This window comes from Physcomitrium patens, chromosome 1 (genome assembly GCF_059467195.1).
Source record: "Physcomitrium patens ecotype Gransden chromosome 1, ASM5946719v1, whole genome shotgun sequence".
NCBI classification, from domain to species: Eukaryota; Viridiplantae; Streptophyta; class Bryopsida; order Funariales; family Funariaceae; genus Physcomitrium; species Physcomitrium patens.
In genome coordinates, this window is record NC_143410.1 from 3,241,912 (window position 1) to 3,313,711 (window position 71,800).

Genomic DNA, 71,800 nt, shown 5'->3' on the forward strand with positions numbered 1-71,800 from the left:
AAGACAAAACAAAGTGGAAACAAATAATAAACTTCACTAAATAATATATCATTCAAGAAAAATTTCAGCAATCAAGATCAACTACAAGATTCATAACAAAGAACTTCTTGCAATTGTTGACTGATTTTAAGAATGGCATCATTATCTAGAAGATACTTTAAATCTAGTCATTGTTTATATCAACCACAAGAATCTTAAATATTTTATGTCAATATGTATTTTGAATTGTTTTCAAGCTCATTAGAGTATGTCTTTGACAAGATTTGATTTTAAGGTCACTTATCAATCCAAAAAATAATAAGATTTATCAAACATACTTTCTAGGCATGTTTATTTTGCATCAAAAGAAGGTTATGCATCTTTTGATCAACAAAAAATAAATTTTTTGAAGCCAAAGCACTTTCATCTTTGAGTAATAAAATCAATATTGACTATTGATGCAAACCTTATGAAAAAATTCAATCAAGTATGTCCTCTGATCTTCTTATTCATGAAATTAAGAATCATTCTTCTAAGTCTCATGATGCTTCTAAGTTTGAGTTCAAAAATAATACATTCTATTTCAAATGATGCTTATATATTCTAAAAGGAGATGCTTATTTATGTATTCTTCATGCATATCATGACTTTATAATAGCCATATATTTTGAATACAATAAAACTTTAGAACTTATATCTAGAGATTTTTGGTCACCACAAATATAAAAGGTAGTAAAAGACTTTGTTTAGTCATGTGACATTTGTTTAAGGTCAAAAATTCCTCACCATTGATCCGATAGACTTTTTTAATCCTTACCTATTCCAAAACAACCATGGTCTTTTCTTTCTATGGATTTTATCATAGATCTTTCAATTTCAGATTTTTATGACTACATTTGTGATATTAGATTGTTTCACCAAAATGACACATTTTGTACCATGTACAAAAACTATTATAAGTGAAGAAATAACTAAGCTTGTCCTTGATAACATCTATTGCTATGGATTACTTAAGGATATTATATCAGATAGAAGAACTTAATTTGTATGAAGATTTTGAAAAACACTTTTTAAGAGTCTAAAAGTGGATATTAAACTATCTTCAACTTTTTATTCTCAAACTAATGGATAAACAAAGCATGTAAATCAAGTTTTGGAGTAATATTTTAGGTGTAACATCAATTATCAACAAGAGGATTGGACAAATCTTTTGCCATTGGTAAAATTTGCTTATAATAATATATTACATTCTTCTATACAAAAAATATCTTTTTTTGCTAATTATGAATATTATCCATAATTTGATACTTTTGACTTTTCAAAAGCTAATAATCCTATGGTAAAGGATTTGATAAATCATTTATTAAAGCTATATTCGACAATGAAGATGCAACTAAAAAAAAATCAAGAACATAAGAGTAACGCAAATTCTTATTGTAAAGAATAATTTCATTTCCACATTGGTGATAAGATATGTTTACTTTGTCATAATATTAAAACTATTCACCTTTATTACAAGTTGGATTATTGTAGACTTGAACCATTTCTTATTTGTGAATAAGTCAATCTAGTGGTTTATCAATTACATCTATTAGAATCTATGAAAATCCATCATATATTTCATATATCTCTTTTAAAGCCATATAAGACAACGAATATCCTAAAAAGAAGACAAATACCATTGCCTCCTATTGAAGTGGATAATAATCAAGAATTCAAGGTGTAAGAAGTCTTAGATTCAAGATGATACCGACATAGGTTAGAATAACTTATTCATTAGGATGGATATGATATTAATGAATGCACATGAGAGCTGGTAAAAAAAATTTATAAATGTAATAAAAAATATCAAAGATTTTCATCAACAATATCCATCAAAAGTAAGGTAAACTACAAGAAATCTTTGCTATAAAAGGAATAAAATTTAAGAAAAATTACATTTTATCTTTTATCTTTGTTTGTAGTTTCTGTATAATTGTGGCATTAAAGAGATAGAGAATCAAAAATCAATGGATTCAACTCAAGAATCATTATATGTTGACTTATTGGACAAGCTATTGCAATTATCACAGCCTTCAAGATAACATAATAGAAATGAAGATCTTTAAGAATGATATATTCTTCCTCAAATAAATAGTGAGATAAAATGCATTGTTGTATTACATGAAGCCTTACTTGAGAATTTATCAAGCACGTGGTTGTGGAAGATAGAAAGAGTATTGCAATAAAAAGATTTTAATTTTAATAGAATCCTAAATAACTCTAATTAAATCATAAAAATACTAATTAAGTTTTAATCAAATTCAAGAAACTACAAAAAAAATATAAAAGAAGTATAAAGAAATCCTAAAAAAATTCAAAAAAAGCATTAAAATAATATTTAAAATATATTTTTAATAATTTTTAATTAAATCTTAATTTGATCCTAATTAAAATCTTACTAGTTCTTATTTAAATCCTAAATCAAATCCTAATCAAATTAATCTAATCCTAAGGTAGTTTAGAACCTCAATATCATTCAATTACACCATTGATCTTGCTTAAGATTTTACACACTTTTTAGCAACTAAGTTAGCAACAAGCATATAAAATTTGAAGAATAACAAACTTAAATTCTACTCAGATGTTAGTTGGCTTCGTATTTCAATTTGAATGTTAAAATTCTAATGCCAATATCTCCTTCTTGAACTATTGAATTGCATCCAAAATATACTTAAACTATGAAAAATCAAGTTTAGTTTCTATTCAAAAAAAATTCTTTTTAATCCAATCAATTGAATGCTTAAGATCTTAAAAATACACACCGACCTTCAAATTCCAATTTTTTAGACCTCAGCCTGCAAAAACCTTCACTTATTTTGATCTAACCATTTGATTGATCTCAAAAAAATTATACATACTAAGAACTAAAATACCAATATATGGTCCAAAATTCACTTGTATATACACCACAAAATTCAAGAAATTCTCAATTTTGGAGACATAATTCTATTTTGTAAAATCTAATCCAACTAAAAACATAATTAACTTTGAAAAAATTCCAAAAATTGAATATTAACTTGATTGATATAAAATCAATGCTTAAAAAAAATTTTACAAGTCTTCTCTCAAATTTCACTCTCCAAACTACCAAAAAACCTTAAAATTGCCAAAAGTATGTAGTTTTGTTCCTTGGGATTTGATTTCAACCTAAGTTAATAACCAATCTTTTTTGGATATCAATATTTAATAATTTGAAGTAATTTTTACTTAAACCTATTTGTAACTCTCTTATAAACATGTCTATATTAATTACTTATCTCATTTATTTTGATTTCAAGAATTTATGCACCTACAAAATAAATAAAAGCCCCTCCTTTGAAAGGCAGTATTAAGACTAAACTTTTATTACCTTTCTAACATTTATCCTTGTTTTTTTATCACATCTTCCTACTAGGATCATTTATAATACCATATATGTTTTTATTTTTCACCATATAATTGTGTTACTATACATTAGTATTTAGTATCATGACCTAAGAAGAGACTCTTGATGTTTGGTGATTTTATTGGATGTTAGAACAACTTTTGATGGTGTTATAAATATTTTGTATTATGTTTTGTTATGAGTGTTTCAACAATGATCAAATAATAGAGTGGTATTTTTGCCTTAGAATGGAATATTATCGATGACTGAGAGGACTTATTAATTACCTTTGAAGAAAATAAAGATCAAAATATGTGGCAAATATAATGTGCCGCATCATAGACTTCTTCAATATATGATCACCATTCCTTGTAGAACTTATTCCTAGAGGGAAGGATAATATTATGAATACATATCTACTATAACTATTAATTAAATAATATGAATAGATAGAAATAAATAAAAGTAGACAAAAATAAATTAATTTTATAATACCTTCTAGAAAAACTTCCTAAAAGCTTTTTAGATGTTGTTTTGACTTTACATATATTTGTAGTTGATTGATAGGTTAGAAACTTGGTTAACAAGCTAACCACATACCACATGTATTGATAGCTTGTAAAACAAGTTAATTATGTGGCGTCCATATAGAAAATTTGCCTTACAAGTTAAAATACGTGTCATGCAAAGTCAACACATTTTTGGAGATCCTATATAATATTGCCACATAGATCTTAGGTAGATAGTATATAGAGAGGGAAGAATGAAGTCTTCTTCATTTTTATCAACTCCTTTTTTGTTTGTAGTCTAGTTTCAAAAATATATGGTTTCAAGAATCTCTAATTTTATTGATTTTTAGCAATAGCCATTCTAATTTTTTCTTTTAATATACATACTTCTTTATTTCTATTTTTTGAAAGAATTCAATTTGTTTATTTATTTTTATTAAGTTCATGTCCTTAATATTATGTTTATGAGACTATGGCAAATGAAATATTTAGTTTTGACTTTTGAAGATTTATCAAACCAAGTGAAAGGCCAAGCACTAAGAACAAAGTTTACAAATGGAATTCGGAGGTTTTTGCTTGAAGATGTTATTTGTCGCTATAGAAGTGTGAAAAAGATTATTATAGATTATGAAAGATCAGACACAAATGAAGCTCACAAATTCTTTTTATAAATATAAAATTAAATTATTATTGATTACTTCTTATAATCTAGAAAAAAATGCAAAGAGTGAACATGGACATCTACTAATTATAAAAGCCTTGATTAAAACTTGCAATAGAAGATTAAAGGAATGGCCTTAACTTTTATCTTATGCATTATGGATTCATCGAACAACACAAGATCTATACTAGTAGAACTTATGATAAGTCAAAAACCTATTATGACAATTGAAGAATATGTGCCAACTTAGAATATGCTATTTCAAAAAGATAGATTGATATAAGAAGAATTATTGATTATTAGAATCCAACAACTTGAGCATAGATCAGAAGATGTGGAACTAACATTGAAAAGATTATTAAAGGTTAGGCTAGGAAATAAGACTTGATTTAATAAATAATATCAATTAAGGCTTAGAAAAATTAAAGAAGCTATTTGGGTACTTGTTTAAAACAATAGTTTGGATAATCGGCAGAGTACTTTGTAAAAGTTTTTAAAATAATAGTTTGGAGTATACATAATAATAACAATCAATGATAATGCCACATATTCATTGAAATATTTGGATACTAAGATTAAGTTGAGGATAGGATTGGGCTAAGATTTAAAGGTCAACCACTTTTGATTATAGGACAGGATTGAAATCAAACCTCTAGCTAGTAAAATGGCTATCTAGGATAAAGTAAGAATTCATTTGAAGATCGGCAATTGGAATTTGTAAGCTAGTTTTTAGCTTATTTCAAAGGTATAAGGCTTCTTTTTATAGGATTTGGATTGACTTTGAAATTATTATTCAAAATCTGGATTTATATTGGTGACTTGGAATTTATGCAATACAAATAGGACTAGCACTTTCGGCTAGTTCATAAAATTTGTCTCACATTTATGATTCAAAATTAAATAGTGGTTGGCTAATTGGATGTTCTAAGTATTTGTAAAATTTTGTATTAATCTAAAGGTACAATTGAAAGATATATGGATTTTGGTACAAGATATCAGAAGTTGACAATTTGAGATTGGATAGGATTTCTATGTTATCTAAAGATTTACAAATTGGATCAAGTTGAAAACTAGCATGGTATTAGAAGAATTTAAGATCAAGCTAGACATCAATTTTGAATTGAAGTTAATGGTTGAAAAAAAAGAAATCACTATTGGAACATCTGCATCATCTTTTAAGTTGGCGGCCAAGTAACTTCAATGTGGTTTTTGGACTATTTGTCACAATTTGTAAGTTAGATTGGATTAAATTTTTCTAAGCAAATAAAAGACTTATAGTGGCATTTTTATGCAAATTTTTGCATTGAGTGGAAAATCAAATTAGAAGTTATAGCTCACAAAAGCTCATTGATTAGGAATAGGGCTTACAAAGAAAAATCAAAATTGTCTAATTATAAAAGAAATAAGGTGATTGGATTTTATGTATAATTAAAGTTAGTAAAAAGATTATTTTTGAATAATTTTTATTGACTTTAAGTACTTTTGAATTAAAATTGAAATTGCTTTCTTCTTACATGGATGAAATCTTATTAGGATTTCTTAGATATTTATAAAATATAATTTCATCTTCCACAATAATGTGTTTGGTGCATTTCTAAACAACACAATATATATTATGATAGTCTTCATAAGTCCAAAAGGCATTATATTATATTCAAAATTATCCATAGTTAATTTGAAAAGTAATCTTCTATTCATCTCTTTTTTTGATGTGGACTAAGTTGTATGCTCTTTATAAATTTGTTTTTATATAGATCTTTGCTTGATTGAATTGGTTAAAAAGTCCTAAAATCAAAGATAAAGGATATATATTTTTTTATGATGATCTTGTTAATTCCTTGATAGTTTACTCACATCCACAAAGATCTATCTTTTTTCTTCACAAATAAGATAAGAGCTCTTGCTGGAGAGTTTAAATGTCATATGAAGTTTTTAGCCAAGTTTTTATTAATGTATTCTTTTAGTACAGCTAACTTGTTCTACAATAAGCTATAGATTGATCCAAATGGCAATTGAACTCTTTTTTGAAGATTAATTATATAATTATAGAATTGATGCTTTAAAAAAATACATATATTTTTTAATCAAAAATTTATTTAAAATCTTGAATTATTAATAATATCACTTAATGTCTTTCTACCATCAAAAATAGATGTGGCATATATAGCAAAAGAGAAGTCTTCTTTTGTCGCATGCATGGAAGTTCTTGTATCTACAAGTAAGAGTTTTTATATATTAAATTTATGTATTTTTATTTAATTAAAAGAATTTTGGATTAATCTACAAAAAATAGTTATGATTATAAGAAATTCAATTTATTTGATGATTATATTTCTTTAACTAAAATAATCCTAAAATAACTAGGTTTGAAAGAAATCTTATCACATTAAATTTTATTATACTATTATAAGCTTTAATTGCTATATCTAAAGGAATAATTTTATGGATAATATTTCTAAAAGTCAACAAACAATCATCTATGACTTCTATATGTATGTGAAGCTAAATTTCACCACTTGATGAAACCTATGCCACACAATAAGTCCAAGAGGTGGAATTGGAGAGCTCCCAATTGTGTAATTGTTAGATTAATTTAAATCTTTATATTAAAAATTCAATTATTTTTAGGCCTTCTAAGCAATGATTACCAACATTAAATTAACATGTTAAATAAAATTTACTATACAAACATAATAAAAATAATTAACTAAGTTATTACTATTAATTGACCATAAGAATAAAAACTTAAGTTTGAATTAAAAGCTAAGTTAAAAGTTAAGTTAAAAAAAGTTATAGTTAAAAATTAAGATTAAAAAGTTAAGTTAAAATTAAAAATTAAAAATTTAAGTTAAAAGTTAAAATTAAAAGGCTAAATAAAAAAGTAAGTGAAAATTTAAAATTAAAGGTTAAATGAAAAAGTAAGTGAAAAGTTAAAATTAAAAATTAAAAAGTTAAAGTTAAAAACTAAAAGTTAAAATTAAAAGTTAAAGTTAAAATTTATTAGCAAAAAAGTGAAATTTGGAGCTTACAAGTCATTGTGAAGACGATAGTAAAAATAAAGTGAGAGAGGTAAAAGTGAAGGTACCTTGACAACACGTAGGGATTGAAGGCAGCGACTCCCTTCTACTCCAAAATTCGCCAAAATTTGAAATCGGCTTCAATTTGAATGATTCTTAGCTTGTTGCAAGGCTGACTTAAAGGTGCTTTTGATCCAACAATTCTTGTTGCCATCTAATGATCCAGTCGTGAGAATTCCTCCTTTGAAGTTGAGTGATCCAAACTGCTGCAGTGACCAACCCTCTTCACTTAGAAATTCACTAAAAAGTTAGATTGTCTTCAAATTCAACAAAACTTATGCCTTTCAGAGCTTAGCTTATAAAGCTTTATTCTCCCAAAATTTCAAATAAATGAAATTACTATGCACTGAGAAATGTCTTTCCAAACTCGATTGATTCAAACTGCAAAGGCAGTCGACTCCCTCAAACTCAGAAATTCACCAAAAATTCCATCTTATTCCAAATCGAGCAAGTCTTATCTTTTTGGAAATCTAACAACAAAAGCTACAACTATTCAGAATCTCACATTGAAACAACAGAAATTGAGTGACTGATTGAAGAAAATCCGAGGCCCTTGAAACCCTTGGGATATTTGAAAGGCCGAGGAGATATCTACCTCAGTGAAACATATTTTAAAACTTAATGACCATCCTTCACAATTCAAAATCCATACATACACAATCACAAGGTTCACAATGAGAATTAAAATCTAAATAAAATTAAGATTAGGATTTCGGCCAAATTTTGGCATGGCTCCACCCTTCATCCAAAAGAAGAGAGAGAGAGGGCTTGGAAAACCAAGCCTCTCTTAAACAATTGAGTGGAGGCTTGTAGAAAGGTGGCTACATCTCCACCCTTGATTTTTAAGATTCCTAATCTAGATCTACAACCTTCATTCATCCAAGAGCCAATCTCGTTACCAAGGCTGATGGCTCTTGTAAGTAGTTAAGAAAGCATTTTTTTTGTAAATCTAACTTCACTATTGTGTTCAAAAAACCTTTTTAAGCTAAGATCGACTATTCACATGCCTCAATCCATGCTCAATTATAATTTTCATGGAAGTTTTTACTTATAAGGATCTTGGCAATTTTTGTAAAATTCTTCAAAATGAGAATTTCATTGCTTCTCTTGTAATTTGAAGGAGAGGTTGCTGATCTTGTTTTCTTCATTCCACAAGGTAAATCCGGTGCCACCATTGCATTAAAAAGACTCCCATTAAGTAGAAGAACCACTATACTGCATAAATTTGTTGAATTTGGAGGAAAATCCAAAATTACCATTGTTAACTTTCCTAAATATTTTAGAAAATTATAATTCCAACTCCTAAATCATGTGAATGATCATAGATGCATTTATAGTCTTTTAGTCAACCCTTATAGTAATGACTAACAATCTCTAAATTATTAAACTAACTAAGTTGCTATTCTAATTTTCTAACTCTTATCACTTTAGTCCTAATTAATCTAATTCAAGGAATTAAACTATGATTTATACCATCAAAGGTTGTGATCCTAAAAATTCTATAAAACTAAATTCCACTTATATAAATCCTAATCTAACATGTTTAATTATCATAAAATAGGAAAATAACAAAAATTTAAATTTTAGAGTATAATTGAGAGCTCACAATGTACAAATTTAATTTTCTTAACTAAAAGTATTTCTTATTTTTTGACAAATTCTTTATTTATTAAATAAGTTGAGGCTCTTGAATTCATTAAGGTAAAGATTTTTTGATTTTTAGATCTAAACACACATCTATTATAAAAAAAGGTGAGGGATTTAAAAAGAAAATAAGACCTTTACTAGATATTATATATTATTCAAGTTGTACAATCGCTATTATACTTAAAAAAAAACTTGTTTTTTAACGCATTGTCTTCTTAAGCAACGGTGCTCCTTATTTTATAATTACAATGCATCTTTGGACAATATTGAGTAGTGTACTTAGCTTCTCTATAATACAAGCACAAACCTTTTTGATGATATGAAGTCTTTTTCTATTTAATGTAAGATTTAAAATATACCATATCAATTTGTATTAATTTTAGCCTTGTATCATGGACATATTTATTCTAATAGTTATCTAGATAATATAATTAAATAGAAATAAATAAATAAAATATTAATTTGATAATATCTTATAAAAAAGATGTTTAGAAGTATTTTCATCTTTATACATGTATATAGGTAATTGATAGATTAGAAATTTGGCCAACAAATTAGCTACATCTCTCACAAGTTAGTAGCTTGTGGCATAAGCTAACTATATGGTATATATATAAGAAACTTGTCTTATAAATTAGACACATGTCTTGTAAATTGGACACAAATTAGAGATTCTATAGAATATTGCTGCAAAACTTCTGTTTAGATAGTATATATAGAAACAAGAATAAAGACTTCTTCACTCTTATCAACTCTTTTCTTGCTTCTAATTTAGTTTCAAGAATTTTTAACTTCTTAGTTTTTTGCAATAGCCATTCTAGTTTCTTATTATATATATTTATTTTCTTAATTCTATTTTGTCATCTTTCTTTAATTCATTCTTTACTCGTTTACATATCTTCTTTTAATTTTTGTCTTTGACAACTTAATGAACAAGTTTTTAAAAACTTAGGAATTACTTACATTCCTTGATGTGTTCTTCTTTAATCAAATTTTTATTTTAAGCACCTTTTAAATAGTTGATTGTTACATGCCATGCCTTGAGCAATAAATTATTCTAAAAAATCTACTTTTGACATTATCAATAAAAAAATCTTAAATTTTATCTTCTAATTTATATCACAATTGATTGAAAAGAGCTTTGCCATTCCAATCTATGTTCCAAGCAAGTTTTTTGAATTCAATAGCATATTTGATGGCTGATTATTGTTGCATGGCATGATTTACAATTTAAAAATACATGGAATATCTAGCTATAGAGAGTTTAGTTTTAATTTATTGACTAAGCTTCAATAAGTGATTTATTCCATGTTTAACTTATATGCAAAGTCTTTGCTCTCAAAACCTCTTCTTTTTAGATAAAATGTCCAAATTGTAGCTAAATTCTTCAAAACATATTTTTTTAACAAAAAAATATTTCTTTTTGAATTTTAGAAATTTATATCACTTGATCCAACTATTCAATATCTTTTAAATTCTTATATAATATAACTATTAATTTTAAGTTTTACTACAAAAAAATAAATTATAAAATCACTACCAATTTTTTGGCATCTTAGAAACCCCTAGTAGGTACTCTAAACCCTAACTTACAAGCACCTGAGCACTATTTTCTTCATATTTCAAAAATCCAAAATTCAAATGCCATAAAATTTATGAATAAATTTTACTAACATGATTACACACATCTTAAAAACTATTAAACTAAAATCTTATCAAATTGCTCAAGATATAGCTCAAAACACAACTATTAGTAAATTAGGTCACTTACTATCCTTAGATTGCAAGTATTGACTTCAACCTCCAATATCTCCTTCATTTCAACTTCAAATCCATGAAACAGTATGCCAAAAATATAGCTAAGAAAGTCCTCTCTCCAACCTTAATTGCCAATTCTTTATTGCTTTTGTATATATGCGTTATGTCCAAAAAAGTGATAGTAAGTACAAAATCAATACCTTAACTTTGAGCGTCCATATTTCTTTCATATAAATTCCAAATCACACAATTTTTATACCAAAATCATAGTCAAAAACCTAAAAATTTTTACCCTAGTCTCCAAAGCTCAAATGACTTCAAAAGAATAATCCTAATCTCTAATAAGGCTTCAAGCAGCCTTATTAATATCTATTGGGCATGAATTTTGGCCAATAGGAATGGAGATTTTCATCATCCATCTCCATTCATTCATGTGGATGTCCTAACTACTCTTTTTTGCTACCAAAATCCTTCTCTAACCTTTTTTTTTATATAAGATCTATATAATATATGCCTTAAATATCAAATAAAAGAAACAAAATAAGACTTCAAAGATTACCAATACCTAACAAGGGTGACTTTAAATATGTAAAATTTATTATTAAGCAAAATTAATCTTAAAAACCACTATCAAAAGAAAATGAAGTTATATAAATTCTAATAGTAGTTCTTTTAAACAACCTCTTTTGAAAGTAGTAATATAACTATAATTTACAATGAATTAAAATCTATTAACATGGATCTTATCATATTACTTAGTAAATTGTATATCAAACATATAAACATAATGTTTTCATATGGTAGCCAAATCATATTACAAGACCGTGATCCTTATCATAAATATAAGAGATTAATGTCTATTATTCTTTTTTAATTACTTTCTCTAAATATGTAATTTTTAGGAATGAATTCAAATTATAAAAGAATAATAAATTATTTTCTATCAAAAGTATAAATTAATAGAGAACATTTCTAGATAGAAGTGCACTTATGAACTCAACTTAAATAAATCCATTATGATATTAGAAGGAATGCAACTTTAGATAGAACTTGACTTATTACAAAAATCCTTAAAATTTTGATCTTGTTCCATTAAACTTCTTGGACATATTAATCCTTGCCTCTCTTGTGCTTGTCAAAGAAAGATTTTATAAATTTAGTTGTGAGGTTGATCTATTTGCTTCTCTCAATTGTACAACTTTTTGGCATAGACTTTGAACTTTCTATAAATATAGAAATAAAGCTTCCATAGTTGGTATTAGTAATATGTGAAATTTCTACCTTAAAAGTATTAACAAGCTTATTAAGATCTGCAATAGTTACAAATCTATTCTCACTTCTACTATGTGTAATACCTATGATTTTTTCTTCTATTTCAAATAACTTAATAAATCCACAAATCAAATAAAGGAGGTTAATTTTTATTTTTTAATATCAAATAAAAATTTCTACAAAGAAGAATGATCTACTTTCTTTAAGAAAAAAAATATATATATGATTTAAAAAACAAATATTGTTAGTTCAAAGGTAGATAGTTTGAAGTCTTTGAAATACAACAATAGAAGCAGGGTAATCTACTCACTTCTAAAAACAAGATATGAAAAATGAATTAGCACTCTTTTCAATTTGTCAAGGAGAAGAATTCAAAGAAGATATATAAATAAGTGAAAAATGAATCAAAGAGAAATGATAAAATAAAAATAAAGAAAATAAATATATTTAATAAGAAATTGGAATGGTTATTGCCAAAGACTAGAATATTAAAGACTCTTGAAACTAAATTGAAAGCAAGAAAGGAACTTATATGAATAAAGAAAGCTTCGCTCTTACTTCTATATATACTATCTATCTAAGAGCTATATGAGAATGTTCTATAAGACCTCCAATGCTTATCCAATTTGCAAGATATGTATCTAACTTATAAAACAAGTTTCTTATATGTGTGCCATATACTTAGCTTGTTTCACAAGCTACTAACTTATGAGACACATGGCAAACTTATTGACTAAGTTTCTAACCTATTAATCATCTATAGACATGTTTAAAGGTAAAAATACATTTATGAAGCTTCTAAGAAGCTTTTTCATAAGATATTATTAAATTAATCTCTTTTTTTTACCTACTTCTATCTACTTCTACCTATTCATATCATTCAAATAACTATTAGAATAAATATGTCCGTGCCACATTGATATTGATTTTTTTATAAAACAAAATTTGATATTGAAACTATTAATGTTCTATAGTATGATATTTCAATGCTTAGATTCTACATTATATATATATATATATATATATATATATATATATATAATATTATATTTATTTTTTAATATATTCATATTTATGGCTATTTCATGAAATATATTTTTTATTATAAGAATTATAATTACCACAATTTATCTTACGTATCATTGTTATATTTTTAATTTGATAAATAATTAATTAAATAAATAATTATATTCCTTTTATAAAGTCTATTTATATTTTAATTTCTTAAATTTTTTTTAAAAAATTTAAAAAGAATATATATGTACATACATATATTATTTACATAGAATAAATATAAATAGAATAATTTTATAATTCATAATCTTCATTTGATGCTAAATCAATAAAATCTTCAATCAAACATTCTTATGTAATGGTTTTAGTTTCTTTTATTTTTTTAAATATTATATTAATAGCAATTTTTTATGACTAAATTTTAATTTTCATATGAAACTTAGTAAATCATTTGATTTGCTTTCTATCTTAAAATATTCATATTCTATATAGAAAATGAAATGCTAATGGTTCACCAATAATCACACACTACTAGAAATTCAACTTTGTAGATGATAGAATAACTTGCCTATATTTTTGAACTATTAATCTTATTTTTAAAAAAAATCAAATCACATTCATGGAAATATATTTAATTTTTACCTATTTTAAATTGAACATAACAAAATTTATAATATAAAACTCATTGTCCTTATTTATATTCAAAAGAGAAAAAAAAATTGAACCTCTCATATGTCATAATATCAATATTGGCACACCTTGATGTTCTATTACTTTTTATTTTTGTAGTTTGCATTATAACACAAAAGAATTCAATTAATTCTTATATAAAGCACATCAAGGGATAAACCAAAGGAGACAAATCATTTCTAATTGGCTGCATCTTTCATTGTTTTCATCAAAAGTGAGAGCAAAAGGTCAAAATCTACATGGTGTTGCTACAAATTGCCGAGAGTAGCGCTACAAAATCACTAGGCATGGAGCTCAGAAGCACCACAACATGCAACATGGAATTTCACCTCATGTTAAGCTTCAAACAAAAGACTAATTTACAACACTTAATTTACAATGTTTTTTTGTGGCCAACTGCATACGTTTCCATTAGTATGTATGTATATAGACGGACAAAACAATGATCAAAGAAACATGTTGAATAGTGGGCAACTAACTGCTTCAGCAGTCTAAGGTCCAGTGGTAGCAACAGTAAAATGAGGGGATTCAAATCCAAGTCGACAGGGCGGAGAAACCCACGCGTGAAGTTTTCCACGACCAGCCGCGTCTTCCATCGAATTGCGAGATGCGTTGGGAGCTGCGTCGACATGGTCCCGGAATCCCCCCGCCCCCCAACGCCCCATCTGCAGCAACAACAACGACATCGGGAACGAACCCTGAGCAATATCGAGCCAATTTCTTAGTGGTTGCTTGGTTTCTCGGTTCCACAGTCGTTAGTTACTACTCTGCTTCATCGACGTTGCAGACTCAATCTGGGTCCCTTATTATTCCTTGTGCTCCATATTTACAATCCATGGTTCCATGCTACCACTACAACCTCTTCACCTCCGCTCAGACTCTGATTGATATATATATATATATATATATAGATATGTTTCTCTGTGTGTGTGTTTCGATCTGAACTCCAGGCTTGTGCGATAGCTTCAATGTTTAACATGTGAAAACTTGCAGCAGATCTGTCAAAGTTTAGTGGCTGTGGTTGGGTCAAGAGGGCTCAACAATTGGGTCCTACGAAAACCAGCCTAGTCAGGTCGATGTGTGCAGGATTCATAATTCTGAATGTGTGCACATCATCTCTGAATTCTTTGTTTTTTCACTAAAGAACTGAAACCTCTAGGTCTATTTCAAAATCCTCCTAGTTTTGATGGTTCTTTATATATATATATATAATCATATATAATAACTGTGTATTTATGTATATTTAATAATATTAAAAGTTAATTTTATTGATAAAATAATTTAGGTAATTTAAAGATAAATGATAATTGATAAAATTCACTTACTTATTTATCTACACAAATATGTTTATTTAAATATTTTATAAATAAGTTTTTAATTTGTTTTAAGTTTACATTTGATAGTGGTAAGAGAAATTTTGGATGGTGTAGACTAGCACAATAATATTCACTTTAAAGGTAAAATTTTGTTTATTAAAATTATGATTTTACAAATTTAAATCTTTTGCAAATTTGTGATATGAAATTAGACATATTTAGAAAATCATATAAGATTAGGTCAAAGAAACATATAATGATAAGAATTTGCTATTAACCAAGCTATGCCATGGTTAAATACTTATTACAAAAGATGTAACAATGATTGTGTATGATAATCCAATAACATTTAGGATTATTTGTTAATATTTTGTTGCATTTGTAGTTATTTTTGTAGCATTAGAAAAGGTGCTTATTAAACAAAATGATAATAGATGAATTAATCATATGATTGTAGGTACTATCTTGTTAAATTAGTAACTATGATTTTATATTATTTCTTTAAGAAAATGAATGTAGTCCAACATATTGCATTGTTATCACTTTGCTTTCTTGCATATTGTGATTTGTAAATTTTTGTCCAAAAATCTAAAAAGATAGTTGATTTATGTACTTGATATGGTTGTTATGCAAATATCACTTATAAATTAGTTTGCATTGATAAAAACTTGTATTATTTTTTTTATAGCTCATTATTAGGTGATAAGGCCTTAAAAAATGTGATTGCCTTTACTTGAGCTTTTGTCATGGTTTATTATGTATATTGTTTAGTCTTACTAGCAAAAAAAATCAATTGTGATTTCTAAATGGTAAAGATAGTTTTGGATGATTTTTTTTAATAATAATAATATAAATAATAATTTTAATAAAACCAAAAATGCTGTGCATTTAAAATCTAATAAATATCAATATTATCAAAATCAAATTGCATTGTCACAAGTATAGTTTTCTAATAACCTTAATAATAATTTAAAATATTATAATTGTATAGTTTTTAATTTAAACAAAATATTGAATTTAAGAATTAAATTTGTAAATCTAAAGTAAGATCTTTCTATTTTTTAAAAATATTTTTCTAAAATAAAAAAATCAAATATCATATATATATATATATATATATGTAGGGAAATGATAAAGCAACTCAAATTTTTACTAAATCAATCCACATGTTTAAACCATCATTGTACCCTTTCAACCCCATCCTTGTTTCTAATGGTTGTCCCTGTTCTTCACGTTCCTAGTCTCCTGCCCTTGTCCTTAATAATGGTTGAGAATAGCAAGAGTGCAATGATAGTTAAGATAGAGTGGGTCGCTTTAGTAAAAATTTGGGTTGCTTTATCATTGTCCAATATAAATATGCTATAGGACAACCAAAATAATCAGTCATTCTAAGGTACAAATATAATTGCAACCTTCAAAATTGTTGGAGTTTTAGCAAAAAACTAAACCAATTCTGGTATCAAACAGTACATCTATATTTTAAAAACAATTATCTAATTTCCCTACATATATATATATATGGTATTTGATTTATTTATTTCTAGAACAAGTATCTATTTTAAGATAGATACAAGCTTAAATTAATTTATTACAAGTTTATAGTAATTATGAGTGCTAAGAAATGAAATCTCTTTGCCATTTACATGAAATCTGATGCATTTCAACAAATTATATAAAAACCACTCCCACCAAAATTGTGACGGTAGAAATTTAGTGAGAAATAAACAACAGTATTACAAAGAGTGCTGCACGAGAATTGGATTGATAGATATAAGTGCAGGGTACTTCGAAGAATTCTTTTCCCGAAAATTGCAGGAAAATCACAATTTGAGGAACGGCTTTGCTCAGACTCCTGCTCCACACCTACCCTAGCGCTTAGGTCGATCCCAGAACCCAGAGCCCTCAACGCAAGAATGCGGGCTTGAATAAGTTCAGATATCTAACCCTGAACACTCTCAGTAAAAGAAGCCAAGGACCTTGCCTCCTACGTTCTTTCGCCTGGCCTCATCGTGATCCATAATGCCAGCTGACGTTGTCATCACAATGTAACCAAACTGCACCACAAAACCAAAACAACAAGTCGATACGGCTTACGGGTTTATTTTCTTGAAATAGAAGCTATATTTTGAAAGCGATGCGGAAGAGTAGAGAAACTCAACGTAAAATTTACACATTGTAACAATCAACGCCATCGTATTCCTCTGCTTAATACAAGCTATATCGCATGTAGAAGAAAAAAATAAAAAATAGAGGACGATTTTTCAGCCTAGAAGTCAGTAAGAACACGTAGAAAAAAGACATGCAACAATGCAAAAGGCCCGCATAAGATATTCCGAGGAACATTCCTCATCCTGATATGTTTCTACTTCTAGAAACAAAATTTCATCCTAAGCCGTGGTAACCCTGAATGCAAGGCCAGAGTGCGAAAACATCGAGAAACCACAAACCTGGCGAGAAGGTAGGAGCCGAGCAGTCCAAGCTTCAAGCTCACCAACTCCCACGTTGTAACGGGGACTGATGACACCGCACTTGTTCAACCTGCCATTAAGCTCCACTACGATCTTTCCAGCTCGGTGGTCATCTACCAGCTCAAATTCTCCAATGTATCCTAAAAAGACAGGAGAACACTAATTAGTCAGAGAGATTTCTTCAGCGTTGTAAAGCACGCTAACAGGATAACCAAATTCCATAAGGGGAAGACAAAAACATCGTCCACAACTAATACAAAGAGGTTGAAAAATCAAAGCCACGAAACAGTCCATGCGAACCCTATCACGTAGAAGGGAGCTCCAGTACAGGCAACGCTGGATTCGATTACATTTCCAACAACACAGATCAAAGTCGTAAGGAACAAAAAAAAAAAAAAAAAAAAAACAAAAAAAAAACAAAAAACAAAAAAAAAAACGTATGATCACAGGCTCGTGGCACTAGCAAGAAAAATACCAAAGAAACCCTAACCCTAAATCAACAAATTCGTAATTCCTCACGATCGTTGCATTGAGAATACAAACATCCGAAGATTCAATAAAATCCATAGCTACGCGAACAGGTTGGACTACAAATACACACCGTGCTTCTGCATCACGGACAAAAACTTGATGACGACCTTGGAGGAAGGGCGGATGAGCACTTGACGCTTCCCCCGCTTCTCCGCGTTGAACATGTTCTTCAACGCATCGTTCAAGACGCTGATTCTCACCATCGTGGATAAAGTGTATGTGTGAGTGTAACCCAACACCTGTTAGCAGCAGCAACGGCAGCTCACGCGCAGGGATCGAGGGCGCGAGAGGCGAAAGGAAAAGCTCACGGCAGCTCGTGCAGCCTTGTTGGGAGAGAGACGACTCCCAAACCTAAATCGGAGGAGGTTCGGCTCAGGTTCGGTCCGAAGCTGAAACCAGTGTGCTGATCACTGTTGAAGAAAAAAAAAATCGATAAGAAGATAAATGTGGGGTTTGAAAAGTAAAATGTATGATATAGAATTAAAGCTGAAGCACAGATAAAATCATAGTGATGGGTTAACATGCTCTAACTAATCTGTATGGTATCCTCAAAAACGTTATCTGTGTCAAAGTTTAGTACATCTATATATATATATATATATATGAATGTTAAATAGACTCAGGGTTTTACTAAATTTATCCACCCATCATAAAAAATAAATAAAAAAAACCACTAGATTCATTTCTCCACTATTAAATCTGAAACCAATGAAAACCAACCACATTAATCATGATAACCATATTCTTTATCATGGGTAGGTCGATTTAATAAAAACGTGGGACTATTTAATATTCCCCTATGTCTGTATGTATGTAGATATATATATATATATATATATATACTTCAACATGTTTTTATATATATCTTTTAATCAATTTTTTTGGTTGTTAGATCTACTAATATGTAAGATCTAAGGATTCATATGGGTATATTTAAAATATCATTCATGTGGCCTATTAGTTGTTTTATTTCCAAATTAAAAGTTAAATAATTAAGTAAAAGGTGATATTGAAGGCTCCTTTGGTGCAACTTTCTGTTGTACTTTGAAAAAATAAAATCTAAATAAGATCTATATTTATCACCATTTATAAGAAACCTATTCCATGTCAGTTTTTTCTTTCCTTTTCTTTTCTTTTCTTTAAATTATGATGAAAACTATAAATTATCATTGAACCCATTAAGACAAATCATGCACCAGATTAGTGGCTTTTACAGAAAAATATTGATGCACATGATTCATAATATTTATAGTTTTCAGATTAGGAGATATCATAACTGTCATAACTTAATTTTTTTTGCATTTAGTTGAAATTTCTGTTGGTTACTCAAGTAAAACATTTTAACTAAATTAGCATTTGAAAGAACACATGTATTTATGGTATATGTATACTAAAAGAGATATACAAAATTAAAATACAATCTATTTTGCATCAACAGTAAATTTTATTTTTACCAAACTATGAATAAGTTGTATAAGTATATTACTGTATTTAACCTTCAAATGAATTTTCGTCAATCATATCATTAATTTACACCTTCTACAAATAAATAGTTGTATTTATGATTATAAAGTGTTCATTACTTAAACATATGTTTGTTTGCAACTACTATTTATTTAATAATATGCAAATTAACAAATTAAAAGAATATCAACGACATCTGTTAGTATTTTCATTACAACTCATACAGTAAAGTATGTGTATTTCTTTTATTTTGCAGTCAGTTTGTAACTGTGTGATGTAAAATTCAGTCAAAATATTTGCAAGTTTTTGGTGTTTATATAAATACAAGTAAAATTTAATTTTACCAATTTTCGACACACATACAAAATTTTATTAGTGTATATTGTGAAGAATTAAACATGCATATTAAGATTAATTAGGACAAGTTTATCACAGGATCATCATACAAATCATGTCGAAGTTAACAAATCAATAAAAATTTAATGAAATAAAATATAATGAAATCATAACCACAAATTTATACTGAATGGCCTAAATATGGTTCTGCACCTTGTATCTTTTGTCTTTTCAAAGTCTTGTCCAGTGATTTTCTTATAATACATTGAATGCTAAGATCTAAAGTTTGTTATTTCCATCTATAAATTTTCCCAACCAATCTGCAACACTAATTTATTTGGATTTAAAGAATATAATATACTAACCTTTTACATTCGACTCTAACAATAAAAATGTACGCTATGTGCTTCGCATTGGGAACAGTGAACTGCAGTGACACATTCCCAACCAAGTACACAACAAAAGATCAACTTTCCAGAATAAAAATTGTTCATGCTAACAAATTATGTGTCACAGGTTTTTTCACGTTTATTGGTACCTTCATGAAGATATTGGAAGTGGGTGCTGCTGGTGAAAGCATGATAAAGCCGGTGGCTTTAGGGTTTCAAATGTCAGTCTCCATCACCCATCAGAAATGGGATCAGAGCAGACTTGTGAAAAAATAATGCAGTGGATCAGCAATGCCTGCTTTTCCCTCGCCTTTCATCTCATACATTCAGTTTACAGATTATTACTGGTGAAGGTACTATGAAATGGCAGTGTACAGTACACTAGAACAGCAGCCATTATTTAACAGGTAATGCTACAATGACTGATACACGTTTATTGATCACATCTGGATCAATGAAAACCCATTTGAAAATTACACGTTTGATTGCACAATTGTCCCGGGCATAGAGAGTGCATGATAGTTAAGAGAAAAAACAAAGGGGGAGGTGGGTAAAAAAGAAAACGTAAAGAAAAAAATCTTAAGCTGTATGTGATACAAATGGGTGTTTACACAATCTATCTAAGATTACCAATGGTTTAGACCACCTCCGTCCACTGCCACCAGAGAATAGCAAGTAAGCTCATTCAGCTTCAGATACATTTTCAAATGACGGCAATAACTGCGTCCCCGGAGTCGATTCAGATCCTTCTCCTGTTAACATTGATGGCGGCAGTTTCTTCTTCAGGTCAAATACCTCCATCTACAACCATAGAGGATCAAAGGTAAGAAGGTTGATGTTGGGCTTGGATTCCTACCCAAGTCGCTGTATCTTTTCAGTGTTTGCCAATCCTGAGATACATAATGCTCAGGGATGCTATCACTGCTGAACATAGTAGAAAACTAAAGACACTGAACTCTCCTAGAACAGTGCGTGCAAAAGGGGTGGTAAATGATCGACGGTTACCTGCAGATTGAAGGACCTCGTCCGTTCAGTGGCAAGCAACTCTCTGGTTGATTGTAACTCCTGCAAACCAGGCAGATGATGGTCCAAAGCGAATGAGTCACGGACTGTAACACACGATCAGGTACTTGTAGAAAACCTAAAAATGTAGAAGATAGCTGTAGTCTACGAACTGTGAAGGCGCTAGACTCGAATAGGGGACGTTTTTGAAGGCACAGATGTTTGCTCGAGTCCAAATGACTTGCCAGGTCTACAGGTCCAATATTCATGTCAGGATATAGACTACCCAGAGCATGTGAAGAGATTTGACACTCTGAACTCGAGAAGATCACCGTGATACTCTTCTAGAGATTTTTTTCACAAGTTGGACGTAGCGGACGTAGTGCTCATACCATTTGAGTGTCCTCAAGGACAGCCTTGAGGAAAGCCAGATCATGCTCCAACCTCAGATTCTCTGAATGAACCACGTTGCACAGATTATTCGAGTCTTCTTGTGCTCTCTCAGCGGCGGCAACTCTCTCTTTAAGATCCATTTGTCCCTTGAGAGAGGCTGCAAGCTTTCCTTCAGCATGTTGCCGAGTTTTCAATGCTAATTGAAGGCTTTTTTCTGCTTCTTCTTTCCCTTTGAGAGCAGTTGAGAGTTGTCCTTCTGCAAGCTCACCCCTGCGCACAGCAGCTGCTAGTTTCATTTCGAAGCTTTGTCTGTACTTATTAATCAAGTGTATGCGTCTTTCCATAGTCATAGCATCCTGTAGGTCCGCAAGTAGCTGACTGTCGCTACATTCTTCCCCTTCACAGCTATGCCTTTGCGATGCAGTAAACAGACTTTCAGCCCAATCACTGGCATGAGACTTCGTTCGAAGGCTCAGGTCAGTGACAACTCCCCTTCTGGAGTCTACGTACTCCCTACTTTTCATCACCGACGAAAGAGTGAAATCCAAAGATTCCTTCCTTCTAGTGGAACCTTCAGGCTTTCTTGGGTTCTCTGAGCTGCGTGTTACTATAGGGGCCAACTTACCCCTCATCTCCAGATCTGCATGCACCCCATCAAAACCCTGCTAAAAGGAAGTCAATAGAATTGCACCAAGCGGTCATCTTAACACTCACCCAAAACGATTATATTCATGACTTATGATTAAAAAAAATAATATGGTTTCCCTTGTGAAAGACTCTACAATCACAAATAATAGATCAAGTGCAAACACTTTCAAGGACCTACTCTTGGAAATCATTGAAAAAATAGTAAACTTGCGGCTTGGCGTGCCAAATTGTTTTAATGATTGCACTTCTTGTCGTTCCAACTTCTTGCAGATATTAAACTTTTGAGAAGGCAAGCCTTGTATTCAAAAAGTAAATCAACAGCACAGATCTTACTGACCTTGTATTGCTGCAAGGGTGAACTCCTATGAGACGATGTTTCTCTTAGAACCCTCGACAAAATCTCTTCTGGAGGTTGACGAGGAGTTGAGTACTTGCTTTCATTTGTTTCAGCTCCATATCGTCTCCGTAGAGGAATTACACCAGTTAAATCAAAAGGAGCTTCCGGTAAAGGAGAGTTACCAGGTGAATTACGTGAGCTACAGTGTTCTTCTGACAGAGGAGATAAATGAGCCTTCGCTACATCTACACATGCACATGACAGCCCTGATCCAGCTACGCTTGGTGCTGTGGCATTCGATTGACTGTCTCTTGCTTCCGAGTTACCGCTGTATGAAGACCTCTTCACGTGATCCAATGGCATTATATACAAGACCTGTACCTGCATACAAGGAGACAACACATTATCAAATGGCTTGATTCGAAGCAAGTATCCACTTTCACCTCTCTGATATGCCAAAAAAACAGTGAAAAATAAAAATAGTCTGGTGTGGATTTTCTGGAAGTGGACACAAAGTAATTTAAGCATCGCTAAAGCACTACGATGAGGCCATCAACAGCTCTCTTGAAGAGAGCTCGCTTCTCAGATCAGGGAACAGCAAGAACCTGATTACAAACTTCACTTCCTTTTCCCCCAAAAGCTACCAACATTGTCTTCTCCTTTCGCTGAACAAGCACCAAGCTCAGACCCTGTGACAAGAAAGTGTAGTTAGCAACCCTTGAGCCAGGGCATCTTCGTAAATTTAATGCAACACGACTTAACCATTACGTTCATTCAAACTACCACGCCCCACGCCTTCAAAGCAAAATAACCGATCTAAAGTATTCCTGTAACGAACATGCAGGGACATAAAAGACGGAGGTTTATGATACAATGTGGGTAACCGAAGGACTGGCCCTGTGCAATAAACTGTGGAACAGCAAGTGACTCTTGAACAGTCACCGATATTTAGCAACCTGATTGGCAACGGGTGTATTTGCAGTAGTTGCAGCAATTCCAGACCAGGTTAAATTAGCGACATCAAGCATTAGCGTCTCTGTCGAGCCTGCAACAAGTTCATGGTGACCTGTTAGATGACAGTAGAAACAGTATCTCCCTCTAGAACAGAGATGAACATACATGAAGCTTCAAAGTAATTAGCAGAATAACATCATAATCTTGGGCAAAAAGGTTACCGTGACCACGAGTCTCTCCCCCGGCAATGTACCACTTATCGCCTACTAGAATACCAGCATGGCCAGATCTAGGAGAGGGAGTGATGCCTTTTGTTTTCATTTTGGACCATTCCATCTGAAAAATAATAGAGAGCTTTGTTGGCGATAATAAGATTTTGTATCTTGTTGCGCGAGACATTAGGATTCTCAATATTCATGAAAGGAGAAAAAGATGCTTATCCAGTAATAGTCACAAACCATCTTACCGTTTCAAAGTCCAGAGCAAATAGATCATTCAGAGGCTTAGACTTCGAAGCTCCACCAAAGATCAGTAGATAGCGATCGTCATACATTGCAGCACAGTGTTTTGTACGTGGTGAAGGCCCAGAACCCCTGCACCAAGATTCATACGATATTAAACGTCAACTCCACGTTTCTAGCTATGCGAAAATGGAAAAAAAGGAAAAAACCGACGTTGACAGTCAAGTATTTCAGTATAAAAGTTCCCCAAAATTAAAGGCTTCTGTAACTTACGAAGTGTGCAACGGCAGCCACATGAGAGATTTCAGATCAAGGATGTGAAGATCATTCAGCTTCTGTCCTTTAGGCGTCTCCCCTCCAAACATAATAAGTATGCTTCCTGCTCTCGTTACACTTTGACCACTTCTTGCCGCCTGCAAACATTGCGGAGCTCAGCATATACCAAATGGACAGCTTAAGATGAAGCTCATCTGAGAGCTTACGAGCACTCATTTCGAACGAGTAAAAATTCGCTTACTGCCAAAATGGACAAATTTGAAAGATAAAGGCTTGCGAAGAAGTTACCGGAATCTCCCCCTTGGCTGTGATTCTAGTCCAACATTCCATCTCCAGGTCGAAAGACCAAACTACATGCAAGAAGAATCTTTTTAATAATTAAGACTCAGTGATGAGAAGATGGCATATAAATATTGCAGGAGGTGATGATTAAGCACGGGAATCTTCGAGACGACTGCCAGCCTACAAATGACTTGAATCTCAGTCACTGCAACTAACGTAACCATCCTGAAACAAGTTGAAATAATGATAATACCTTCAACTCTATCACTGCCCGGATTCAGTTCTCCGCCGATCAAGAGTACAGTCTTCCCCCATGAAATCTGCAGCCTCGGTTACAAATATTTGATTAATACTCTAAATAGGCATTGCAATCCGTCGTATACGACTAGCTCAGATTATGATGGAAATGGTGGGATAGAAAAAGTACTGACTAGGCTGTGACCCCTGCACAGAGGCAGCGGTCCTGGCGTTGAGGCTTTCAAGTTCCCAGGCTGCCCATTTGCAAAAGCTCTCCCTCTACCCAATTCGGACCACATCATTCTATGGAGATGTAACATCTGCAAACAAAAATTACTATTACAATTGGAAATGAATGCTTATTTCCAAAAACTCGAATGTATAAGATCTTTCTGAATTCAAGAAGCACTTGCAGCTTAACAGTAAAAAATACCTGCACGTCGTTGCTTGGCCCAGAGGCAGTTTGTCCTCCAACCACCACCATTCTGCGTCCCACAACAGTTGCTGCATGCTGCCGTTTCCCACATCAATGAAAAGACGTGAATACTAGCAACGATGTTCTTAAACACATACAATACGTATATCCTCGGCAAGGACATACAAGAATTACATCACACACATGAAATTGCCATCACTCGGTAGCAGTGTGCCACAGAAGTAGAAGGGTGATGTGATGAAACTATTGACACAGCAGAGGACTAGCCATTGTGTAATGAAGTAGCAGACAAGAGAGCAGAGCATGTCATTTCAACTTCAAGCTTGGGCAAGGGCTTACAAAATGCCGAGGCTCAGGTCTGTTCCCCCGTGGATGCACGTTGCTCCAGCCAGGTCCGCCATTCAATGTTATCTCAATGCTTCCCATATTCGTTTCAGCTTGAGCATCTGGTGACGGCGAGTTATAGTTGCTGAAATTTTCTTCCTAAAATTTGGACATTCAGAGCGCACGAGTCAAGGCAGTGTCAAGAGTTCCACCCCCAACATTCGTACAACCCACCAGCAATACACGAGTCTCGATAGCGGAGGGAAAAGAAATTTGTTTAGAAAATCAAGAAAGGACCCTCGAGGGAACGGAGTCTCAGAAAGCAACACACAACTTAAAACTCCTACATGTACTGCTTCCCTTGACTCTCTGACAATTACACTGAAGAAGCACCATTTATCAACCACCCTGACGCAGGAGGAGGTGGGATCCTTCCATTAGCTTTATCAGCCCAGGATAAAAAAACTGCTGAGAGCTTGCAGAGCAATGATGCTCAACTCAGGATTACGTAAGGATGAGGCTCAGCTGAAGGGTGATAGACACGGGCAGCAGATGGCCGAGGGTTCAAAACACAGCCCTCCAAGGTTATAGGCTCTCGAGGCTTCTGGAGAGAGAGAGCATGTACTGGTCGCGCGAACAGAATTCAAATCCGACAAAAAACCAGTTACTAAGAAGTTCAGCCCACACAAGGATCTTCTTGTGTAGGAATGCACATGAAATGCTAAGGTCTGCGTCGAAACGTTGGGACACCTTTGTTCACTGTATAGCTCAGAAACGCTGCACCAACAAGGGTTGCAATTCCACTCTTCTACAGCTGCCGAAAAAGCTTCACTCGGACAACACTATCATGAACGTGGAGCTTTAAGAAGTGCCTGCAGTCTGGAAAGTTACGCACTCAGGAAGTTCCTTTATTTTTAACGCTCTGTCCGATTGTTTCCATACCGATAACATTGCACTAATTCTGTTTAACGAGCTATTAATATTCAATAAGCTTAAGTAGACTCACCCTGCCAGCCAGTGGTCTAGCAAATAGACGCGAAGAGATGTATCCATCGCGCTTGGCGTCGTGAGCTCTCTCCGTCCCACGAACAAATCCATCGTACAACTGGCTCTTGACAGGGAGCCCATCTACAGGCGCAACTTTCTCATCAGTCGAGTTCTTTCTCTTGATATAGCTGTGCCGCTTGTGGTCATGCCTCCGGGCTGCTAAAGAACCCAGACTCTTTTCCAGACGCGATTCGTCCACATCGCTATCTTCACTTTGGCCCAAATGAAAACTCCCCATTTCCGGCGTCATCTCATTCCGCTCACTACCACCGCGCACCGGTGAATCGTCAATCAAGACCCTGTCTTTCGTTTCACTATCAAACTGTATCGCCATGCTCCTGCTAGAATCCTCTGCATCCATCGCCACCATCCTCTGCATCCCGCCCGCACCCTGCTGGTCTCTCACTACATTTTCCGTTATTTCCCCTTTACTAGGGACGCCATCGCTGTTCTCTACCATCCTACGTGACCCCGCGAAAGCGGGACTCACAACAGAGAAACCTCGCGGGAAGCCGTCACGCCTGCTATCATGGCTATCTGTACTCGGTCGCACTCCCAAACTCCCCGAGCTTACATTCCCGCGATCACGAAGTGAATCGAAGCCAGACAAACGGGCAGGAAACTCGCGGAAGAATATGCCCGTCGCGGTTGATGGTCGGGGACTGCTCTCCTCTCTCACCGTCTCTGTACTCGACCCGCTCTCGCTACTATTCCCCAGCTCTCCACTGCTTCCTCTCGCGACACCCACGTTCTCCAGCGCTTTCTGCCCAACATCCAACCCCGGCGCAGGATTACTTGCTTCCGATAGCGCCATACCACATTGTTTGCCTGTTCATTAACTATGGGCCTGCTCAGATCGTAAGATTGGGTGCACTCTGCATGCACCTGGTCGCAATGTGTGCATTAATGTCAAGCGCCTGCTCACAGGAATCTGCCGCGTCGTGAAGGTAGCCTGAGGAAGGTGGAGAGGGGAGGTTGAAAGGGGGGGGGGGGTTGGGGAGATTGAGGGGGGGATGGGGGAGGAAACACCGAGGAGGAAAGGGAGGAGTATAAAAAGCACAGATGTGGGCGGACGAGTGTGCCACTATTCATGAGCTCTCCCTTGTATTCCTGCCGACTCCCTCGGGCCCGGAAACAAGTCCTCAGTTTAGCACTGCTCCAGGATGGCACGGCTGCCCACCCCGAGGCGTGGTGGCGAGAGTGCCCAGCTAGCCAGCGCCGCATGCGTGGCTGCCAAAAGAAAATAATAAAAACTCCAGAAAAGCCCTTTGAAGTGACAGCAAATTCGCACACACTCCCCTTATGAATGCTGATGATCCACCCACACTTGCCAGTTTCGGAACTCCGCTCCCACCCTAACATGATTGCTATCCATTTCTTTTCCTAGAGCACAAGAGAACGGTCGATACTTACTATCTTTAGGTACATAGGGCTGCGTTTTCGGTTCAGAATTTCGAAGGCTGCAGTGCTGAGAGGTTTATCAGAGATGATGCACTTTACCAAACACTTCCGAGTAATTGCCCTTCTCCCACTTCTTTACACTTTCTGTCAGGTTCTACGCTGTTGAAAGTGGTGTACTCACAATAGGCACACAAGAAATTCACGGCTTCGGTTCATTTTGTCAGCTTCAACGCAACGAGTACAGGGCGTACTTCCCACAAAGTGCAAGAGCTGGATCTCGGTGCAAGACATTTCGAAGACCAATTTGCGCAAGGCTCGCATTGTGTGTACGGCGGTCGGTGACAATCCAGCCGGCCATGCCAGGATTATCAGCGTGTCAGCGAGCGCTGGTAAGTCTACCTCTTTGGTTGACGAGCTTCCAGCACTATATGTCTCATTATCCACGTCGTTTGGTTTGATGAGACCTTTTACACCAGTCTCGTGTTGCAAATGCCGCTCTGAATGTAACGACGACGCGTTCGATGCTTCCCTCCGTAAATAATCACTCCCACCGACGAGATACGAATGAGTAGTTATATCTTGAATATGGGACCACTTGCCGCATCCTGTTGAGGACCTCAAGAACAAAACAAGCTAGAAGAAGAAGATGCAGAGGGAGCAGTGAAACTCTTCCGTCAAAGTGCGTAGTAGCTGGAAGACTGGAGTTCCTTCGAATTGGACGACGATTTCTGCTTCATTCTTCAGATCGACCTCAACAGATCGGCATCTGAGAATGACTACTGCAGCAAATGGGCTACATTCAAATTTCTCAGCTTCAGATGCAGTGTTGACACAAGGTTCATGTGTGTGGGTTTGTGGGTCACCGGAACATGATCGTGTGTGTTCATCGAGCTTGTCTGTACACGGAACGGTGACAATCTCGAAGGGAAGAGCATGAATACTGTGAATCTGAGCCCCTGGTAATGGAAATCTGGGCACCTTCCTTCTTCATTTTGAGCTTGATGTTGCACCTTGTTTACTTCTAAGAGTAACCAAATCCTAATCTATGTATCTATCGGTCATTGTGAATGAGTTTTGTGCAAATTGTTTTGAAGATGATATTTTACCTTCATATTGTGTTTCTTCCTTTGTTTGTTAAGAAACACAATATGAGGTCTTTCTCTGTTTTTCAAGGGTTTTTCGAGTGGATTTGTTGTTTTGTTCTTATTCTGAAGTTTTCTTCGTGATCTTACCGCTCCACTGCAGAGTCGTTTCCAATGCAATGTTGCCAGATATTATCATACTTGCATGTAATGTGGCATATTAGATTCTTGACAAAATGAATACATATATATATATATATATATATATACATTGTGCAACAAGGCGACGAGATTAATATTATTGAAATAAATGTGTCATGGTAGTGTCCTCAGTTACGCAACATTGTATTTTATAAAGTAAACCTTTGAATTCCTACCATTGCGGGAGATGTACCATATCAACAAATTATGACTTACCGTGCAAATGTGAAAACTTGTCGTTATTTTGGAGATAGAGGATGCTGATTTTTTGAGCCATCATCGTATTGCATTCAAACATTCAAAATAAAATATTACAATCGTATTAGAACGTTGCAACAACCAAACCTCTTTTAATTGAAGACCGGTATAAATTTCTGTGAAGTGAGTTTGCAGTTATCTGGAAAAGCTGTTACTGCATTAATACAGTGTACGCTTATTTCTGTAGTTGGCGCTCCATATTCCAGGTTGGAACACTTAGTTAGCCTTAGTATGAAAATGGATATGCATGTGCACACATACAACGATTTTGTTACATCCTTTAGTAGTAGCTCTGTCCACTTGAGAAAGCCATAAAACGTCTATGCCTCTCCCTGTACTTTGCAAAACAGAAAGTGATAATCGCCAAGTTCCAGAGTCCACAATGGCAAAAAATATGAAAGCGCCATCATCGAGACATGGCTGATTGAATTCACCGCCATAACTGCAGTGAATAAGTAAGCTTCATCACGAAATAGTATTTTTACATTGAAAAGCTTCGGATAGTCAGCGAGACAAACAGCAACTCATGGATGATCACTGATTACTGATCGGCTTGCACTCCGCATTACGCCCCATAAACATCACGACAAGATTGTGCGTTGCGTGGTGGATTTGCTCATGCGTTCCAAGCATTGACTCTGGTAACGCGTGGTTAAGTACCGGAACGTTATTGCTGCAGAGTGATTCGCCTCTTCGTACACATGTGCAGCGAGGATTCAGTGATTTCAGATCCTGATGGCGCACCTCGCTTTCAGGTAGGATCGCGTAAGAATCTCTCGTTCGTGAGGATTGAATGCTGTCGAAGTGGCTCCAGAAACGATCGTTGATAAGTGCGCTGGCTTGTGCTCGCGCACCTTCTGAAGCTTGCCTGGCAATGCGGACTTTACGCACGGTGAGCACATTGGGATTATGGGACGGATGCAGCGATGGCAGGTGGCTCAGACATTGATACCACTTGGGAGGAGAAGTGTGAGTCTGTGTTTTGAACAAAATACATAAAGAACAGCTTTGAGGGGCTACGGTTCGTTTCGCTCTGTGCACCAAGCCAAGGAGAAAGCTTCTCACGTGATCTCGAGTTTCACATCGAAGATTGAGAGTTGGATTGAAGAAAAATGGTTTGACGGTGTGTGCTCCTAGTTTTAGGGTCCTTGTTTTCTGTAAGAATGATTTTGTTTGTGGTGTCAAGTGGCCCTCGGAGAAATCCGCAACTTCACAACCAAAAATAGTTGGATTCCGCCCTGGGTCCCACACGTGCCTTAACTCCAGCGTGAGGAGGCCCGTAGGAGGATATTAATTCCTATCACGATGTCCTTCAACCTAGCTCCATCTGAACACAGACTTGAATATCTATGTCATGAACTCCTTTCCGCTGTGATGGAAGAAACAAGCAGAGAGGAAAACAAGCCATCCCGGCCACCAAACGCGGCTGCCACTGAGATTATCATGGTGTTGTACCGTATAATATCGCAGAGCGTGATTCATCCGCACCTTTCGGCCTTTGACGTCACTCCGCACTTGACATGGAAGAATTCTTTGTCGCTCTAGATTCACGCCAGAGCCTTCCTCCACGAATCGTGCTAAACCTATGATTAGAGATCTTGGATTCACCATTTTGTATCAATTCCAACGACCGCACATGGGGGCGCCCCCACCGTCAGCTTGGTCGTGAAACTGGGTTTGATCGCCGGTTCCGATTCTCGGCACTTGAGAGACGAGGAGCCCATAAATGAAACCCATTCATCCATCCAATGTTTCATCGTCCGCCGGGCTGTGGTTTTGTGGTGTAATCAACCATCATGTTTCCAAAACCCTCAACCCTGCGTGAGCCTTCGAGACACGGAAAATCTGGGTGTATGTTGAAAGTGGTGGCTGTTCCTTTGATGTGGGTTATTTCCGGAGGGTTCAGCTGGATTTTCAAGTAGCTAACTTGTCAAGTGGGTTTATGGACATGCCAGGTATTCAATCGGCGAGATTTCAATGCATTTTAGTTTTGTTCCATCTTATGGGCGGGGGAAAAACCCTAATATTTGTGAGATAAGCGTTCATTTCGTGAGGTTGGTTTGACAACGAGTGAAGTCGGTTTCTTTTGAAGCTTGCTATGGAAAACTGGGAGCTGCATAGATTGCAAAGCATCTGCCCTTCAGTCGGATTTGTGGAAGTCATTCGTGCAGTCAGTAGTGTTCTGTGGGTTGCTCTTTCGCCATGCGCGCTGCCGTAATTAAGCTGCTGTGGACCGTCAATTGGGAAGAAGTGGGTTTCCTTATTAACAATGGTGGGGAGAATGCCATCGATCCGAGCGCCTCTCGCGCTCACGTCCTTTCTCCTAAGCCTTTCTGGAAAACCCAGTACCTGCGTTAGGTCTGGACTCGCAGCGAACTCTCGACCTTGGTTTGGATCGATCGCTGGTAGAAATCGGGTTTTGGCAAATGCACCGTGGTGGGGCGGTAAAGCAGAACTCTCTACTGATAATTCAGTTGTGTCGGGTGGGAAAGAAGAGAATGTGGATCTGAAACAATATCCACCTCACCTGATTCGCAATTTCTCTATCATTGCGCATGTTGATCATGGAAAGTCGACGTTAGCAGACAGGCTGCTGGAGCTCACAGGCACCATTCGCAAGGGCCATGGACAGCCTCAATTTTTAGACAAATTGCAGGTACGAGTAAAGGATTGCGAATAGTTCTTCTGTCCTTGAATTATAAAGATAAATACATATCTTCAAGCCAATATTAAAATTTTATGAATGAATTCATCATGCATGGTGCATTCTGTGAATTCCCATATGAGAGCTGATGTTTATTCAAGGAAGTGATTTTCATTTATGCTTCGATGTTTAGTATTTTGTTTTCACTGTGTTGCGAATTTAAATTTCACACATTCATGGCTTTTGTTGTAGGTCGAGAGAGAGAGAGGAATCACAGTCAAAGCACAGACTGCGACAATGTTTTACAACTATAGGTCAAAGAAGACAGGGGGTGCAAATGAGCGGTTTCTTCTCAATTTGATTGACACTCCTGGCCATGTGGACTTCAGTTATGAGGTCTCCAGGTCTTTGGCAGCTTGTCAAGGTGTCCTCCTCCTCGTGGATGCAGCTCAGGGTGTGCAAGCGCAGACTGTTGCGAATTTCTATTTGGCTTTTGAATCCGATCTGGCCATCATTCCAGTTATCAACAAAATTGATCAAATTAACGCTGATCCTGAGGGCGTCAAGTCGCAATTGAAACAAATTTTTGACATTGATCCCGAAAGCGTTCTTCTTACATCAGCTAAAACAGGACTAGGGCTGGAGAACATTCTGCCTGCTGTAATTGAGCGAATACCGCAACCTAAAGGACTGGTTGATGCATCTCTCCGCATGCTGTTGCTTGATTCTTACTACGATGAATACAGAGGTGTTATATGTCATGTTGCGGTTGTCGACGGAGTTTTGAAGCGAGGAGATAAGATCGAATCAGCTGCCACTCGGCAGAGCTACGAGATCATGGAAGTTGGCATCTTGTATCCCGAGCTAACCAACACAGGAATATTATTGACGGGTCAAGTTGGGTAAGTTCATTCTGTTTCGAATGTGTTGTCATTATCTGCTTATCATTCGGCATGAAAAGATTGTTGTAATGAAAGGTGAATTATATTAGCATTATTTCTCAGTTTTCTAACAGATTTACATTGATAGTTACTTAGCATTCTAGTTCACATACCAATGATCGCAAGTGGTCTTGAATTGTCTTTCGTGGCCAACAGATATGTGGTTACTGGCATGCGCTCTACCAAGGAGGCCCGTATAGGAGACACTTTGTTTCATACGCGTAGTGTCGTTGAGCCCCTTCCAGGTATCCACTCTCTTCATGCGTAGTGATTCATTGTGCTTTCTTCTGTTTTGATGAGAAATAAAGTTATGAAACGGTGCTGAACTCATCCTTTAGACCCGTGCATGGATCAGGAGTTAATTTTATACTTTCTAATGGTCTCTTGTGTCTTTTAGGTTTTAAGCCAGCAAGGCACATGGTATTTGCTGGAGTGTATCCTGCGGATGGCTCAGATTACGAGGCTCTTAGTTCTGCAGTTGAACGCTTAACTTGCAATGACGCAAGCGTTTCAATTGCAAAAGAAACTAGTGGGGCTCTCGGGATTGGATTCAGGTGTGGCTTCCTTGGTCTTCTTCACATGGATGTGTTTCATCAGCGTCTAGAGCAGGTAGGGTAGTCCTTTCAATTCTTTTATCTCACCTTTTATTGTGATTATGAATGGATTTAGATTTGGCCTATTTCTGTTTATCCTGTTAACGTCCTTCAATGTAGTTCTTGGGTGCCAGATTTTTTTGCGTTCTTAACGGGATGAAGGGTGTTTTGACTTCTATTTATTTGTTAAACTGCCGAAATCTCACCATGAACTTTTGAGTGGTTGAATGCAGGAGCATGGAGCTCAAGTAATCACAACCACCCCAACTGTCCCTTACATTTTTGAGTACTCGGATGGGAGGTATGTATGTCTTTTTCTGGAAGAGACAAGCCATCAAGTTTTTGGTGTGGAGTATAAACGGAGAGGGATTATAAATGCATATATTGTTGTTATTTCTAGATTTAGCATAGTTTCAGTACAGTGTTCTGCTTCTCGAATCCCTGTACAGAACACGCAGTTCTCATCACTAATTTGTAATTTGTTTTCAGCGTATGTGCTCTTGAATACCCGATTTTTCGTGCCTTCCCTTGTGCACCAAAGCGTGTAGTGGGCGTAGATTGTGATGTTAGTACTTTGTGCATTTGCCCAGCAACTGATTTAATTATTTTTCTCCCAGCAAGTTGACTATCCAAAATCCAGCTGCATTGCCATCTAATCCTAAATCAAGACTTGTGGCATGCTATGAGCCAACAGTGATGGCCACTATAATCACCCCCAGTGAGTAAGCTCCTTAACCATTTTCTTTCTTAAAATAGCTTCGCTTCTTGAACTTCCCCACTTTGGATATTTTGCTTGGTGCACTTTCTCTGACTTCTTATCTAGAATGTCAATTTTCCTGGTCGACGATGTTGGCGTGTGTCTGTTGTGGCGTCTGTTTTTCCTTTTCTTTTTCTTTTTTTAGTATTTTTAAAACGTTTGTCGCTTCGATTTGTTTGTGAAATAGGTATGTTGGTAGTCTGATGACACTGTGTTCGGAAAGACGGGGCCAGCAAACAGAGTATTCTTTTATCGATGGGTAATTCCCATTGACCTCCTTTGTCTTGGCGAAGGTTGAGTTAAGTGCAGAGGAAGTATTCAAAAGTCGTGGTTTTCTCGTAATGCTCATGATGTGTCACTGTTAATGCTCTTCGTTTCTGCAGGCAACGAGCAATGCTCAAATACCGTATGCCGCTGCGTGAAGTTGTAATTGATTTTTACAATGAGTTGAAAAGTATTACTTCGGGCTACGCCTCGTTTGATTACGAAGAAGCTCCGTAAGTCTCACCAATAATCTTCAAAATCAATGTATTCTAAAAAACGCTGCAATCCTGTTCAGGTGTTCACTGTTGTTACGCAGCATTTGCAGCTAACAAATCTCTTTTATAGGGGTTTTCTATTTACCGTTAAAGTTGGTAATGGATCCAAAGTTGCCTCATGCCAGGTATCAAGAATCAGATTTGGTAAAGCTTGATATTCTGTTAAATGGGCAACCTGTGGACGCACTGGCGAGCATTTGCCACCGCAGTAAGGCTCATTATGTTGGTCGGGAGCTTTGTGAGAAACTTAAGAAAGTTCTCGACAGGTGAGCTTTCATTGTTTAGGTCTTCTAGCATGTGAAGTCACTATTATTTTTGTTTTACGATGATGGTGTGTGACAAATTAATTCTGATGTCATGGGCCTGGATGGGGCAGGCAAATGTTTGAAGTGGCCATTCAGGCTGCTATCGGCGCCAAAGTAGTTGCTCGTGAGACGTAAGGGCTGTTCTATCCATGTTGCTTTCAGTTCAATGCAATTCTATGCAATTTTTATTTTTATTTGAATTTTTTAATTTTTTAGACTCAACACTTGTAGACTGGGGCATCGTGGTACAACAATACTGAATTTTGTTGGTGATGTCATGCAGACTGCCTGCTTTGAGGAAGAATGTGCTGGCTAAGTGTTACGGAGGAGATGTGAGCCGCAAGAGAAAACTTCTGGAGAAACAAAAGGAAGGCAAGAAACGGATGAAGCGAGTAGGTAACGTGGACATCCCGCAAGAAGCTTTCCACTCGCTACTCAAAACTGGTAATTAATAAGCTTGAGAGGTGTCTTATCGTAACCACTTGTAGTTTAACACCTTCAAACAATTCAGTTTTCACTACTTTTACATTTCTCGAATTTCAGATTCAAACAACTCTTCATTTAGTCCACTCATCAGAACTTCACATTTCCTTCATTATGTCCTTCATTCCACTTTTCAACCAGTGTTAATTTAATAAATTAAGGACGTCTGATAGCAAGCATGGCCACATTTGAAAGCACTTTAGGATCTTGATGGTCAAGGTAAAACTTTAGATGACAGTCCTATACTCAACCTCATGTTGCAAAACATAGCTAAAATCAAATTTACGTCGTAGCTGAACCATTTATAAAGAACGTGATGCTCTGTTGTTCCCTGTTTCTACATATCCTTTTTTCAATTCTCGTCGGGAACAGACCAAAATCTAGTGTTTAATTTGTCTTTTTGTTTTGGCGTGCTTGGTTTATCATCAATTGGTGTAAGGATTACGATCGAATTTCTAGCTTGAAAGCTAAAACTGAGATATTTATCCAGCATTCGATCTAGATGTTAATTGTTGCATGACTCCAAGTACACGGAAACCTTGTCAAAAAGACGAGTTGAACGAGAGTTAATCTAAGGAGGAAAGATTACAGCATCGTGTGCTTGCTGTAATCTGGGAACGAAACGACGGCGCAACAGTCTCTTCCAAATTCGCTAACGCTTTATCCACATCCTGTGATTTATTGTTCCATCTGTGCCAGACACAACCCGCGATGTTCTTCAACAGGGTAAGGTCTCACTGGTGCTGCCGCTTCGTTGAGCGACACGTTCGATTGCGAATCCTTGAGTTGCAACTCTGATTTGGAAATGTGTAACAGAAGCTTCCACTACCTCTACTGAATACATTGGTTTGTAAGCTATGCTACTCCACACCTCTTCACGCCATCACCTGAACCGCAACACATCTCATTGGATCCAAACGCATGCTGAGTTACCGCCAGACTATGACTTCCATGTGCAGCTGATAACCACGAGTCTTTACAACCGTGCTTGAATCCTGAAGAGGCCGGTGGAATTGTATAATAGTTGAAGATCAAGATATAACTAACTATATGGCCAATATGCATCCTCCTCCGCCTAATGCAAAGAGACGGCAATCGTAGCTATGGCAATGCGGATTCTGCAGACGCTTCCCATCCATGAACATTGGACCATGCACTCGAGCCTGTAAACTCCGTAGAGGAGTAAAAACTCACTGATCTCCAAGCTTCATAATAAGCGCGCAAATCCTTGTCTACGCGAATCACAGGTTGCCCTAGAATGTCACACAAGCACAAATGTCTGTAGATGATGTGGGCTTGTTTCGTTTCTCCGAGAGCCTACACCTGCAACACTCCTGGACCGCAGCTGCTATCCCCAGTTCCCAGCTGTGGATGAGGTATCAGTGGTGCCGGATCCTTGGCTTCATACGTCATGGCGGATGAACTGTTGATGTGCAAAGTGGAAGGTGGGGTGATGAGATGGCTTCCTCAGAATCCTCCCGCGTGTTGCTGCGTCCCTGTGCATTCAGGGGCAGTTGGTGGGATTTGTTGATGAAGGCCTATGTAGGGTGTTCCCAATTCTGTATGTGTTGAACAAGTGTTCAAACTTTTGCATACTGTGAGTGGGTGTTTAGTGAGTTGAGGAGGCTTCATGGCATTGGTGGTGCAGCCTACTGCTTTTTGCAGACCATACGTGAGAGCGGATTTGCCCTCCTCATTGCCTCGCTTGTCTCCTTTTCCTTTCCTTCGCTCCCTTGGTATTGGCAATAAATTCGACAGTGTAAGTTATCTGCTCTCCTTGGCTTGAATTTGAGGATTTTGCTGTTGTTCAGCAGTCGTGTCTATAGATTGCTCAACTTTCAGTTCTTTTAAAGCATCGAAATAATAGTCAGCGTAGAGTTGTAGAGCTCAGGACAGACCAGTGAAGCAATCGCGCACCTGTAGACGTAGAAGATTCCAGACTGTATACTTACATGATCCTTGCGACTTGCTGACTTCAAGAGTGACAATTCATTTGTGGTTTGGATTGTTTACTTGCACCCGTTAATTGAAACTCCTTCCTGCAGTTGGGTTTCAAAACTTTTAATCTATTAATTTGGATTTTCCAGGTGACAGTGGGACCTCTGACAGTTTCGCCGATGGGGTTAGGAACCTGGGCTTGGGGAAACCAGCTTCTATGGGGCTACGAAGAAGAGATGGACGCGGAGCTGCAGGAGGTTTTTAACTTGGCTGTCAGCAAGGGAGTTAATCTTTTCGACACTGCTGATTCTTATGGAACGGGAAAACTCAACGGCCGAAGCGAATTGCTTCTTGGAAAATTTATCCGCGAGTATCCAGGTTAGTCTAGAACTGTTGAAATCTAGAGCGGAGTATGGTATTGAATTCCGAACACTGGAGAAGGAAATTTAGATGTGCATTTAGTGGTACTCATGCGAGTGGATTAGTTTGAATGTTTCAAGTCAATCTGAAGGGTTCCATCGTTCCCGAATTTCCCTTTACAAACGATGGCTAGGAATTTGTGGCAGGGAAGGATGCGAAGAATGTGAACATAGCGACAAAGTTTGCAGCGTTTCCATGGCGTTTGACGCCTTCGCAGATTGTGAGCGCTTGCAAGTACGTTGAACCTATTTTGATTTATGTCTCTTGGACATTGGCGAGTTACTGTAGGCAGACTAGAAATTTCAGCTGGAAAAATGCATCGTGGCATAAAAAATGCTTGCACGACCCTTTGGTCGTAAAATCTGAGTGAATAAAAGGACCCGTGAGATCGAAGATATTTCGAAGAGTAAGATTTGTAATAGAGGACAAACGAAACAAGTCAACTTCGTCAGTAGTTTGATGCCTTCTTACCCCTCTGTAATTGATCGATTAAAAATAATGACTAAACGTAGCGCTAGGTTCATACATTCCTCTAGCAGAAACTTCATTGATACAACTTGTAAAGTGTTTCTTTACAGAGGTTCTTTGAAAAGATTGGAGATGGAGCAGCTTGCCCTTGGACAGTTACACTGGAGTGCAGCCAATTATGCACCTTTTCAAGAGCAGGCCTTATGGGATGGACTGGTAGCCATTTATGAGCAGGTTAGACACTTGCGGCTTTAATCATATGTCGCCGTTACTTTCCTGGTTGAAATTCCTTCTTATTCTCAAAGAGCAGGAACGTGTATGCAGTAGGACTAAATATGATCACTTATCATCGCGAGATCAGAACTCCCTCTATCATTTGTTCTATGCTCAGTGAATCGCTGACCACTTTCATTTGCTTGACATAAACAGGGATTAGTGAAGGCAGTTGGAGTCAGCAATTATGGTCCCAAGCAACTACGACGAGTCCACAAATATCTGGATCGCAAAGGAGTGCCCCTCAGCTCTGTCCAGGTGATATTTTAATCGTGCAATATCATTCCCTTTCGCATAACGAATTATTCATTCTACCAAGGAGCCGTGATAACTCGTGCGCAGCTTTCACTGATTCGTTCAAGTTGCTGAATTGCATTGTAGGTTCAATTTTCTTTGTTGAGCAAGGGTGCTGATCAGATGGAGTTGAAGACGGTATGCGACGAATTAGGCATTCAATTAATTGCATATAGTCCTCTTGGGCTGGGTATGCTGACTGGGAAATACTCGCCTACAAATGTGCCTTCTGGTCCTCGGTATGCTTTTCATGTGTTGGAAAATAACTGGATTATCTCACAATTTTTTTGACTAATTCGATTTCCTGGATTTCTGCAGATAAATTGTTGTTCTCATATCTTCTGAACTTGCTAAAACAGAAAAGTGTAACCCAATATATACACACGCACAAGCACATATCAAATTTTTAAGTTCTGTTTGTTTGGAAGATTAAGCACATACTGCTGTTGTATTCTGCGCAGGGGTTTATTATTTAAGCAGATACTCCCTGGACTAGGCCCATTACTCGACACAATGAACCAGATTGCAAAAAAGAGAAACAAGACTGTCTCTCAGGTACCACTTCAAATCTCCGACTCTCTGGGATACATTCGAGATGTGCATCTAAAGTGTTCATCTTATTTATTGACTTTCATTATTTCTTGTTTTTCAATCCTGACTTCTCTCCACTCTTTTCCTAAGTGAAAATACAATCACATCGTAGCTATTTCTACCAAAATATTCCATCGTCATCGGCTGGCTAAGTCCACGTCTCTCTCTCTCTCTCTCTCTCTCTCTCTCTACGACTTAATTATATATTTGATTATGTTTTAATTTCGACACAATGGCCCCTGCAGGTTGCTATCAATTGGTGTATATGCAAGGGAGCGATTCCTATTCCTGGTGTGAAGAGCTTGAAACAGGCAGAGGAGAATCTCGGTGCCCTTGGTTGGCGCCTCAAACCAGAAGAAGTGGCGAGTTTAGAATTGGCTGCTGATCAAGCTCCACGAGGCATGATTCAAAATATTTTCCAAACATCATGATTCTCAGAGCTAATCGTCTGTAAGTTCACTTTCTAGATACAGTTTTGAACTCTTGTGCCATGTTAGTAACTTCTTTCTTCATTTTTAATTTTTAATTTTATTTATTTATTTATTTTGTTTCACTAAGAGGTTCTCGTTGACAACGAGATTTTCAACTTCCCTTTAATGCCGCAAGTTTGTAAATTTGAGCAACTTAGTGCTCCTGAGTAAACGAAGAATTAAGTAGTTCAACATTATTATTAAATGTTCCAAACAAATATATTCGCTAAAAAGCATTTGAGAATTATATTATTGTAAAAGTATTTTTAGCAATTTTTAACAAAGCTTCTTAAGTTTTTTCTAAAAACTACCAATGCTTGGATAGTCTATTTTAAAATTTAAAGAAGAGTGCTATTCTACTACACAAGAACAAATTATATTTTCAATTTTTTTCCATATGGCTCCATAATTGATTTTTTTTAATGTGAAGCCAATTAAATAAGACTAATATCAACTAATCAAAGGTTTTGAAAATAGTAGTTTCTTGCCTTCGTTTCTAAGTTTAAAGAGTTCCTAAATCACCTTTTTAGTTAGATTGTTTAAATTTCAGCACATATGTTTACTAGATATATCATCTTATCTTGATTTCCATAGATTAGACTTAAATAAATTTTTATTTGAAGAATTGTAAAAAGAAATAGCTTATAAATATTTTTCATGTAAATTTATACATAAATGAATACTTTTTATTTGGGGATTTTTGATTTGATATTTAGATTAATTTTTTTACATGGTTAGAAAATATAAATAAGAACATAAATCTTGAAAATAGGTGAAGAAACATTTGTTAGAAGAAATGAAGATTAGTAGAATTTTTTTTTAAAGATTAAAATTTTTAATCTAGGAGGATGATACATAGGAAGTAATTATTTAAAGATTAAATTTTTTAAATGATGGGAAGAAAAGAAAAGGAAAGAAATCTGAAATATGTAATATAAGTAAGTTTATAACTTTGAATCAATTTTGATGAAAAATTTAACCATAATTTTCAAATAATCTTGAATTTTCTAATTGGAAATGCAAACATAAATTAATTAATGTAACATATATAAATATACTACATATTTAAATATAACCTTCTCCTTAAATGGTTAGTGGATGTGATTCTTACTTTCTTAATTGTAGATCAATTCATTCATACATATGTGCTTCAATATTAATACTACAACTTGTGAACACAAAATAAGTGAGTTAATCATGTGAAAAGAGAATAAATTTAATCAGTAAAAAAATTACTTAAAAATATTTTCCTTGTCTTTTACCTTACGAGATACGAAAGGTGACCCTTTTCTCAAAAGACTTGATTCAAGGAATTAATCCGTTTAGCACACTAAGCACGTTACTAGGTGAGATTTTATGAAATGGATACGTTGCTATTAGTATATTGTAAAAACAATTACTGAATTATTATTATATTATTTTTTGTAGAAAGAAATTTCTTTCAGCTACATGGTGATTTAGCTCCCCGAAATCTTATAATTACTTCCTATGTGTCATCCCACTAAATTAAATTTAATAAAAATAACACTCGCTTTTCTTGGCCTAACCACACTTCTCAATGTCACTTTCTACACCATGCATACTAATTCTATAGCTTTCTGGATTATTTAGAGGTCGTCAATAATACGTCAACTATTAGAGGAGTATATAAATATCAACACCATTCGTTCCACATTACTCCAGACAGCAAAATATTAAAGTCGAAACATCTGTCTTTCTTACTACGTTATGCAAATTCAACAAAATTAAACGAATAAAGACAACAACCACTATCGCATTAGCCCAAAGAATTGTGCAAAAAACAATACAAAAGAAAAGAATACAAAAGCCTTAATAAGAAATTCAAGAACTTATTGATTAATAGTTACTAATTACTGATTGTTGCATTCCAAGAAGGAAAACACGTGCTACCTAGATCCTGGTGAACTATTTAATAGCATTACCCGAGACTCTTGTTTGACGCAAGTCCATTCTTCTTGCTTACCGGACTCTAGGAACTCAGACCGTCGCATTATTACACAACGAATAGGCCATGAGTCACAAAGAATTACACCCTAAATTTTCACCTGTCAAGAAATGCACACATGAAGATAGAGGACATTTCGAAAGTATCTTTAGCAATTAGTAGCAGCATTCCAAGTGAGCCACCACTGAAATTAGAAGTGTCCAGGTACAAAAGCTGGAGTTGACCAATTCAACAACGGGTTGCAGCATCAACTAACTGAAGAAAAAACTGCTGCTTCTTCACAAAAGGCTACCGATGTGAACTCACAATGAACAACCGATTTGAATCAAAGAGACAATTAAAACCTCTTTCACAATTCACTTGCACTTGACAAGCGTGGTTCTAGCGATGTCCTACATTATAGACACCAAGAATAAGGATAATTTGCCCAAACTCTACATACACAACAATAACATGACAACTTTAATTCCCCAACTACAAGTTTCCAGGCTCTGCGCTATGCTTCGTAATCGTTAGCTATGAAAAAAAACCGGTACAAGTGAACGCTCCTGCACAGGTCCCTGCTGTGACCACCTCAGATAGATGAGCACACCTGTAGCACTGCTAGAAGGTACTTACTCCACTCGACGATGGCCTAGTCAGCTCGGGACTGCCCAGCACGGGAAGACAAGATAATGCCGACGATCAGTCCATACAAGGCAAGCGCCTCAGCGAAAATGAGGATCAGGATCATCCCCACGAACAGCTTCGGCTGCTGAGCATTCGCCCTGCAAACGATGCCATCCTCCACGTTAACAACCACATCCACAACACACCAAACCCTCCCACAACTCACTCTGCATCCTCAAACCTCATGTCCATCACCGTGAACCCTCTGCGAATCCATTTCAATCCCGATTACATCTCTCTTTCCAACTTCACTACGTATTCCCATACATCACCACATTGCAAGGGTTCGTCCGCTACCTCACACCAGCATCTCCAACGATACCGATGGCCATGCCTGCCGACAGTCCTGCCAACCCGCAAGACAATCCCGATGAAAGATGCGCGTAGCCGTCAAACACGTAGTAAGGCTTCGACTTCGGGTTGATGCCCGTGCTGATGATCACGGCAATAATCAGCCCGTAGATACCCAACACTCCAGCCATGACCACTGGTACGATCGACTTCATCACCAGCTCGGGCCGCATCACACCCATGGATGCCACTCCCACTCCACTCTTGGCTGTTCCATATGCAGCGCCCATGCCTGCGCGCAAAAACCTTCACCATTTTATTCATATCTAGGAATTTCGAGGCCATATCCTAGATGAGGCACTCGAAAGTGGGGTGCCCAACATCGCTGTTATCAAGGAGGTGATTTACGAAGGAATTCTACGCCTTCAAGTTACACACTCTATCAAAAAGAGTCATACGTTTTCAACTTATTCGTCACAAAATGCCTCGCTCATACTGGAAAAGATCATGCATCCAATCAATGACTGACCATCGCACTTACAAATATCACCGAATAATCATTCAATTCAAAGGAGAACTTGCGGATTCTAATGGAAATCACGCAGAAAACCCTGATATGACAAATTTCTACAACATAGCCTATTGAAGATGAATCAATCGGAAACCACGCTTGCGAAACGGAATCTTTCCAACAGCGGCTGGCACTCGATTCCACCACCCACCCACACCGCTACCTCGCCCAACACTAAAGTAAAGAGCATCACCCAGACCAAACTTAATTGAACTGTGATCGCACCACAAGTAGCATACGCATGTCACCGACAGATACGCTGACACAGAACAATACCTCACCCGCGCGGCCATCCAGAGAGCATTCGACCACATCAGACCCTACTGAAAAATCCTATCATCACCACCGACCACAAAAGACTGGAAACAATCCACAAAGCTAAAATCGACACGGATTCTAGATACCCTAAATACGGGGGTCGTATATTAGCGGCCCGGTCCAACGATCCATCACCAAACCCCAAAATGAAGCGACACCCAAGAACAAACGAACCACTTCTGGGCCAGATCGGTCGAGAGTGAGTGAGAGTCCATACATGAGAAGACGAGAGCAGCTGCAGCTCCAATGAAGCCGAAGAAGGGAGCGACCTCATCTCCGTTGAACACAGCAGAGGTCGACATGGCGCCGGCTTCGATACAAGGACGCAAATCCAACAAGAGAAAACAAAAATGAAAAGTGGGTATGGCGGGACGGCAAGCGAGGGAGAAAAATTGGGAGATGGGTCGTGGGGAGGAGCAGATCCACGCAACAATGGGGCTCGAGCGAGCGAGTGTCGAAATGAGAATAGGGCCGAGGAATTTCCCTTCTTCGATCGAGGCCCACCAATCCAATTGCTGCGAAGGTGCTACCCACGCGCCACCGCCAGCTGTCGGTCTGGTTTCAGTTGCGGTGCTGTGGATGAAAACTTTCGCCACTGAGCACCACCTTCCACCTTTTTATTTTTTTGGTATTTTTGCTTTTTCACTGTAGAAATGTTCGTGTAGGGGAGACTAGCACTACTTTAATTCTATCATCAGCTTAATTATTATTTTCTTCGTGCATACATGTTGTGTTTGGTGATTTATCATATATTCTTTGTCCTACTATTTTGATTTTGATTTTGATTTTTTTTTTCATTTTTTAATCTTATTTTTGTTTTTTTAAATAATAAATCTATGTAAATGATCTTTGATACTTCCACAATGCAAAACTATCAAAAGACTTAATGTAAGCTTTTGAAGTTGATTTTGTGTAAAATATCACATTGATATCTTAACCACCAAATGTTTTGTTAAATAATTAGTAGAAATCCGTGCCATTAAGCATTTCAATCTTTAGCATTGCCATCTATTTATTCTCTTGTTTATCCATGTTTAGCCAATGAGAAGGTATTTTAAAGTTTGTATCTTATATCTAAGTTATTTTATATAATACATAATTTAAATATATAAAAAAAAATTTATCTATCTAATATTTATTCATAAAATTCTTCAATTTTGAAGTATATTAAGGATTTTTTTTTAATTAAAAATTATTTTGTTGAATATAAGGCCCCAAGTTTGAAGGATTGATAGTTTAAAAACGTAGTCATTTCTATGATTGATACTAGGATTAAGTTGAAAGTAGGATTGGGCTAAAAAATCCCTAGAATAGGTTGGATTGATACTTAGAGGTCGACTATTTGTGGGACAAGGTGAAAAACAAACCTCTAGCCATTAAAATAGCTACGTAGGGCAAAATAGGGAGGCATTCAATAATCAGCAATTGAAGTTTATGAGCTATCCTTAAGCTTATTTCAAAGCTATAAAGTTTATTTTTATAAGATTTGGAATGACTTTGCAATTATTTTTCAAAGTTAAGGTTTGTATCAGTGACTTGAAATTTATATAATACAGTCAAAACTAGCACTCTTGGCTAGTTTGTGCAATTTGTGTTATATTTATACTTCAAAATTTGACAATATTTGGCTGATTAAGTATCCTAAATGTGTGTAAATTTTTGTATTAATCTTATGATATAATTGAGAGATATTTGGATTTTGGTATAAGAAGGTATAAAAAGTTGGCAGTTTGGAGTTAGGTAGGATTTCTATGATATCTAAAGATCTATTAGTTGGATCAAAGTGAAATTTGGCATTGTATTAGATGACTTCAAGATAAAGCTACATGCCAATTTTGAGTTGAAGTTAATGATTAAAAAAGGAGAATTTGCAATTGAAACATTTGTATCAACTTTCAAGTTGGTGGCTAAGTTACATTGGTGTGGTTTCTAGAATTTTTCTCACAACTTATAAGTTGGATTGGACTAGATTTTTCTAAGAATATAGAAGGCTTATAATGGCATTTTTATGATTTTTTTCTTGCATTGAGTAGATACTCAAATTAGAAGTTACAACTTGCCAAAGCTTACTAGTTAGAATTAGGGCTTATAAAGAGAAATCAAAATTGTCTAATTATAAAAGAATTAAGGTAATTGGAATTTTATATATTATTGAGCTTACTATAAAGAATATTTTTGAACACTTTATTTTGGCTTTAAGTACTTTTGAATTGAAATTCGAATTGCATTCTTCTTATATGAATGAAATCTATTGGGATTTTTTGAATATTTGTAAAATACAACTTCACCTTCAATATGTAGGTGCTTAGTGAATTCTCAAAGAAGACACATGTATTACAATAATATTGACTAATATTATATAAATACTAATAAATAAGATATTTCAACCTATTTTGGTATCACCTTGAATCTAAGACTTCTTCTATATCAAACTTTTGATTATTATCCACTTCTATAAGAAGAGATTGCATTTGTCTTCATCTTGAGATATTCATTGTCTTATATGGCTCAAGAAGAGACATATGGGATGTGGAATGGATCTTCATAAACTCTAATAGATGTAATCAATAAGGAATAAGATTGACTAATTCACAAATAAAAAAAAGTTCAATTGTATAATAGTCCAATTTGTCACGAGGACAAGTAGTCTTGTTATTATAAAAAATTAATCATACCTTGTCATCAACAATGAATTGTTGTTGTTCCTTGCAATAGGCACCTGTATTATTCTTCTATCATTCTTGAGTTTCTTTGAATTGGGCCTTTATTATTGCATGTAGCTTTGACAAATAATTTGTCAAATCTTTTGTCGTAGGATTGTTAACTTTTGAAACATCAAAAGTATTAAGACTTAGATAATAATCATAATTGGCAAACAAAGATATTTCTTAAATAGAAGTATGTACTAAATTATTATATAAAAACTTTGCCAATTAAAAAAAAGTTGTCTAATCATCTTGATGACAATTGAAAATACAATTTAAATACTACTTCAAAACTTGACTTATCCATTTTATTTATCCATTAGTTTGAAGATAAAAAAATAAAGAACACTTTATATCCACCTTTAAATCTTGAAAAGGATCCTTCAAAATCTTGATACAAATTAAGTTCTTGAATTTGATATAATATCCTTAGGCAATCCATAATAGCAATAGATGTTGTTAATAAAAAGCTTAGCCATTTCTTTACTTGCAATAGATTTTGTATATAATACAAAATATACCATCTTGATAAAATAATCTACTATCACAAATATAGAATCATATAAAAATGAGACTGAAAGATCTTTGATAAAAACTATAGAAATAGAAGTCCATTATTGTTTTAAAATAAGTAATGATTAAAGAAGTCTATAAAGTCAATGATGAGGAGTTTTAGATCTTGAACAAATGTCAAATGATTGTACAAAGTCTTTCACAAACTTCTACATTTGTAACCACTAAAAATATACCTAGATATTAGGTCCAAAATCTTATTGTATCCAAAATGTCATACCACTAGAAAGTCATGATGTGCTTTTCTTTCTCAAACATATAAGCGTCCTTCAAAATATAGTAGATTATTCTTGAACTTGAACTTAAACTTTGAAGTATTATAAGACTTTGAAGAAGTATTTTTGATATCATGGAGAAGAAGATCAAAGGACACGTTTAATTAAATTTTCTTGTCAAAGATTGAATCAACAAATAATGTTGATGTTATTATTCAAAGATAAAAATGCTTTGGCATCAAAAAAAGTTGTTCTTTATTGGTCAAAAGCTGTATCTCTTTCTTTTATTACAAGACAAAAATATCTATAATATTTAATAAACCTTGTTATTTTTTAAGTTAATAAGTGATCTTAAAATCAAATCTTAATAAGGATATACTTTAACGAGCTTGGGAAGAATTCAAAACATATATTAACATGAAATGCTTAAGATTTTTGTGATCTATATATATAATAAGTGGATTAAAAGTGCTTTCTAAATAATGATGCTATTTTTGAAATAAATACATAATTGCAAGGAAATCTTTGCTATAGATCTCATAATTAATCTCAACTGCTAAAAATTTCTTGAAATGAAAAGCTATTGAATGGGCTTGTTATATATCTCTATTTTTAATAAAATGGCACTTATAGAAAAGTTTTTTGCATTTGTTTCTATTAAAAATGTCTTAAAAAAATCAATGCAATACAAAATTGGTGCAAAAATAAATGATATCTTCAAGTCTTCAAAACATGCTTTAGCTTCTTTGTTTTACTCAAATTTGTCTTTATATATCAGACATGTAAGAGGAGCCACAATTTTAAAAAAAGTTCTTAATGAAGATCTTATAATAATTAAAAAATCTCAAAAAATATTACATATCTTTGACTATTTTTGAAAACTTTCAATTTATAATAATTTGAACCTTCTATGGATCTATCATTAGTCCTTCATTTGAAATGATGTATCTTAAGAAATCAACTTGAATAGTATAGAATATATACTTTTTTATCTTAACATATAATCTTACATCTCTAAGTTTTTGTAATACATGACAAACATGAAGTTTATATTTTTCTATCTTCTCAGAATATATAAGAATGTTGTCTAAATAATAGACAACAAAATCATCAAGATACTTACAAAAAATATCATTCATGAAATATTGAAAAATAAGTAGTATGTTCGTGAGTCCAAAAAGTATGCTATTATATTTGAAATATCTATGTTTAGTTTAAAAAGTAATATTCTATTTATCTCCTTCTTTAATACAAACTAGGTTGTATGGTCTTTGTAGATCTATTTTTCTATAAATCTTTGATTAATTGAATTAGTCAAAAAGTCCTAAAATCAAAGATAGGAATTACCTATTCTTAATGGTGATCTTATTAAGTCCTTGATAGTCTACATACATACATAGAAATCTATTATTTTTCTTAATAAATAAGATAGGAACCTTGGTTGGAAATTTTAAATATTTTTAAAAATTCTTAACTAAGTTTTTGTCAATATATTCTTGTAAATCAGCCAATTCAATTTGTGATAAGTTGTAGATTGGTCCAAATGGTGGTTTAGCTTCTTTTTGCAAATCAATTGAATAATCATACGATCAATACTTTAAAAAAATATCTACATTATTCTTTTTAAAAATATTGTAGAAATCTTGATATTTTCTTAGAATACAACTTGATGTCTTTACACCATCAAAAATAAATATGGCAAATATAACAAAAGATGATTGTTCTTTTGCTACATGTATGAAAGCTCTCATACCTATCAATAAGGATTTAGATGTACTAGACTTATGTATTTCTATTTGATTAATAAAATATTGAATCAAACTATAAGAAAATTTAAAGCTACAAGAAATCCAATCTATTTGAAGATTATATTATTTTAACTATAATAATTTTAAAATAATCAAATTAAAAGAAAATATTATTAAATTAAATATTATATTAAATAAATTGAGGCTCTTCAGTTTAATAAGGCTAAGATTTTTTGATTTCTAGGTCCTAAATATACATCTGTTGTAAAATAAGATAAAAAATCCAAGAAGAGAATAAGACCTTTACTAAGTATTATACAAGATTTTAGCTACATGATTCTTACTATAGCTATAGAAATTATTTTTTGATACATCATCCTCTTTAAGAACCAGACTCCTCATTTTGGGATTGTATTACTTTTTAGGAAAATATTGAGTAGTGTACTTGGATTCTCCACAATTTAGGCAAAAAACTTTGTGACAATGATAAGATTTTTCTTGCTTAATAAGAAATTTAAAATGTACTATGTTAATTTATATAGGCTCTAGCCCAAACAAGTTAGCTTCTAAAAACTTAAAAGATGTCATAATGGCTTGACTTGTATTTTTTCAACCAAATCTTTATTTGTGGCTTCTTTCAAAGAATTGATTTTTGCATGTAATAGCTTAAGTAATAGATTGTTGCATGTAATAGCTTAAGTAATAAATTGTTGTAGTAAATCTACTCTCAATATTGTCAATAATAAATCTTTGTCATTATCTATTAGCCCATATAAAAATTAATTTCTAAAGGCTTTTTTTATTCCAAACCACAAGTCATCGACAAATATTTATTGTAATTATTATCTAGGTAATACAAATAGATAGAAGTAGATAAAAGTAGATTAATTTCATAATATCTTCTAAAAAACATTCTAGAAGCTCCAAAGACACTGCTTTGACTTTTCATGTCTTTATACTTAATTGGTAGGTTAAAAACTTGGTCAATAAGTTAACCATGTGCCACACATATTCGTAGCTTGCGGAATAAGCTAACTCTGTGGCATCTACATAAAAAAATTTGTCTTACAAATTAAGATATGTGTTGTAGAAGTCAACATATTTTTGGAGGTCCTATAGAATGATGCCATGTAGCTCCTAGGTAGATAGTATATATAGAAGCAAGAGTGAAGCCTTCTTCACTCTTATCAACTCCTTTCTTGCTTCTAGTCTAGTTTCAAGGGTCTCTAATTTTATTGTCTTTTGGCAATAACCATTCCAATTTCTTTTTTAATATACATATTTAGTTATTTCTATTTTTCATCTTTCTTTGAGAAAAGTCTCACTTGATTATTTATTTTTATTAACTTCTTATCTTTGACAGATTAAAAAGAATACACTTCCAATATTAGAGCTTTGTCTAATCTTGATTAAGAATGGATTATGCCTTTCTCTTGATAAGACATAAACATATTAGATGTTGCGGATTATCCCCTTGTCAAGGATAAGAATATGATAAAAATAATTAAATAAGTGAGACTTCTCTCAAAGAAAGATGATAAAATAGAAATAACTTGATATATATATATATCAAGAAAGAAACAAGAATGGCTATTGCCAAAAGCCAAGAAAATTAGAAACTCTTGAAACTAGACTAGAAGCAAGTAAGGAGTTAACAAGAGTGAAGAAGGCTTTACTCTTGTCTTCATATATACTATCTAAGTAGAGGCTATATGGTGATATTCTATAGGACCTCCAAAATGTGTTGACTTTGTAGGACACATGCTTTGACTTACGAGGCAAGTTCTTTTATGTGTGGGCCACATAGTTAGCTTGGTGTCAAGGACAAGAACTCGATGAAAAAACAGTTCAGACAAGTAATCCTTCACTCAAAGAAAAGTAACAAAATATGAATAATAAGTATGTATATTCAAAAGAGAAACTAGAATGGCTATTGCCAAAAGACAAGAAAACTAGAGACCTTTGAAACTAGACTAGAAGCAAGAAAGGAGTTGACAAGAGTGAAGAAGCCTTCACTCTTGTCTCTATATATACTATCTAACTAGAGGCTACGTGGCGACGTTCTATAGGACCTCCAATATGTGTTGACTTTATAGGACACATGCCTTGACTTACAAGGCAAGTTTTTCTACGTGTGGGCCACATAGTTAGCTTGATCTTCAAGCTAACAACATGTGTGGCACATGGCCAACTTGTTGACCACGTTTCTAATCCAAAAAGTCAATTAAAGACACCTATGAACTCAAAGCAGCGTCTAGGAAGTTTCTAGGAAGCTTCTATATTAAATATTATAGAATTAACTTACTTTTATCTACTTTTACTTACTTCTACCTATTTCTATATGTAATTATTAGCTTACATGATTATGGCCGTGACATTACCCCCCCTTCTAGAGACGAGTTCCACGAGGAGTGATCATCATATGTTGAGGAAATCTATGATGCGACGAATTGTATTCGCCACAATCTGATCTCTGTTCTCTTTGAAGATGATTGATAGGGCCTCTCAACCATCGGTAGTGTCACATACCAGGGCGAAAAGACCACCCAGTTATTTGATCATTGTTGAGGCCTTCGTAACTTCCTTCGAATAGAATATTCGGAACACCATCAGAAGTTGTTCCTACCTCTAGCAAAATCACCAAACATCGAGAGTCCCTTCCCAAATCGTGATACCAAACGCGTTATATTTCACCATCTATTCGAGGAAGAACATGTCGTTCTTGAAGATCTTCATCTCGATTGCGTCGTCTTGAAGGTTGTGACAATCATAATGTCTCGTCCTGTAGGTCAGCAAACGAAGGTTCTTGAGTTGAATCCGCTGGTTGTTGGCTCTCCATCTAATTAGCTTCACAAATGCATAGAAGTTACAAACAAGGATAGAAAATTGAATGTTATCTTGCCTCAATCTTGTCTCTTTTATAAGAGAGATTTTCATCTTGGTTTTGATGGATGTCGTTGATGAAAAACTTTGACTTTAGTTGATGCATTTGCTAGATTCCTGGATGGCTCCCATGTGCATTCACTAATATCATATCTGCGCCAATGAACAAGATATTTTAGCTTATTTTGGCGCCGCCTTGAGTCTAATATCTCTTCCACCTCAAATTCTTCATTATTATCTACTTCTATAGGAGGCGGTGGCATTTGTCTTCTTCCTTGTATATCCACAGTCTTATATGGTTCAAGAAGAGACACGTGGAATACAGGATGGATCTTCATTGACTCCCGTAGATGTAATCGATATGCAACTGGGTTGATCTGTTCAAAAATAGAAAAGGGGCCAAGCCTACGATAGTCCAACTTGTCACAAGGTCGAGTAGTCTTGATATTGCGACGAAGTAGCCATACCTTATCAACCACGCTGAGTTGTGGTTTCTCTTTACGATATAGATCTGCGTTTATCTTTTGTCGTTCTTGAGCTTCCTTCAATTGCGTCTTCATTATTGCATGTAACTCTGACAACCGATTTGCCATATCTTCTGCTGCAGGATTATCAACTTTTGAAAAATCAAAAGTATCAAGTCGTGGATGATAGCCATAATTGGCAAAGAAAGGTGTTTGTTGCGTGGAAGAATGTACCGTATTATTATAAGCAAACTCTACCAATGGCAGAAGGGTTGTCCAATCATCTTGTTGGTAGTTGATAGTACACCTTAAATATTGCTCCAAGACTTGGTTTACGTGCTCTTTTTGTCCATCAGTTTGAGGATGGAAAGCCGAAGATAGCTTTATGTCCACTTTTAAAATCTTGAAAAGGGTCCTCCAGAATCTTGACACAAATTGAGTTCCCCTATCTGATATGATATCTTTAGGTAATCCATGATAGCGATAGATATTATCAATGAAAAGCTTAGCTGTTTCTTCACCTGTGATAGATTTTGTACATGGCACAAAATGTGCCATCTTGGTGAAACGATCTACTATCACAAATATAGAATCATAAGATCTTGAGCTTAGAAGATCTGTGATGAAATCCATAGAAACAGAAGACCATGGTTGTTCTGGTATAGGTAATGGCTGAAGAAGTCCGTAAGGTCGATGACGAGGAATTTTTGATCTTGAACAAATATCACATGATTGTACAAAGTCTTTGACTGACTTCCACATTTGTAGCCACCAAAAATCTCTTGATATGAGTTCCAAAGTCTTATTATATCCAAAGTGCCCTGCTGCTGGAAAGTCATGATGTGCTTGAAGAACACGTAAACGTGCTTCTCCTTCTGGAACATATAGGCGTCCTTCAAAATATAATAGATTATTCTTGAACTCGAACTTAGAAGGATCATGAGACTTGGAAGAATTATTCTCGATATCATAAACAAGAGGGTCTGAGGACATACTGGACTGGATTTGCTTGAGAAAAGTTGAATCAACAGTCAATGTTGATTTCATTGCTCGGAGATGAAATTGCTCCAATTTCAAGAGGACCGTTCTTTGTTGCTCAAAAGCTGCATCTCCTTGTTTTGGTACAAAATAAGAACGTCTAGATAGGGCATCAGACAAACCTTGTTGTTTTCCTGGCCGATAAGTGATAATGAACTCGAATCTTCACAAAGACATACTCCAACGAGCTTGACGACGATTCAACACGCGTGCTGACATGAAATATTCGAGGTTCTTGTGATCTGTATACACAGTGACTGGACTAGAAGCACCTTTTAGATAATGACGCCATTCTTGAAAGGAATCCACGATCGCAAGAAGTTCTTTATCGTGGATCTCATAATTGATCTCAACTGCTGAGAATTTTCTTGAATGAAAAGCTATTGGATGAAGTTTTCATCTGTTCCCATTTGTGATAAAATTGCACCCAAGGCAAAATCTGATGCATCTGTTTCCATAAAAAATGCCTTGGAAAAGTCAACACGATATAAGACAGGTGCAGAGACAAACAATGTCTTCAAGGCTTCAAATGCTGCTTCCGCTTCTTGATTCCATTGGAATTTATTTTTACTAGTCAAGCATGTAAGTGGAGCTGCAACTCGTGAGAAATCTTTGATGAAGATCCGATAGTAATTGGCAAATCCCAAGAAACATTGGACATCTCTTACTGTCCTTGGAATCTTCCAATCCATGATTGTTTGGACTTTCTTAGAATCCATCATGAGACCATCATTTGTAATGATGTATCCTAAAAAGTCAACTTGAGTAGTGTGAAATACACACTTTTCCATCTTGGCGTACAATCCTGCATCTCTAAGTTTTTGTAATACTTGACGAACATGTATTTCATGTTCTTTGACGTTCTTAGAATAGATCAGGATATCGTCTAGATAGCAGACGACAAAATTGTCTAAGAATTCACAAAATACATCATTCATGAGATGTTGAAAAGCAGCTGGTGCATTCGTGAGTCCAAAGGGTATGACATTATATTCGAAATGTCCATACCTGGTTCGAAACGCAGTCTTCCATTCATTTCCTTCTTTGATCCATATTAGATTATATGCTCCTCTTAGATCTATTTTTGTATAGATCTTAGCTTGATTCAACTGGTCAAGGAGTCCTGATATCAAAGGTAATGGATACCTGTTCTTGATTGTGATCTTGTTGAGTCCTCGATAATCAACACACATTCGTAAAGATCCATCTTTTTTCTTTACGAATAGAGTTAGAGCTCCTGCTGGAGATTTTGAATGGCGTATGAAATTCTTTGCTAAATTCTCGTCAATATATGTCTTGAGTTCAACCATCTCATCTTGCGATAAACTGTAAATTGGTCCAAATGGTGGCTGAGTTCCTTCCTTGAGGTCGATTGAACAATCATATGGGCGATGCTCAGGAAGAATATCTGCATTCTTTTTCTCAAAAACGTCTTGATACTCTTGATATTGACTTGGAATGCCACTTGAAGTCTTTACGTTTTCAGAAATAGGTGCAGCATAAATAGCAAAAGTTGATCGTTCTTTTGCTACGTGTATAAATGCTTTTGCACCTATCAGTACGGGTTTTACTATACTAGACTTATAATTTTTTACTTGGTTGGTAGAACTATTAATAACGCTCTGGGAAAAGTCAAGTTTACGTGAATTCCAATCTATTCGAGGATTATATTTTTTTAGCTAGGAAAAACCTTAAATAACTGGATTGGACGGGGATTTAATTATGTTAAAAGCTATGTAGCTAACATGACTATCTATGACTTCTACATGTACTGGTTTAGGTTCTTGTACAAAGGGTATTTTACGACTTTTAACAAATTGTTCATCTAAAAAACATGCTGAGGCTCCCGAATCTAATAAAGCAGAGGCTTTGTAATTCTTAGGTTCTAAATATAAGTCTATTATAAAACAAGGAGAGGGTTCTCGAGAGAGGATAGGACCTTCATTAGGAATTGTACAAGGTTCCAGCTGCACGGTCCCTATTGTAGCTGGACGAATCTGTTTTCCGACATGTTGTCTTCTTTGACCGTCGTACCCCTCATTTTATAGTTGCATCGTTTCTTTGGACAATGTTGAGCAGTGTGCTTAGGTTCTCCGCAATATAAACATAATCCTTCTTGATGACGACGAATCTTTTCCTGCTCAGTTAGGGGTTTAAAACGTACCGCGTCAATTTGCATGTCTTCTACTTCCGAATGTACGTTTGGCAAAGATGTTGATGTTGCCATTGAGTAATAATGTTGACGTTCTTGTGAATGATTCTCGGATCGAAATTCAAAAAGTCGATTATCATATTTTACCACAAAATCGATTGCTTGACTCAAAGTTTGAGGATCAGGTAAGTTGAGCATCAATTTCTTTACTTCGTATTGCAATCCATAAAGAAATTGACTGATGAGTGCAGCATCATCCCACTTGATGTCAATTGCAAGTTGTCGAAATTGTGAAGCATACACTGTTACTGAGCAATTTTCTTGTCGCAAAATTCGGATCTTATTTGTTGCAACATGAGTTGCATCATGTTCACCATACATAGATCGAAACTTCGCCAAAAAAGCTTCCAAATAGTCCAATATTAGATTTCGTTGTTCAAGAAAAGACGAAAACCACGATAATGTAGAACCAGAAAGTAGAGTGCCAATAAACCTGACTTGTGATCCTGGAGTTGGATAGCTTTGCGGTTGAAGTTCAATTGCCAATTGTACTTGATTGATGAACCCTCGAAACTTTGATCTCGTACCATCAAATTTCTCGGGTAAGGCAATTCTTGGTTCTCTAGTGCTTATAGGGTGTTGTACAATTGGAGAAGGAACGTGATTTATTGTAGATGTTGAAGCAGCTCCGATCATCTCTATATCTCCACTTTCTGCTATTCTTGTTCTTTCATGTGTTGGTGAATTGAGTTGATGCATCGCAAGCATTAACTCCCTCATTTGCTCTTGCATTTGTGCCATTGCACTCTTCATTTCAACAAGCTCTGCCATAATGACACTAAGAAGAAAAATTTGTTTGATATTGCTCAAGACAAAAGAAAAGAAAGACTTAATAATAAAGAAGATACTAAGAACAATCTCATTTTAGAAGTGGGTAATCCGCAAACTTCTAATACGCTTATGCCTTGTCAAGAGAAAGGGGTAATCCACTCTTACTCAAGAAAAACAAAGCTCTGATATTGTAAGTACACTCTTGTCAATCTGTCAAGGACAAGAACTCAATGAAAAAACAGTTCAGACAAGTAACCCTTCACTCAAAGAAAAGTAACAAAATATGAATAATAAGTATGTATATTGAAAAGAGAAACTAGAATGGCTATTGCCAAAAGACAAGAAAACTAGAGACCCTTGAAACTAACCTAGAAGCAAGAAAGGAGTTGACAAGAGTGAAGAAGCCTTCACTCTTGTCTCTATATATACTATCTAACTAGAGGCTACGTGGCGACGTTTTATAGGACCTCCAATATGTGTTGACTTTGTAGGACACATGCCTTGACTTACAAGGCAAGTTTTTCTACGTGTGGGCCACATAGTTAGCTTGATCTTCAAGCTAACAATATGTGTGGCACATGGCCAACTTGTTGACCACGTTTCTAATCCAAAAAGTCAATTAAAGACACCTATGAAGTCAAAGCAGTGTCTAGGAAGTTTCTAGGAAGCTTCTATATTAAATATTATAGAATTAACTTACTTTTATCTACTTTTACTTACTTCTACCTATTTCTATATGTAATTATTAGCTTACATGATTATGGCCGTGACACTTGGTCTTCAAGCTAACAACATGTGTGGTACATGGTCAACTTGTTGACCACATTTCAAATCCAAAAAATCAATTAAAGACACCTATATAGTCAAAGGAACATCTATGAAGCTTGTAAGAAGCTTTCATAGTAAATATTATAGAATTAATTTTCTTTTATCTACTTTTACTTACTTCTACCTATTTGTACATATAATTATTGGCTTACATGCATATGTCCGTGACATTACTCCCTCCTTCTAGAAATGAGTTCTACGAGGAGCAATCATCATATATTGAAGAAATCTATGATGCAACAAATTATATTTGTCACATAATCTAATCTTTGTTCTCTTTGAAGATCATTGATAGGGCCTCTCAACCATTAATAGTGTCCCATACCAGGGCGGGAAGACCATCCAATTATTTGATCATTGTTGAGGCCTTCATAACTTTCTTCAAATAAAACATTTAGAACATCATGAAGAGTTGTTCCTACCTGTAATAAAATCACCAAACATTGGAAGTTCCTTCCAAGATCATGATACCAAATGCATTGTATGTCATCATTTATTCGAGGAAAAATATGTCGTTCTTGAAGATCTTCATCTAGATTGCATTGTCTTGAAGGTTGTGACAATCGTAATGTCATGTCCGACACATCAGCAAACAAAGGCTCTAGAGTCAAATCCGCTTGTTATTAATTTTCCATCTCTTCAACGTCACAACTACAAAGAAGCTACAAACAAGGATTGAAAGTAGAATGTTACCTTGTTTAGATCTTGTTTCTTTTATAATGAATATTTTCATCTTGATTTTGATGGATATTGTCGATAAAAAGCGTCCACCATCTTTGCTACATTTACAAGATTCTTTACAACCTTCCATGTATGTTCACTAATATCATATCATCGCCAATAGATAAGATATTCCAATTTATTTTGACACTGCCTTGAATCTAAGACTTCTTCCACTTCAAACTCTTTATTATTGTCTACTTCTATAGGAGGAGGTGGAGTTTATCTTCTTCATGGTAGGTCCACTGTCTTGTATGGTTCAAGAAGAGATACGTGGAATATTGGATGGATTTTCATTGACTTTGGTAGGTGTAAATGATATGCAACTAGATTGATGTGTACAGAAATAGAAAATGGTTTAAACCTTCAATAGTTCAACTTATCACAAGGACAAGTAGTCTTGATATTGTGATGAAGTGTCACGGACACAGAAATACAGACTCGAGATCTAACAAGAAGTTCAAGAAGAACTGACAAGATTTAGATTAATCAGATGAATACAAGAACAACACCAGAGAGGTGAGCTAGAGCTGCAAGAGATGTGTTGTCGAGACTGAAGAACTCTTCAATCTTGATTCTAATATATACTCCTATTTAGGAAGCTTCTCAAGCAACTTCTACCAACTAAGAAGCTTCTAGAAGGTTCTAGAGACTTGCTTCTAGAAGGTTCTAGAAACTTATCTCTAGAAGGTTCTAAGGACTATGTCCCTAACATCTTCTATCAACTAAGAAGCTTCTAGAAGGTTCTAGAGACTTGCTTCTAGAAGGTTCTAGAAACTTGTCTTTAGAAGGTTCTAAGGATTATGTCCCTAACATCACCCCCCCCTTTAGCTTCGAGGTCTATGAGAAGCAATGTTGTTGTTAATCAATACCAATGCAAGAAAATGAAGATCAGTCGCATAACATCTGCTATGAACTACAATTGTTGTTTACGAGACAAGTGGTTCATCGACCCATGAAGCCAACGGTAGTGGCCCACTCCTTCAACTTCTGACCAAGTATGCACTCCCGTGTCCTCATTGTGAAATTGTCTTGCAAACACGCCTTTTGGCTGACCATCGTAAGCAGGCTCGGACTCAAATACAATCACCAGTGATTGGTTATTTGGTATCCTCCATCGTCGTCATGGTGTAGGTGGTTCTTCATCTCGGGGTCTCCTTCGTGAGCTAATCGGTTGAGATAATCTGATTGGCATAATATCTATCTCTTGGAAATCCATATCAAAAGACCAAACTATGGCTACTAAAAAAATTCTATTTTATCTTGGAGAAAATAACTACATCAACTACGAATTTTGGTGGTGCTCTCTTCCTTTCTTATATTCTTGGGTGAGCAAGCTTCAGAAAGAAGCTATTGTCGAACCGGCTTAGGTTTATGAGGATGTTGTTGATGAAACTCCAGTACCTTTTGCGACGCATTGGCGAGATTTTCAACTGGCTCCTAAGTTTGCTCATTAATGTCATAGCCGCACCAATGAACAAGATACTCCAACTTGTTCCACCTTTGTCATGAATCTAGTATCTTTTCAACCTCATATTCCTTGTGGTTCTCGATCTCAATACTAGGTGGCAGACATTGCACTCTTCTAGGAAAAGACAACTCTCGATAAGGCTCCAACAGAGAAACATGAAAGACTAGATGTACCTTCATAGAAGCCGGTAATTCCAGACGGTATGCCACTGGATTGATTTACTTCTGGATGATAAATGGTCCCAATCTTTGAAAGTTCAATTTATCACATGGTCGCTTGGTCTTGATATTTCGTCGAAGAAGCCATGCTTTATCTCTAATTTTGAAAGTAGGTGCTTGATTCCAAAATCTATCTGCAGACGCCTTGTAGGATTCTTGAGCGGATTGTAATTGGAGCTTCATCATATTTTGAAGCTCTGATAGTTGTTTCGCAAATCCTTCAGCTGCTGGATTATTATTTTTTGACGGACTCAATAAATCAAGCTTCGGATAATACTCATAGTTGAAAAAGAATGGTGTGTATTGAATCGACACATGGAGGGTGTTGTTATATGCAAACTCGGCTAGCGGTAGATATGTGGTCTTATCGTCTTGCTGATAGTTGATGCTGCATCGTAAGTATTGTTTCAAGACTTGGTTCATCCGTTCCGTTTGGCCGTCAGTTTGAGGATGAAAAGCCGAAGAAAGCTTGATATCCACCTTCAATATCTCAAAGAGAGATCTCCAAAACTTTGATACGAACTGGGTTCCTTGATTTGATACGATATCATCTGGTAGTCCATGATATCGATACACATTATCGAGAAAGTGCCTTGCTTTGACTTCATTGGACGATGTCTTCTTACAAGGTTTAAAGTGCGCCATCTTTGTAAGCCGATCTACCATGACAAAGGTGCTGTCAAATGAGTTCGATGATCGCAGATCCGTGATGAAATCCATGGATATTGAAGACCATGGTCGACGTGGAATCGGCAATGGCTGTAGGAGTCCATAAGGGCGATGCCGAGGATTCTTGGATCTTGAACAGATGTCGCAGGAGAAGACAAAATCTTTCACATCCTTCCACATTTGGGGCCACCAAAAATCTTGAGAAATAAGCTCCAAGGTCTGGTTGAATCCAAAATGTCCCGCAGCTGGAAAATCGTGGTGAGATTGAAGAACTCGGAGTCGTGCTGGACTTTTTGGGATATATAACCGCTCCTCAAAATATAAAAGATCTCCCTCCACCTTGAAATTGTCGTCATTGGCACGCTGCTTAATATCAATGGCTACTGAATCTTCAATGGTCACGGCATGTACTTGATTCAGGAAGTCCGCATCAATTGGCACAATAGTAGCGCAAAGCAGAAATTGCTCTGACTTCGACAATGCCATACATTATTGATCAAATGCTGCTTCTTCAGCCTTTGGTATAAGATACGATCTCTTTGATAAGGCATCAAATAGTCTTTGCTGCTTTCCAAGTCGATAAGTGATAACAAGATCGAACCTAGATAGCAACATATTCTACCGAGCTTGACGTCGATTTAGAACTCGAGCCAACATAAAATACTCCAAATTCTTGTCATCTGTGTATACGGTCACTGGGTGTGTAGGTCCTTCAAGAAAGTGATGCCATTCTTGGAAAGAATCCACTATAGCAAGAAGTTCCTTATCGTGGATCTCATAATTGATTTCAGCAATAGAAAACTTTCGAGAATAGATTGCAACCGGATGGAGCTTCTTGTCTTCTTCCATTTGTGAAAGTACAGCTCCCAAAGCAAAATCCGAAGCATCACTTTCTAAATAAAAGGCCTTTGTAAAGTCTGGATGTACTGTTCTAGATACCCTCTTCTAAACAGATATTGTCCTTAGTATTTTCAATATTCTCAAGTCCTCTCTTCTATTTGTCTTGAGAGATATTATACATATTCTCTTTTCTAAGCGACAAGGTGTTAGGGACATATTCCTTAGAACTTTCTAGAGAGAAAATTCTAGAACCTTCTAGAAAACAAGCCTCTGGAACCTTCTAGAAGAGAAGCCTCTGGAACCTTTTTGAGAGAAGTTTCTAGAAGCTTCTAGAAAGGAAGTCTTTGGAACCTTCTAAAAGAGAAGTTTCTAGAAGCTTCTAGAAAGGAATCCCCTCGAACTTTCTAGAAGCTTCCTAGTTAATAGAAGTAGCTCGAGAAGTTTCTAGAACCTTCTAGAAAGGAAGCCTCTGGAACCTTTTAGAAGCTTCCTAGTTAATAGAAGTAGCTCGAGAAGCTTCTTATGTAGGAGTATATATAGGGATCGAGGCTGAAGAGTTCTTCAGTCTCGACAACACATCTCTTGGAGTTTTAGCTCACCTTTCTGGTGTTGTTCTTGTACTCATCTGTTTAATCTAGTTCTGCCACTTCTTCTTGAACTTCTTGTTAGATTTCAAGTCTGTATTTTGTGTCCGTGACAGTTTGTCGAGACTACACTAACTTGAGATATCAGAGCTAGTTCTTTCTTAGTAGAGTGTGGATTACCCCTCTACTTGAAGGTATACTAGCATTTTTTAGAGGTTGCGGATTACCCTCCTCTAAACTGATACTTCTTCTGTTACAATATTGGAGTCTTATTCTTCTTGGAGAGAGTGGATTATCCCTCTTCTTGAAATTCTTAAGGCGTTTTATAGGTTGTGGATTACCCTCCTATAAACCAATATTGCCTCTTATAGGGTCATTTTTGTCCTTCTTTTAGAATGGCCGGAGGTCAAGACATTAGTATGACAGAAAGTTCGCAGTCTAAGTTAGATGCTATTATGAATGCCCTCGCTACGTTATCACAAAGAACTGCAGAGATTGAAGGAGTGGTGGCAAGGCTTCATAATGATGGAGTATCTGGGATAGCACAATCTAAACTACACCAGCCTCAAATTTCGGCACTTGGAGAAACAATTTTACCTCAAGTTCGACAAGAACCACTAGTTCTACAACATAAGGAGCCTCGAGTTAGCCTTCCAGATAAGTTTGATGGAACACGTTCCAAGTTTCGAGGATTCGTCAATCAAATCAGGTTGATAACAGTTTTATAGCTCGAACGATATCCAACAGAGGAGTCACGTGTTGGGCTTGTTGGAACCTTACTTACGGGACAAGCTCTATCATGGTTTGCTCCTTTGTTTGAGAAACGATCATCCATATTGAACAACTTCGAAACCTTTTTGGAAGCATTTACGGAAGCATTTGGTGAACACGATAAGGTTCGATGGGCTACAACAAAGATCCGATCACTACGACAAGGGATGCGTTCTACATCAGTCTATGCTTCGGATTTCAGGCAATTAGTATGCGACATCAATTGGGATGAAGAAGCGTTGATGAGTCAATTCTATTGGAATTTAAGAGATGATGTGAAGGATTTGTTGTTAACTCTTCCTGATCCACGAACGCTCAATGAAGCCATTATCCAAGCTGTGAAGTGCGATAATCGCCTATTCCAACGTCGCCAAGACCAACGCTCAAGACAACATATAATTCGCCATGCTCCAACTATGTCGGCAAGCTGTGTGAATTCGCATTCAAAAATGGAAGACATGCAAATTGATGCGGTACGTATCAAATCTCTTACTATAGAAGAAAAAAAATGACATATGGAGGAAAATTTATACTTGTATTGCGGTGGAGAAGGCCACAAAGTCGGAAACTGCCCCAAAAAGCAAAATCGAGGCATAGTCAAGACTAGGGGAGTATTTGTTCAGGAAAACAAGGATGCCCAGCCACAGTAGGAACCTTGCGGCTATACAATGAAATATCCCAACAACAATCAGGTTCCTTTCTTTCTGCCCAACCTGCACTTTGTTTTACAATCCCTCTATTTATCGGCCCTCAAAAACTGAGAACCTTAGCACTACTAGACTCAGGAGCATCTGCTTGTTTTTTAGACGAAGAATTTATAAAGCGTCATAAGATCCCTTTAGTACAAAAATCAAAACCTGTTCATGTTGAGGTCATAGATGGGCGACCTTTATTGTCTGGTAGCATCACCCATGAATCAAAACCTATAGAAGTAACGTTTAAAGACCATAGTAGTCATATTATTTTTAATATTATTAGAACTCCATCAAATCCTATTATTCTTGGTCTTTCTTGGTTGGAAAAACATAATCCATTGATAGATTGGAGGTTGCGGAAGATGACTTTTCCCACAAAACCATCCAAGAAAAAACCTAGTAAAAAACCTCGAAAAAAGAAATCCTTATTCATTGGAGCAAGAGCGTTTATAAGATCATCTAAGGAAGGCACTCCATTTGTCATTTATGTGGCTCCAACTACTGAAGAGAAGATCTCAACAGCAAGTATACAGGAGCAATATAAAGATTTTGGAGACGTGTTTCAAAAGAAGAACGCCGACATACTACCGGAACACCAACCATATGATTGTGCCATAGACTTGCAAGAAGGAGCACAACCACCTTTTGGCCCAATCTACAATCTATCGCAAACGGAGTTGGCAGAGTTACGAAAGTACATCGACAAGAATTTAGCCAAGAACTTCATTCGTCATTCAAAATCATCAGCTGGAGCACCCATCTTATTTGTGAAGAAGAAAGATGGATCATTACGGATGTGTGTGGACTATCGAGGCCTCAACAAGGTAACAAAGAAAAATCGTTACCCATTACCCTTGATTTCTAGTCTCTTAGAACAACTTGGACGTGCGAAGATCTTTACAAAAATTGATCTAAGGGGAGCTTATAATCTCGTACGAATCAAGGAAGGAGATGAGTGGAAGACAGCATTCCGTATAAGGTATGGTCATTTCGAATATAATGTCATGCCTTTTGGTCTTACCAATGCTCCAGCGGTTTTTCAACATATGATGAATGACATCTTTGGAGAACACCTCGACAATTTTGTTGTCATCTACTTGGACGATATTCTAATATTCTCTGAAAATGAGGAAGAGTATGAGAAGCATGTTCGTTTGGTCTTGGAGAAACTACGCAAGCGAGGACTATATGCCAAATTAGAAAAATGTTTATTTCACCAGACGGAGATGGAATTTTTGGGGTTCATTGCGACTACAGAAGGTTTGAAGATGGACCCCAAGAAAGTAGAAGCAATCATGTCTTGGGAGGTTCCGAAGACGGTTAGAGACGTACAATGCTTTCTTGGTTTTGCTAACTTCTATCGGATCTTCATCAAGAATTATTCTCAAGTTGCTGCTCTTCTCATTCGATTAACATGCAAGGATAAGTTGGAATGGGGACCTTTGGCGGAGAAGGCGTTTCAAGATTTGAAGACAGCATTTACTACAGCTCCAATTTTGGTACATCCAGACATTACAAAGGCCTTCTATTTAGAAACTGATGCTTTGGATTTTGCTTTGGGAGCTGTGCTTTCACAAATGAGTGAAGATAAGAAGCTCCATCCAGTTGCATTCTATTCTCGAAAGTTCTCTGCTGCTGAAATCAATTATGAGATCCACGATAAGGAACTTCTTGCTATAGTGGATTCTTTCAAAGAATGGCATCACTTTCTTGAAGGAGCTGCACATCCAGTAATCGTATATATGGATCACAAGAATTTGGAGTATTTCATGACGGCTCGAGTTTTAAATCGGCGTCAAGCTTGGTGGAATATGTCGCTATCTAGATTCGATTTTGTTATCACTTATCGACCTGGAAGGCAGCAAGGACTATCCGATGCTTTATCAAGGAGATCGTATCTTGCACCAAAGGCTGGAGAAGCAGCGTTTCATCAACAATGTACAACGTTATTGAAGCCAGAGAGATTTCAACTTTGTGCTACTATTGTATCATTTGATGCTGATTTCCTAAACCAGGTATGTGCTATGGCCATTAAAGATTCAGTAGCCATTGATATCAAGCAACATACCAATGACGACAAGTTCAAGGTGGAGGAAGATCTTTTATACTTTGAAGAGCGATTGTACATTCTAAAAGGACTAGCACGACTCCGAGTTCTTTAATCTCGCTATGATTTTCCAGCTACGGGACATTTTGGATTCAACAAGACCTTGGAGGTTATTTCCCGAGATTTTTGGTGGCCCCAAATGTGGAAGGATGTGAAAGATTTTGTCCTCTCTTGTGACATTTGTTCAAGATCTAAGAATCCTCGGCATCGCCCTTATGGACTTCTACAGCCATTGCCAATTCCACGTCGACCATGGTCTTCAATTTCTATGGACTTCATCACGGACTTGCCATCATCAAACTCATTTGACAGCATCTTTGTCGTGGTAGATCGGCTTACGAAGATGGCACACTTTGTTCTTTGTAAGAAGACATCGTCCAGTAAAGTCACAGCAAGACTCTTTCTCGATAATGTGTATCGATATCATGGACTACCAGATGATATCATATCAGATCGAGGTACCCAGTTCGTGTCAAAGTTTTGGAGATCTATCTTTGGGATATTGAAGGTGGATATCAAGCTTTCTTCAGCTTTTCATCTTCAAACTGATGGCCAAACGGAATAGGTGAACCAAGTCTTGGAGCAGTACTTACGATGTAGCATCAACTATAAACAAGACGATTGGACTGCATATCTACCGCTAGTCGAGTTTGCATATAACAACACCCTCCATGCATCGACTCAACAAACACCATTCTTTTCTAACTATGGGTATCATCTGAAGCTTGATTTATTGAGTTCGTCAATAAATAACAATCCAACAGCTGAAGGATTTGTGAAGCAACTATCAGAGCTTCAAACTATGTTGAAGCTTCAATTACAATCCGCTCAAGAATCCTATAAGACGTCTGCAAATAGATTTCGGAATCCAGTACCTACTTTCAAAGTAGGAGACAAAGCCTAGCTTCTTCGACGAAATATCAAGACTAAGCGACCATGTGATAAGTTGGACTATTGAAGATTGGGACCATTTATCATCCAGAAGCAAATTAATCCAGTGGCATACCGGCTGGAGTTATCGGCTTCTATGAAGGTACATCCAGTCTTTCATGTTTCTCTGTTGGAACCTTATCGAGAGTCATCTTTTCCTGGAAGAGTCTAGTATCCGCCACCTAGTATTGAAATCGAGAACCACGAAGAATACGAGGTTGAAAAGGTATTGGATTCACGGCGAAGGTGGGGAAAGTTAGAATATCTTGTTCATTGGTGCGGCTATGACATTAATGAGCGAACGTGGGAGCCAGCTGAAAATCTTGCGAATGCGCCACAAAAGGTACAGGAGTTTCATCATCGACATCCCGATAAACCTAAATCAATTCGATGATAGCTTTTTTCTGAAGCTTGTTCTCCCAACAATATAAGAAAAGGGGAGAGCACCAGCAAAATTCATAGTTGATGTAGTTATTTTCTCTAAGATAGATCGTAGTTTGGTCTTTTGATATAGATAGCCAAGAGATAGATACTATGCCAGTCAAAGTATCGCAACCAAGTAGCTCACAAAGGCGACCTCGAGATGAAGAATTACATGTACCATGACGACAACGGAGGATACCGAATAACCGATCACTGGTGATCGTATTTGAGATCGAGCCTGCTTACGATGGTCAACCAGAAAGCGTGTTTGTAGGACAATTTCACAATGAGGACATGGAAGTTCATACTTGGTCAGAAGTCGAAGGCGTGGGCCACTACCGTTGGCTTCAAGGGTCGATGAACCACTTGCCTCAACAGTTGGAGTTCATAGCAGAAGTTATGCGACAGATCTTCATTTTCTTGCGTTGGTATTCATCAACAACATTGCTTCTCAGAGACCTCGAAGCTAAAGGAGGGGGTGATGTTAGGGACATATTCCTTAGAACTTTCTAGAGAGAAGTTTCTAGAACCTTCTAGAAAACAAGCCTTTGGAACCTTCTAGAAGAGAAGCCTCTGGAACCTTTTAGAGAGAAGTTTCTAGAAGCTTCTAGAAAAGAAGTCTCTGGAACCTTCTAGAAGAGAAGTTTCTAGAAGCTTCTAGAAAGGAATCCCCTCGAACTTTCTAGAAGCTTCCTAGGCAATAGAAGTAGCTTGAGAAGTTTCTAGAACCTTCTAAAAAGGAAGCCTCTGGAACCTTCTAGAAGCTTCCTAATTAATAGAAATAGCTCGAGAAGCTTCCTAAGTAGGAGTATATATAGGGATCGAGGCTGAAGAGTTCTTCAATCTCGACAACACATCTCTTGTAGTTCTAGCTCACCTTTCTGGTGTTGTTCTTGTACTCATCTGTTTAATCTAGTTCTGCCACTTCTTCTTGAACTTCTTGTTAGATTTTAAGTCTGTATTTTGTGTCCGTGACACAAGGCAATTGATCAGTAACATTGTATGTTTCACAATTTTGATAACTTGTAATTGATATCAAGTAGGATGATGTTGCACTTATTTGTCAATTTCTCTATGGATTACAATATGAGGTAAAAAAATTAATGCTCAACTTACCTGATCTTCAAAAATTGAGTCAAGTAATTGACTTTGCTGTGAAGTGCGACAATCATCTTTTTGAATTTCGATCTGAGAATTGTACAAGTGGACCTCGACGTTACTATAATTCAATGGCAACACCACCATCTCTTCAACACATGCATTTGGAAATAGAGGATATGTAAATTGATGCAGTATGTTTCAAACCTCTTACTAAGCAAAAAAAGACTTGTCATTGTCAGGAAGGATCGTATTTATATTATTGAGAACCTAAGCACATTAGTCAACATTGCCCAAAGAAGTGACACAACCATAAAATAAAGAGTACGGCAATCAAAGAAGATAGTATGTCAAAAAACGATTTTATCCGGCTATAATAGAGACCGTGTCATTGGAACCTCATACAACACCTACTGAAGGTCCTATCCCCTCATCAGAACCCTTTCCATGTTTTATGTTAAATATTATTTTATGACCTAAATATCACAAAGCCTCTACCTTGCTAGGTTGAGGAGCCTCTATATGTTTCTTAGATGAAGAATTTGCTAAAAGACATAGCATATTTTTAGTGAAGAAAACTAAATCTATTCATGTAGAAGTCATAGATGGTCGTCTGTTGTCTTTAGAAGATGTGACTCATGAAATCCTTCCTATAGAAGTAGCAACTAGTGGTCATAGTAGCTTTGTAATATTTAATATTATTAGATCTCTCTCTAATCCAATCATTTTAGGTTTATTATGGCTAGAAAAGTATAATCCTAAAATAGATTAGATTTCTTGTAGTCTTATCTTTTTTGAAAGTATAACTAAGAGCATAGTTAATTAAGTAGAAAGTTATAAGTCTAGTATAGTTAAACCTATATTTGTAGATATAAGAGCTTTTTTACATGCTGCAAACAAATGATCACCTTGTGTCATTTAAGTTAAACTTGTTTCTACTAGTGGAAAGACTTCAAGTGCTATTTGAAGCCAATATCAAGACTTTTAAGATGTATTTGAAAAGAAGAATGCAGATACTCTTCCAAAATATCATTTCTATCACTGCTTCATTGACCTTCAAGAAGGAGCACAATTGCCATTTGGACCAATGAATAGTTTATTACAAAATGAGTTGGTTGAACTCAAGGAATATATTGAAGAAAATCTGGCCAAGAACTTTATACACCATTCTAAATCTCCAGCAAGAGCTTCAATTTTATTTGTGAAGAAAAAAGATGGGTCATTGCGGATGTGTGTTGATTATTGAGGACTCAAAAAAATCACTATAAAAAATAAGTAACCACTACCTTTGATATTTGGACTCCTCGATCAGTTGAATCAAGCATATTATTCAATACGCATCAATCCGATATGCATCAAGAAAAGAGATGAATGGAAGATTGCATTTTTAACAAGGTATGGACATTTTGAATACAATGTCTTGTCTTTTGGACTTACAAATGCACTAGAAGTAGTTCAACATCTAATAAATGATGTCTTTTGAAAGTTTTTAGATGATTTTGTTGTCTGTTACTAAGACGACATCTTAATCTATTCTAAGAATATATAAGAACATGAATTTTATGTTTGTCAAGTATTACAAAAACTAAGTGATGCGGGATTCTATGACAAGATAGAAAAGTGTGTATTTCACACTATTCAAGTTGAGTTCTTAAGATACATTATTTCAAATGATGGACTTATGATGGATCCTAAGAAAGTTCAAGCTATTATGGATTGGAAGATCTCAAAAACGGTAAGAGATGTCTAATGCTTCTTGGGATTTGCCAACTACTATCGGATCTTCATCAAAGACTTCTCTCAAGTTGCAGCTCCACTTACATGTTTGACTTGCAAAGACAAACTTCAATGGAATTAAGAAACAGAAGTAGCATTTGAAGCTTTGAAGATAGATTTTGTCTCTACATCAATTTTGTATCGCATCAATTTTTTTAAGCTATTTTTTATGAAAATAGATACATCAAATTTTGCTTTGGATGTTGTATTATCACAAATAGAAAGAAATGATAAACTTCATCCAATAGCTTTTCATTTCAAAAAAATTTTAGCAGTCGAGATCAACTACAAGTTCCACGACATAGAACTTCTTGCAATCGTGGATTCATTTGAAGAATGGTACTATTATCTAGAAGGTGCTTCTAATCAAGTCATTATATATATGAATCACAAGAACCTTGAATATTTTATGTCAATACATATTTTGAATTGTCGCCAAATCTGTTGGAATATGTCTTTGTCAAGATTCGAATTCAAGATCTCTTATTGATTGGAAAGACAACAAGGTTTGTCAGATGCACTTTTTAAATGATTTTACTTTATGCCAAAGGAAAGTCATGTAGCTTTTGATCAACAATACACAATTCTCTTGAAGCTAAAGCATCTTCATCTTTGAGCAATGAAATCAATACTAATTGTTGATTCATCTTTCATTAAGCAAGATCAATCGAGTATGTCTTCTGATCCTCTTATTTGTGATATCAAGAAAATTCCTTCAAAGTTTCATGATACTTCCAAGTTTGAATTCAAAAACAATCTATTATGATTCGAGATACACCTATATGTTCTAGAAGATGAAACTCAATTACGTGTTTTTCAAGCTTGTCATGATTTTCCAGTAGCAAGACATTTTGAGTACAATAAAACTTTAGAACTAATATCTAAGGATTTTTGTTGGCCCCAAATATGGAAGGTAGTCAAAGTTTTTGTACAATATTGTGATGTTTGCTCAAGATCAAAAACTCCTCATTATCGACTTTATAGACTTTTTCACCTATTATCCATTCCAAAACAACCGAGGTCTTTTGTTTCTATAGATTTCATCACGGATCTTCCAATCTTAGGTTCTTATGACTCTATATTCATGATAATAGATCATTTTATCAAGACGACATATTTTGTATCATGTACAAAATCTATCACAGGTGAAGAAACAACTAAGATCTTTTTTGACAATATCTATCGCTATCATCGATTATCCAAGGATATTATATTAGATAGGGGAACTCAATTTATATCAAGATTTTAGTGGATTCTTTTCAAGATTCTAAAAATAGATATAAAATTATCTTCAGTATTCCATCCTCAAACTAATGGATAAACGGAGCATGTTAATCAAGTTTTGGAGCACTATTTAAGATGTACCATCAACTACCAACAAGATTATTGGACAACTCTTTTGTCATTGTGTGAGTCATCAAATTGACTCACTAGTTGTTTTAGGTCAAAAGAATGCATGTAGAGTGCAAAAATTATAATTGTTATGTAAAGATGTGCTTAAAAGAGGTTAAAAGAAGAAAAATAATATTAATAGAAAAGAAATGGAGTTTTAGTAAGTCTTGGAGGCAATTATTTCACATGGTTTAATATGTTTGCTTATTTTTAAGTAATAAGAATTAGTTCCTAAGATCAATATATATTTTAATCTTACATCTGTATGTATTACTTATAAAA

General features: G+C 35.5%; 5 protein-coding genes across 7 annotated transcripts; 2 read left to right on the plus strand and 3 right to left on the minus strand.

Annotated features, from left to right (window-relative positions):
* Positions 1-17,062: 17,062 nt before the first annotated feature.
* Positions 17,063-18,614, minus strand: LOC112294877 (small ribosomal subunit protein uS8). Its single transcript, XM_024545877.3, has 3 exons — positions 18,399-18,614; positions 17,777-17,937; positions 17,063-17,383 (listed from the first exon to the last, which is right to left on the minus strand). The coding sequence occupies exons 1-3, from the start codon at positions 18,529-18,531 to the stop codon at positions 17,285-17,287; spliced, it is 393 nt and encodes a 130-aa protein (XP_024401645.1). The 5' UTR covers positions 18,532-18,614; the 3' UTR covers positions 17,063-17,284.
* Positions 18,615-20,928: 2,314 nt separating this feature from the next.
* LOC112290208 (uncharacterized) lies at positions 20,929-28,036 on the minus strand. 2 transcript variants are annotated; one of them, XM_024536285.3, is made up of 15 exons: positions 26,874-28,036; positions 25,883-26,026; positions 25,541-25,618; positions 25,302-25,427; positions 25,124-25,190; positions 24,877-24,938; positions 24,586-24,725; positions 24,318-24,444; positions 24,073-24,187; positions 23,854-23,942; positions 23,503-23,586; positions 22,898-23,278; positions 21,912-22,574; positions 21,523-21,582; positions 20,929-21,318 (listed from the first exon to the last, which is right to left on the minus strand). In XM_024536285.3, exons 1-15 carry the CDS (start codon positions 27,726-27,728, stop codon positions 21,199-21,201), a joined length of 3,111 nt encoding a protein of 1,036 aa, XP_024392053.1. In that variant the 5' UTR covers positions 27,729-28,036; the 3' UTR covers positions 20,929-21,198. The 2 variants fall into 2 exon arrangements, with proteins under 2 accessions (XP_024392053.1, XP_024392045.1); XM_024536277.3 differs by having other exon boundaries at positions 21,912-22,577.
* A 3,438-nt stretch (positions 28,037-31,474) lies between these two features.
* Positions 31,475-36,430, plus strand: LOC112279405 (translation factor GUF1 homolog, mitochondrial). 2 transcript variants are annotated; one of them, XM_024513810.3, is made up of 12 exons: positions 31,475-31,811; positions 31,949-32,512; positions 32,753-33,402; positions 33,598-33,686; positions 33,839-34,050; positions 34,268-34,335; positions 34,652-34,756; positions 34,979-35,050; positions 35,175-35,288; positions 35,456-35,596; positions 35,707-35,766; positions 35,919-36,430. In XM_024513810.3, exons 2-12 carry the CDS (start codon positions 32,126-32,128, stop codon positions 36,085-36,087), a joined length of 2,067 nt encoding a protein of 688 aa, XP_024369578.1. In that variant the 5' UTR covers positions 31,475-31,811; positions 31,949-32,125; the 3' UTR covers positions 36,088-36,430. The 2 variants fall into 2 exon arrangements, with proteins under 2 accessions (XP_024369578.1, XP_024369587.1); XM_024513819.3 differs by lacking the exon at positions 34,979-35,050 and having other exon boundaries at positions 31,662-32,512.
* A 1,170-nt stretch (positions 36,431-37,600) lies between these two features.
* LOC112279415 (pyridoxal reductase, chloroplastic) lies at positions 37,601-40,655 on the plus strand. The gene is made up of 8 exons (XM_024513831.3): positions 37,601-37,877; positions 38,206-38,434; positions 38,623-38,710; positions 39,055-39,178; positions 39,374-39,475; positions 39,599-39,750; positions 39,973-40,066; positions 40,348-40,655. Exons 1-8 carry the CDS (start codon positions 37,749-37,751, stop codon positions 40,531-40,533), a joined length of 1,104 nt encoding a protein of 367 aa, XP_024369599.1. The 5' UTR covers positions 37,601-37,748; the 3' UTR covers positions 40,534-40,655.
* Positions 40,656-42,685: 2,030 nt separating this feature from the next.
* Positions 42,686-44,836, minus strand: LOC112279422 (V-type proton ATPase 16 kDa proteolipid subunit). Its single transcript, XM_024513842.3, has 3 exons — positions 44,605-44,836; positions 43,505-43,790; positions 42,686-43,305 (listed from the first exon to the last, which is right to left on the minus strand). The coding sequence occupies exons 1-3, from the start codon at positions 44,687-44,689 to the stop codon at positions 43,173-43,175; spliced, it is 504 nt and encodes a 167-aa protein (XP_024369610.1). The 5' UTR covers positions 44,690-44,836; the 3' UTR covers positions 42,686-43,172.
* Positions 44,837-71,800: the final 26,964 nt, after the last annotated feature.

Coding starts and splice junctions, on each gene's coding strand:
- LOC112279422 (XM_024513842.3), bottom strand. CDS start 44,689: ATGTCGACCTCTGCTGTGTTCAACGGAGATGAGGTCGCTCCCTTCTTC. Junction 43,791..44,604: donor AGCTGCTCTCGTCTTCTCAT/GTATGGACTCTC, acceptor TTTTGCGCGCAG/GCATGGGCGCTGCATATGGA. Junction 43,306..43,504: donor GTTGGAGATGCTGGTGTGAG/GTAGCGGACGAA, acceptor CATCGTTTGCAG/GGCGAATGCTCAGCAGCCGA.
- LOC112294877 (XM_024545877.3), bottom strand. CDS start 18,531: ATGGTGAGAATCAGCGTCTTGAACGATGCGTTGAAGAACATGTTCAAC. Junction 17,938..18,398: donor GTCCGTGATGCAGAAGCACG/GTGTGTATTTGT, acceptor CTGTCTTTTTAG/GATACATTGGAGAATTTGAG. Junction 17,384..17,776: donor GGCTCCTACCTTCTCGCCAG/GTTTGTGGTTTC, acceptor TTTGTGGTGCAG/TTTGGTTACATTGTGATGAC.
- LOC112279415 (XM_024513831.3), top strand. CDS start 37,749: ATGGCATTGGTGGTGCAGCCTACTGCTTTTTGCAGACCATACGTGAGA. Junction 37,878..38,205: donor TTGGCAATAAATTCGACAGT/GTAAGTTATCTG, acceptor TGGATTTTCCAG/GTGACAGTGGGACCTCTGAC. Junction 40,067..40,347: donor GAAACAAGACTGTCTCTCAG/GTACCACTTCAA, acceptor TGGCCCCTGCAG/GTTGCTATCAATTGGTGTAT.
- LOC112290208 (XM_024536277.3), bottom strand. CDS start 27,728: ATGGCGCTATCGGAAGCAAGTAATCCTGCGCCGGGGTTGGATGTTGGG. Junction 25,619..25,882: donor GACCTGAGCCTCGGCATTTT/GTAAGCCCTTGC, acceptor GGGAAACGGCAG/CATGCAGCAACTGTTGTGGG. Junction 22,578..22,897: donor CACCCTTGCAGCAATACAAG/GTCAGTAAGATC, acceptor ACTTCCTTTTAG/CAGGGTTTTGATGGGGTGCA.
- LOC112279405 (XM_024513810.3), top strand. CDS start 32,126: ATGGTGGGGAGAATGCCATCGATCCGAGCGCCTCTCGCGCTCACGTCC. Junction 33,687..33,838: donor TGTCGTTGAGCCCCTTCCAG/GTATCCACTCTC, acceptor TGTGTCTTTTAG/GTTTTAAGCCAGCAAGGCAC. Junction 34,051..34,267: donor TTCATCAGCGTCTAGAGCAG/GTAGGGTAGTCC, acceptor GGTTGAATGCAG/GAGCATGGAGCTCAAGTAAT.